The sequence below is a fragment of the Clupea harengus genome, chromosome 7 (genome assembly GCF_900700415.2).
Source record: "Clupea harengus chromosome 7, Ch_v2.0.2, whole genome shotgun sequence".
Classification (NCBI taxonomy): domain Eukaryota; kingdom Metazoa; phylum Chordata; class Actinopteri; order Clupeiformes; family Clupeidae; genus Clupea; species Clupea harengus.
In genome coordinates, this window is record NC_045158.1 from 6,941,219 (window position 1) to 7,013,307 (window position 72,089).

General features: G+C 42.9%; 1 protein-coding gene across 1 annotated transcript; it reads right to left on the reverse strand.

Annotated features, from left to right (window-relative positions):
• Window positions 1-1,699: 1,699 nt before the first annotated feature.
• On the reverse strand, window positions 1,700-31,503 carry rtn4r (reticulon 4 receptor). The gene is made up of 2 exons (XM_012815899.3): window positions 31,152-31,503; window positions 1,700-3,794 (listed from the first exon to the last, which is right to left on the reverse strand). Exons 1-2 carry the CDS (start codon window positions 31,171-31,173, stop codon window positions 2,380-2,382), a joined length of 1,437 nt encoding a protein of 478 aa, XP_012671353.2. The 5' UTR covers window positions 31,174-31,503; the 3' UTR covers window positions 1,700-2,379.
• Between the last annotated feature and the right edge of the window lie 40,586 nt (window positions 31,504-72,089).

Here is a 72,089-nt window from a genome sequence, read left to right on the forward strand (position 1 = left end):
CAGATATGCCAACAGTATTGGTCATGTGCGGCACTGCTTAAGGTACAGATACTGGGACATGAAGCACAATTATATCCATTAAAGAGAACAATTTGAGTTGCAATTATCTCACTACTTGACAGGAAAAACAAAAATAAACAACCATACAAAAACATTAAACTGGACAGAGGAGAGTGTTATCTCTTTACATACAGCTAAGTATTCCCATATTAAGCCTATCCCCTCCAGACAAATGTTTTAGTATGCAGAGAGAGTGCTGTAAATAAAATCAATTTAAGCAGATCCCTGTCAGGAGCCTGAGGCATGCAATGCAGATATCTCCTCACTGTGCTAGCGCTACCAGGGAACTGCTGAAGGCAGAGCTCAGTGATTACTAGGGCCCAAACAGTCCTGGACTTAACTATGAATGCCATTATGCTTTTCACCTACATTTTGTTTGCATCTCCAGTCTTCATTATACTGCAGACATCTATCAAGTGTTGCTTTCATATGAAATAAAGGTCAGTCTGTACTGTGTTACATGTAGTTGGTGATGTCTGAAAGAAATAGGGTTGCATCCTGTCTCCTCACCTTTATGGGGAGAAAATCCATGAGGAAAAAGGACTTCCAGAATGTCAGAGAAAGGAAGGGGGGAGAGCACCCGTCACTTTAGAGACGGTGACCTTTCCTCTCCGGTAAACATGAAAGGCAGCTCTGCAGCACAATGTGTCCACACGCCGCTTAAATTCTGTCTCGAGCCTCGAGCCTGTCGGCCCATTTGGGCTAGCTGAAACCACAAGGTCCTGGCCAAGCCATTCATATCGGAGTGTGACAATCTCTCGCCAGCCAGAGCCCCGTGGAGTGGGGGAACAGAAGTAGCTAAATGTGGAGAACTGGGATTTGATACGAGGCCAGATTTGTCAAAGCACTGGGTCATCATCCGCAAACAATGAACATATCGCAGCGGGCCGGCCATCTGCTCGTGAACTGAGAGGAGATTGCATGGCGCATATAGTAGGATAGTCTGTGGTGTAAGGCAGCATGTTTTCCTCCTCTACATCAGATTACATGGGCATTTCTTTCCTTTTTTTCGAGGGGGAGGGGGAACTGCAAGTCCTGCGCTGTGTAATGGATGGAGAGGGGAAACTACCTCTCTAATTTTGTTGTATTTTTTTTTTTTACATATCGACGCAGCTTTCATCACTGGCCCCAGCTGCTGTTGAGAAACCCATTGTGAGACATCAAACTGAATTTTTGAAGCAGCTCAGCTTAAATGGATTTCAGAATAGGTTACACAGGGGTCTGCTCTCCAAGCCTGACTCCCAAACAATGAACAGCATGTTTTAATATATTATTTGACTGAAGACAGCTGCTGAATCCGTTAAACCAAGTATCAAAGCTAGGATTCTTAGCTTAACAGGTCCAACAAGTATTTTTAGGGATAAATAATATTTTTTCCAGTGACAGGAAAATATCCCCAACTTTCCCCACACCATTTCGTTTTATTATGAAAGATGACAGCAACAGAAATACTCATAACCTATTTGTAAGCTGTGTGCTTAGCAGTATAAGGTAACAGGTTCTAATGATCTTGTGGAAAAGGTAAATGTAACAAAGCTATGAAACCTAATGTCTTCAGTAATGTTTACTTTTAGTTTATTTCAGCTTTCATGATGACGTATTCTTTAAATATAAATAAATATACTCCATAAAGCACCTATACAAAATGAGATATTTTATTTATAATATATTTATACTTGTACAACACTAAAATAAAATGCATATCTATAATTCCATCGCAGTCTTGGTGATCGATCGGACAGCATTCCTCAACAAATGCCACCTTTAACCATTGTGTGATGAAACCAGAACTCATATTTGGGGAGAATAAACATTTCTTTCCGTACTGAAATACTTACAAACATAAAAAAAACGCAACTGTTTCAAACAAATGCATCACTTTAAAATAAAACATAGGGAACAAAAATCCTGTTACCCCCCCAGATCTCAAAACTTCAACATTCTCTGTGTGCATTCACAACTGCAATACTTTTTTTCTTTCTCACTTTCCTCAGGGCTGTCAACTGTTGTCATTGTCTTTCAGTACAAACTTTGCAAGGGAAGAGGAAGGGAACTCTCCAAAGTGTTGCTTAGACACCGTACAGTAAAGTACACACGACAAACATGTGGGCACCGATTCTTTTATATACATCTGATGGGTTCTGTAAAGGCATCCATTTCTTTGATTTATCCTCAACTTCTTCTTTTTTTGTTGTTGTTGTTGTTGTTGTTTGTCAGTTTCAACCCCGCATTTCATCTCACAGTCTCTGCCTGCGTCTAGAGGTTCCTGCAGGTTCACTGTCACGAGCATGATGAACATGGGATTTTCTTTAGCATTAATTAAGACATGGTCACAAGGAGCCAGAACGAGGACAAAAAGACAAGGCTCAGTGGTTCAGTTGCAGATCCATGACCTTTAAGACACTGATTGTCTGATTTGGGCTTTTTCACACATTTCTTTTTCTTTCTGGATGGGGCTGTAGAGGGCTCCAGGTTTTCTATCAGTTCTGGCTGTAAGTTTCCAAGAGACTGATCCAGGCCGTTGGATAATGTCCCCAAAGGCCCATCGTTCAGGCTCTGCTTGGTCCGGGTGTCGTTTTTTGTTCTCTCGTCTCGATACTTGGTCTTTGATATGTTTTCCTTCTCCTTCAGAGGGTTGTTGGTTATTTGGCGGCTGTTGTAGGATGAGGGGTCAGGGATTGTTTTGCTGGAGATGATGGAGGACTTGTCATAGCCACTGAGACAACACCTGGGAATGGACTCCCCTAGCATGTCATCTGAGGTGAAGAACTTTCCAGAATGGGTCTTGGTGCTGAAGATACTGGTTTGAACCTGGGATGGAGAATCGACACATCCCTCCAAATCACCAATTTTCAGCTTTTTGAGGTCCTTACCTGCCAGTGTGGCTGGCACGTAGCATTCAAGTTCTGAGCTAGAGCCTTTGAAGCGTTTGAACCAGTCCCACAAGGTTCGGGCACGACAGTCACAGATCCATTGGTTGCCATTAAGTCTGAGGTACTGGAGGGAAACCAGTGGGTCCATGGTCTCCCCGGTTAACACTGTTAAGTTGTTTAAGAAGAGGAACAATGAGGTCAGCTTGCTCAAGTGACTGAATGCTCGCTGCTGCACAAAGGTAATCAAGTTCTGGTGCAGGAGCAGTTGGTCCAGGTTGTTGAGCCCACGCAGCATGTGGTCCGTCACCACTTTGATCTTGTTGTTGTACAGGAAAATAATGGTGAGGTTGGCGAGGTCGAGGAAAGTGTCGTCGTGCAGGGCAAGCAGATTGTTTTCGTGAAGGTAGAGCTTCTGCAGAGAAAATAAGCCCCTAAACACCCCCACGGGGAGCTGCGACAGGCCACACCTGTGCAGGTGTAGGGTGTGCAGCTTGGCCAGGCCCTGGAAGGCTTTGGGGCTGATGAGGCGCAGATTACTGTTGTCGCTGATGTCGAGTATCTCCAGCCGCTCCAAGCCGAAGAAGGCCCCGGCCTCGATGTGGCTGATATTGTTCTTGTAGAGCCACAGCTCGGTGAGGTTGCGCACCGAGCTGAAGCTGGTGGATTGCACCACAGTCAGTTTGTTATTCTGCAGGAATATCCGCTGGCTCCCCACTGGAATCTCAGTGGGGATGGACAACAGGCCCTGCTGCTGGCAGGCCACAGTGGGACGAGGCTCGCTGTAGCACACACATTTGGCCGGGCATCCTTCCAGCAGCGGCACCAGATTCAGCCACACGGCCAGGACCATGAGCCTACCACCTGGAGAGAGATGAGGGGAAAAAAAACAAAGGGGTTCAGAACTGGGTCAAATATATGTCTGTCCGTTTTCTCATGCAATCTATCCATTTTAATAGCTATTTAAGTGTCCATGAAATTAAAATGGTTATAATCACTGTAGATATAACTAAATTACCCACTTTAATTATTGTGGAGCAATAATGAGCCAAGAGATGGTGGATTATGATACATAAGACTTCACTGAGACAGTTTTGAGTCACAGATAAAACAGAAACCTGCTAATTGACTTTTCAAAATGTGAAAAAGGATTAATCTCCAAGGTCTTGGTTTCATTTGTGGAGATTATAAGGCATCCTGAATTTAGTTTTTGATCTCCAGTTATGCTCTAATACAGCACTAGTGAAGAAACACAAATCTTAAAAAACAAATGTGTGGTTCTGTGTGAATAATATACTTTAATATATAATAAATAACACCGCCAAAAACAACAAAGAATACTCAATTTCTCTCCAACTATGGACTCTGACGATTAGCAGGATAGAAACTCCACTCAGCTTGGACACTTACATTAAAAGCGTTTTAAGTCATCGGATGTTCACTACTGCACTTTATAATGCATCCAAAATGGCGGTCTGCAATCTGCTCTACATCATAGTGCTAAAAGAGGGTATCTGTGCCTAGGGACCTATTTCCATCTCTGTACCAGTGAAAGCATGAGGAGCTGAGCAACCGTCAAGAGTCCCCAGAAAGTGATTAACTATACATGGGGAGGGTGCCTTACGCAAAATTAGCTGGCGCTAATAGGTTGGATGGAACTAATCTCATTCCAGCATGGTTTAGGTTTGACATTTAGCCGGTCGCATAAAGATAAGTGTGGTTGGTCTTTCATGCCTGGGTGGTGCAATGTGTTTTTTTCCCCTTTCTCGAGGAAAGAGGAGAGGGAGATGTGTGATGGGAACCTCCTGGGAGCTGAGCCTGTGCGGACACGTCGTCTGAAGTGCTTTTTGAGTGTTGCATGGAGATAAGATGAACCTGCCCGGCTTTGGTCAAGACGAGCGCAAAGAGAGAGAGAGCCCTCCTTTGAAGCTCTCGGGGTGAAAAGGGAAAACGCAGCAGGCCATGTTTCTTGACCATAATTGCAACTAATTTCCACGGTCAGTGTGACCTAATATGAGCCAATCAAGATATTTATCTCTCTGTCAAGGCCTTATTTACTCGCTCTGCTGAAAGAAATACTGACACAAACTATGTTACAGTAACATGACAAAAAAAACAGCAAATGTTCAAAGTGAGCAAAAGAAAAGAATATCTATTTGGGTTAGAAATGACATCTAAACATACCAGATCTCTTTATTCCCCCACGCTCCCTTGTTTACTGTACCTCTCAGTATGCTCCGCCAAAAGTTACTTTAAGTGTACCGGTAATATTTTTTTGCCTGACTTTCATCAGCCGTCATAGGCTCCTGCATTCCCTGTCTCTGTCGCTCATTCCCGAGGCTTGTTTAATGGAGCCTGGGTGGTGTATGACAGCACCCCTCTGTTGCACATTCTCCCCCACACCCACCGTCACGCAGCCGGGCTCCTCCACAGCAAAGCTGTCATATATCCCAGTAATTTCTGCATCACAGCTTTGTTCCCTTCATTTTCTTTTTTGTTCATGTCCCTTCTTTTTATACAGCATGCTTCACGAACCTGGGATCCAGACTCTACCTTTCCCCCTCCATTTTCTGGTTGTGCGTTTGCCAGCTCCCATAACCACAGGCACGGTGTTGGTGCAAGGGTTTTAGTTAAGCTCTCCCTGTCTTGCTGTCTTTCAAATCTTTGTACCCACTCCTATTGTCATCTATTGGGTGTCAGTGTAATCCCCTAAATTGCCCGCCAATTATTTCCGTGCACCGTCTCATTTTTAAACTCGTGCCCAGCGCCTTGCCCGTGCTCAGCCAGCATCGCAGACCATTTAGCCATTATTGACCCCGTGGTCGTCTTCACCATTTTTAAAAGAGATCACTCGTCCATCACAGGACTTCCTGTGTAGCAATTTCCTGGGATCAAACTTCCTGGGCCCTGCATGACTATACACTTGTCTTCTCACTCACTGTCTCTGAGGGCAATACAGACTATTTTTCCACAAATCACTCTCACATCCACAAATGTGTGTGTGTGTGTGTGTGTGTGTGTGTGTGTGTGTGTGTGTGTGTGTGTGTGTGTGTGTGTGTGTGTGTACGTGTGTCGGTTTTCCCTATTTGTTTCCATTTCAGTGCCATGAACTCACACAACTGTCTGGGCCCCCTGAGCTCTAAGTAGCTTCAGATAACTATGACACTCTCTGCAACAAGACTATTGAAAGAACAATCCCCACCCACACTGAGTGAATTGTTCTCTTTATGTCATTACAGAGAGGCTGAACAGTGTACTTGGTATTGCCATGAAATTCATTGATTGCAGCACTCTCCTCATTTCAAAAGCACTCAGCCATGTAAAAAGAGGCTGGGGAGATATGCAGAGCCAACGAGCCATTGATAAAAACAGTGGAAATCAGGCACACTTCTCTGATGTCTTCTTAATTATTTGTTGAAGACAAATAAATAAATGAATGATTCCAAAAAAAACCGAGTGAATAAATGGGGGTTGGATTGGGGGGGGGGGGGGGGTGACAATACAACACCAACACACTTGAGATAATTGTGGATGGAGAAATGGAGCGCTGGGCTCCTGTTAGCACAGTGCAGCAGTGTGTGACAAGTCTGACTAGGAGCGGATTTGCATATGTCCTGGCAGACAGGGGGAGCAGAGCAGCATCCGGAGCAGTGCCAACACCATGCTCTATTGTTGATGAAGACAAGAAGAGCGCTTGTTCACGGACCTTTCGGGTGAGACGGGAGAAGGGAGGGTGTGGGGGATTTGTGTCTACGCCGCCGTCCATTATTTTTCATGAAAGCAGATGGATTTACATGTGAAGGGAATACAGCTCAGAACAAGACAAGTGTGTTTGGCTGAGCAAGAAGGGAAATAAGGAACACGGAGTGCAAGAGGAAGATGTGATCTGAAGTTTACCATCAGCTTATCCAATAAAACTGAAGATGGAAAGTGATACGGTCAGCACCGCTATGACGCCTGCAAGTACAATACACCAGGCCGGCAAAGAAACAGACATGAGCCATGAGCTTAATGCAATAACTGTAACAAATGCTGCACTTTTCCTCATGTTATCAAAGGCCTTAGAGTGCCACACTTTTCCTCTTATCATGAAACAACAGCTAATGGATCTGTAGCCCCAGGGCTGCAGGCTCGTTCTTTCAGCCACCACAAGAGCAGGCCCGGAAAACCTCTTCATCCCCATTATGGGAATATTATATACTGTATCTGCTGTGGCGCGCAAATCAAATTCACTGCTGGTTGTGTGTATTTATTCCGTTGCAACCTCGGCGAGGGTAGAGGAACAGACCCCCCCCCCACCACCACCACCTTGCTTTTTGATTAAACAGGCCGCTGGAAGGGTGAGGTGCAAGGGGTTTGGAATGGCGGAACGCCGTGTGAGATGGCTGCTGATGCTGCAAGGCTGCTGGTCTAGAATGCAGACGAGGACACAATTAGCGAAGGACCGGGCGAGGCAGATCAGGACCTGCCTGCCTGCCTGCTGTCTGACATAGCACTCATCCAAGCAGATGGCTCATAAATAACACAGGGAATAGGGGGGTTGGGGAGGAATGAAAACACAAAAGGAGGGAGATAAAGAACGAACGTTAAATCCCGAACTCTTCGAGACTGGGGCTCTGAGATCGACCACCAATTATGACAGCACTTTGGAGAAGTTGTCTCATTAGAGGGATCAAAGTCAGAGGATGAGAACTGGAGATCTGGCCGTGGTCCAGACCCTGTGGAATCTCACTGCAGAACGGGCGGTTTGGTTTTACATTAAGAGAAAGGGCGGCGAAAGACCAATGGTGATTGGAGTGTGATTTCTTTTGTGGCAAGGTGCCGGGACAAGGGTCTCATTCAGCTTAGCCATAGCCTACCAACACTCCACACTTCTGGTGTAGCCATAGCAACAGCCACTGCAAAGCCATTCCAAAACTTTCAATGTTTTGATGTCCCTTTAAAACTTTTCACACTCTTGTCTGGCAAGGCTTTTCATGACCTCTGTTACAGTAAATTGTTCCAGAGTGCTCCACGATATAGTAAAAAGATATGAGTAATGGATAGGTGAAAGCAATAGAAACATCTTCCATGTGATCGTTCACTTGGCAAAGACAAATATGTGAAGTAAGAAGTGAAAAAATAATTCTTTAGAGATATGGACATCTGCTGAGTAAATATGAATGGCTAATCTAAATATATCCCCGGGTCCACTGAGGAGGAGAAGATGTAAGTGTCCTACTTTTGTGCACTGTGCCCATAGCTCCGCTGCAACACGGTGGGGCGGATATACTTCTTGCGTTTTTTTTTTTTTTTTTTTTTAAAAGGGGAGCACTGGGAGGAGAGGTGGTGGCTGCCTAATTAATTTTAGCTTGTGCAAAAGCTTTCCCCTTAATGTGTGCCAGATGTAGGGAAAAAGGCACAAACACGCACACACACACACACACATAACTGGCTGGTTGGAGGGGCCCAAAGCACAAACACTCATCCTCCACCTTTTTTTTTGACTTTGCAATTAACTGTGTTCCAAATGAAGCCATCACACTGTAATCTCAGCCTAAAATACAGACAAAGACAAAGCCGTCCCTTTGCCCCAGACTGAAATACAGCCCATGTTTTTAAAAGCTTTTATTACCAGTAAAATTCAATTTGAAGTTTGTGAGGTTGCCAGCCTTTTGAGAATAAAAAAAAATGCATTACCCCTAGAATGAAAGGAAATAAGCCTCTAATGATTCATTGTGGCATTATCGGCGAGCCACTACATCATTAACACCTCGATTTTTCAGTGATGCTATCATCTCCTGTGTGAAGTGCCTCGTAGAGAATTGAGAGAGATGATCGGGGGAGGGAAAGGGGTGTCTGGTGGAGGGGGTCCACATCTGATGTAAAACGCTCATTCATGCTGCAAAGACTGGGGAGAGAAATCTTTTCCTCTCCACCGCTTTGGAGGTGACATTCCTGTGACAGGTTTACTAACATCGAGATGCGCGACATGCGTGACATGCCCCCGACACCTCTGGCAGCGCGCATAACAAGACGCCCCTGTCTTCATCCTGATATATTTCATCCAAATAATTAACCTGCCGAAAAGGCTTGTTTGTTACTGACGGCAAAAAAAACTAACAAAAAAAACCCTATTGATCTCCCTGGAGATCACCCTGTTTTCACCATCAACCATACACCTTACACCGCTGAATATATATATATCAGCACATGTCGTTTTTCCATTATGAACACCTACCAAGTACACCAAATCATTTTAATGAGGCGGAAAATATGAATTTGTATTGATTTAGGGGTAAACCACCACTGACACACTCCTTATTGCCTTGATGTGTCAAGTAAGCTCTCCTCTCGTCGCCTCAGGTTTTGCAACCTTGCACTCTGGTGGCACAGCAAGCTGACTATGCAGACAGGCAGCAAATGTGTGTCATCCGCCATCACTTCAAGTTGAAGGAGATTGGGACGGACCCAAAAGGTATGCTCTGACAAAAAGAGCTTAATGCATTTGGTACAGCAGTTGGCTCCTTCCCTCGGAAGCTAATCTATATGTTGGAATTGAGGCGCACAACTTCCTCCACGCTACGAGTTTGCAAACATACAAACTTCTAGACATTAAAATTGGGTTGGTAGAATATTGAGTCTCAGCACACAGAATTATTTCATGTTCTGTTAATTACTTACACGATAAATATGTTCTTCCTGCTGAAAGAGACTTTTCACTTGTGCTATTGACATAAGCTTTCTTTCAAGGTTTTGGTTATGATTTGTGTAGAGAGCCTTAAAGGTAAAGTCCTCAATTAGAGTGAAATAACAAATCAAACTAAGACCCTCCCTCCTGTGCTCCTGAAGCAATGTGTTGTTCGGCTGGAATAGTGTAGAGCTTGGTTCAAGCCATCACAGAGCCTGGACTGTGCACAAACACCTGAGTTTTTTTTTTGTGCATAAACTGGACAGTCAACAAAATATGAGGACAATTTTGCTGAATTCAACACAAATTAGATTATAATCAAGGATGATTTGTGTAGAGAGCCTTAAAGGTAAAGTCCTCAATTAGAGTGAAATAACAAATCAAACTAAGACCCTCCCTCCTGTGCTCCTGAAGCAATGTGTTGTTCGGCTGGAATAGTGTAGAGCTTGGTTCAAGCCATCACAGAGCCTGGACTGTGCACAAACACCTGAGTTTTTTTTTTGTGCATAAACTGGACAGTCAACTAAATATGAGGACAATTTTGCTGAATTCAACACAAATTAGATTATAATCAAGGATAGCACCTTTAAAACAATGGTACTTCATCAATTATACAATTGATTAAGTAACAATATTGAAAAACAAATGAATTGCTAAGCACTGCTATTTCCCGCACACCACTGTTTACAAAGAAGCGGCATGCATTATCAGCGGAGGAAGAACAAGAACCTATTTATGATGGCTTGGCTGGGATCAAAACAAATTACTTGTTAGAAATGAAGAGGTATTGGAAATATACAGAAAAGTTGTGGTTACTTCCGTGCCAGCTTCACTGTGAGACACAATCATCTATAGAAAGATTGAATAGGAGGGGAGAGAAGTGGCTCTTGATGCCTAGGCAGAGCTTGGACACCCCACCTCTCTGCACTCTGAACTAATTCTGCGCAGCCTCTCCGAGATCTATCTAGTTTCCATGAGTAAACACCCTTGAGGCGACTTGACCTGGAAAGAGAAAAAAAAAAACCCTGCAATCTGCACTCCTTTCATCTTTGCATTCACAACACGTAAATCCATCTTCGGCTTTTGCTTGAGAAAAGAAAAACAGGCTCAAGCATTTTGAGAAAAAAAAAGTATATTGCATACACATCAGACTATTATGTAGCACTTTCAAGTTACTCTCAGAGCACCACTTTAAACGCATGCTCCAGTGTCATCTGTTCAGTTTTACTTTGGACAGTAATCTCCCTGCTCCTATTAGTGACCATAAAAGTGCTTCTCCGGCTGGATTGGTAACCTCGGACGTCACTGATGGAAGGAGTCAATCAGCTCCATCAAGTTTCTGTCTGGGCAGCCTTACAGCAGCAAAAATGAGTGTAAAAAAACGAATTGGAGGGATCAGATAAAATGATGACCTCTTTATGTAAAACAGCTCTGAGAGTCCAAAATTGAGTGAGTGAATGAGGGAGGGGTAGGGTAGGGTTAGAAGAGGGAAGAGAGAGAAGAGCTGTGGAGATATCCTCTTCTCGCCACTGGTATATGGCAGCGACAGAGACAAGCTTGAAGCCCAAGACTTGAAGGCAATCAGCTAGCTGCTGAATCCCTTCCAGAGAGGGATGTGGACGTGCGTGCCATCTGTTCGGCTTTTGATGTTTGCTGCTGTCAACGGCGTAAGCCAGCAATTACAAGGCAGAGCACATGGCTGGACTATGCTGTGGGAACAAGACCATCACTCTCCTGCAATGGGTTTTAAAAACCCAGACATCATGGCTTGGCCATCTTACTTTTTTCGGAGGTGGGGGGGCGACAAGGGATTTGGGCATCCAGGGAATGGGGCTGTGTGTTATGGTGCATTTTTGTTCTCTTGTAAAAAAGGCTGTACCATTGCCCAGGGGAATGTGAGTTTTTGAGGTGGGACTGTTTTTGACAACACCCTCCTCCTCCTCCTCCAAAAAAAAAGAAACCGTTGAGGAGGGAGAAAGAACGCAAAAGAGAAAAATAACAGAAGAGCTGAGCGTCTTTAATAAGTGCACTTCAGACAGTCTCTTGGGCTAAGCGCACATCTTCAGCGAAATAAAGAGAAAAGCCCGTGCATTATTTACCACCTGCGTCTGCTCTGCAGCATCCGCACCGACAAGCTCCTGACTGCAGAAAATGGATTTGCTGCAAAGGGGCGGCAATAAAAAAGAGAAACACGGCCCCAGCCAGCAGGGCCTCGTACCCCATTTACTGTACCTCCTAAACCTCTCTGCATCTCCGATAAGCAACTGCTTTACACCCGGCAACCACCCCCTATTCTTCTTAAAGGTCATCATCAACCAGCATTCAGTATGCCTGCGCTCAGACGCAGTGAAGCCCATTTTTTTTGTATCTTGCATGTGACAAGCAGGGGGGGAAAAGATGTAAAGGTGATGAGTGTCACGACAGATAGGGGGCAGTGACGGATGACGGGTAGGGAGTTCTGAAGAGCCTGCGCCGAAGGGTGGCCATCTGATAATCAGAACATGTGCTCGTGGAGTCGTGTCCATGACAACTGCGGGAGGCAAGCGTCGTCGTAGGGTTGGGTCTCCACTCAGCTGCCTCCCAGTGAAGAAGCGAGCAGCATCGCGAGAGCGAAAGAGAGAGAGCTCCAGCAACATGATGCTGATAGGAGAGGAAGATAAAAGCAGCCGCCCCCACCCCTCCCTCCCCCAGAGAGCTGGGACACAGAGCCCCTGTTCCTTGCCCTCCAGCACTTTCACGGGGTGCCAAAAAAGTGCACAAAACCCTAACGTGCATTTAGCCATTTGTCACAACTAAATGTGATTATAGTCCAAAACGGTCCACTTTTTCAGCACCAGTCTGTTTAAGACTCTTGTACCCCATCTCAGAGTGTAGTTTTCTCGCTCATCCCCCCAGGTCTAGCTTAATTTGTTCTCCCCGTTACCCTCCCATGAGTCTTTGCAATATGTGCGCTGTAATGACCCAAATGACATGGGACTTTTCTTGCTTTGTTGCCCAGCTAATGAGTCACCCTGCCCAGGAGAGCAACAATCTGGCTTTTTTTTCTATCTTTCTTTCTTTCATTCTTTTTTTGAACAAGTGGCATCCTTCAACCATTCTGTCTACCGGGAACGGTGTGCATAAGATCTTGTTTCCTGTGAATTAAATGTCAGTTCCACTGTTGGTGTTGATGACTCTGTGAATATGAACCACACCACATGCTCAGTGTGCCATTAGCTTTGCTCATTAACACCCATTAAAGAGTCTTTTTTCTCATGTTGGCCTCAGCAGAGCAGGATCATGCCAGTAGTTTCAGCTTTAGGACCGACAACATGCCACATCTCCTCTAGAAGTCACTGTGGTGGGGTTAAGCTGATGGTAGAGTACAATCACCCATGGTCTCAGTATTTATGTTTTTAATACAAGGCTTAGGGCATAGCATTACTCTGTAAATCCCATTAATATCTCTTTATAATTCTGACCCTGATTCCCAATATATCTTTTCATGGGGAACAAAACCGTCTATATTTCCACCCAATTTGGTTTTAAATGAACAACATTCACTACTCTGAAACAAATTATCTGTCTGACTGTAAATCAGCAAAATTGCAAGATACATGATATACAATCAGTCACATATGATCACATCACGTAACATGTGATCGGTATATAAATGAGATAAAAAATTAGCATCAGCAGATGGGATACACTGATGGGTGAGTCACTGGATTTCACCGGAAACTAACCAGCCTCCTCAACAAGCACTGGGGCTGTGTATTTTGCTTACAAAGTCGACCACCACTATCACTGCCTTCCCCGGCAGCACCTGACAAAAGACATTTTGGTTATTCTGCTGAGCCTCCACGTTTTCCCATCACACTGTAAGTGTCATCGTCAAGGACTGTCACGCTAATTGCCTACTGTGTCAAAAGAAATGCTCGCACGGTGCACTTTGTCGAACCTCCTCCAGCCTGTGCTTATTGACATGGTTACACGCTCAGACTGTGCCCTTTTCTAATTCATTTCACTGACCTCTAGCACCCAATTTAATGTCTGTTGAACACAGAATGCACAGGACTAAAGGGGCGTTAGTTCCCCTTCCAGATAATGCTAGTATGCAATTTCCGCTATTGGTTCTGCTTTGTTTAACAGTCGTGTCTCAGAGGATGTTGAATTTGGTTTTACTGCTCTATCGCTGTCCTCCGCCTTAGGAGTTGTTAGGGCATCTTGACACGCTGTACTTTGCCAGTGTGACCTCTCGCCGCCACTGAGGTCAACAGACATGTTCTGTCCTTTTAGACCATACCTCCTTCCACATTATGTTTAAAATAATGTATTGTTAAGGATGGAGCAGGGTACAAACGGCATGAGTCAACTGGCACAGAAAGGTACACTAGGGTTGTCTAATCTTTACATGACACACTAGGTAAGGGTGGCCAAATGCACTAACAGACAGGGAGTTGCATACAGTCCAATTACACATATCACACAGATTCAAAATGGTAACAGAAATACACGTTAACATTAACACAAGCTAGAAAACACAAGTACCTTCTAAAATGGAACACTAGGCCCCAAGTAAATCATTAACATTCTCACAGGCACACACGCACAACATTATGGGGTGAACTCTTACACACACATTTGTGGAAGCGCACAACCCCTTGCACGCTACAGCATTTTAAACACTGGCATGGAAATGGCTCAATATGTTGCAAAAGAGAAAGGAGAAAAATGGAACAAAATAAAGCGTGGTTGGAGTCGTCAAACAACAGCACCATTATAAGCTCATTTAAACACCCAAAGCAATATCCTGTAAAGAAGGGCTTCTTTCATTCCAACTGGTGCTCAGCTGCACCGCTGACACCCTTTTTTAGCATACCGTAGTGTGCCATCTGCCTTAAGTACCTCGGTGGAAACGACGGGCAGCCTCACAGCAAGCCACTCCTGCTGTAGCGAGGGAAGCTGGGAAAAGCACAGTGGCACAGGTACAAGGGAGTTAAGCATGGGATAAAAAGAAGCTGTCGCCCCGGAGGATTTCATCTGGGGCCTGAACTGACACGGCGAATGGAGGGCTGATGCAAATCGAAGCAGTCGCTGCAAAAGCGGCAGCCTTGTGATGGCAAGCGCCATGCATCATCTGCAATGCATTTTTAATCCAGACGGAAAGATTATGGCCCAGATGACTTCCCTCAATCAGAATGCTATGTTACTGCCGAACATTATTTATAGATTAGGATTAATGTGAGAAACTCTCAACCCTCAAGAGGGGACAAGAAAGAGCAAAAGAAAGAGAGAGGGAGTGAGTCGGAAGAAAAGGGCAAGTTTAGAGGTCTTCCTTATAGGGCTATCATGCATACCATATAAAAAAAGCACAAGCTTGCCCCCTAGTGTTCATGACTTTCCCCCAAGACTTGTAATCAAATATATATGACCTCCTTCCCTCGCAGTAAAAGGGCCTAAATATAGCATTCTTTGTACATGCTAGGCATAATTATATTTTTTTCTTCCGTATGCAACTCCCAAAAGTCTGACAGGCTCCCCCGTTTAGCCCGGACTGAAGTAGTCAGCTGAATGTGCACAGGGCTCGTGGCCTTTTCTCTCTGCGCCCCTCTCGGTAACTGGTGCGGTGGTGTCTTGTGTCATTTGCAGATTACACACAGTCATTTTGCCGTAACCACACTTGCCATTTTAGGGGGGGTTGTCTTCTCCGTGGAACAGGATTCATAACACATTTGTACCACTATTCTGAGAGGCAGTGGCTTTAAAACAAAAAACAAATTGAATTACCGGACACATCTGTAGTGTTGAATCATGCATTTGCATTTCCTGCTCTTTCAGGAGCTGAACAGGGGCATGCTGAGTAGAGGCGGATTGGGGTGGGCAGGAGGGACTCGGAGGGGTGCAGGGGAGGAGCAGCGTGGGGCGTGAAGAACGGCCAACGCTCATTAAAGAGACCAGAGAACCCAGCAGGTATCCTCCCTCCTCCCAGCCTGCGCGCAACTCCACCATTTGCATTCACTGGCACGTCTCTCAAAAGCTGAAGCGCCCACTGGAGGAAATGCAGGAGGCATGGCTGCATCTCACTCCCTCCATACACGGCCATTTCCTTATGCTAAGAAAAGGTAGATCAGATGATCCCAGTGTAAGAAAGGGATTACACAAATGTTGTTTATCTGATCTGCAGATCGGCTTGTTTTCCTACCTTATTGAGAAGCACTGCTGTGTGCAGTAAATACATTATATAATAGTCATAATATATAATATATTACATCTCTCTCTCTCTCTCTCTTTTATGGGCAACTATGTTCGTTATCTTCAAATTCATTTTGATGGTATATGGTCACATGAAGGACAGATAAACACACCTGTCATTCCCAAACCCCGTAAAAAATGTATGAAAAGATTTTACAGCACGACATCGCCAATTATATCACCAAAACACACCAGTAAGCAAGCTTTTATGAGTGCTTAATTGGCATTTGTTGGTCTTTTCAAGGTTTACACACACGTTTTATAGGGTTAGCTCACTAGTGTTACACCAAAACTCCTACTATTCAATTTCAAACAGATTCACAAAAGAGGGAAATAACATGCCTCTCAAAAAGTATCAAGTCATGGTCTGTGGGAAACGCCAGTGCCAGCCTCATAAGTCATCTTAAATCCATAGGAAACACAGGCACTTCCTGAAACTCTGTTGAGTGATGAGTGGTTTCAATTTGACCGAGGAGGGGTTGACATCGGAGCCATCCGCTATGTGAGGGCACGTCCTCCAGACAGCATTTATCATCATCTACACTGCAGCCCTAAAAAGATTTTTCTTCTCCCCATTGGCCATCACCTGCCACCGAACGTGATGTGGGGGAGATATATGATGTGCTCTGTATTTATTGAAGTGAGTCCATGTCAGTCTCTGGCTACGGGTCAGTAATCTAGCAAGATTAGAAAAACAAGCCCTCTCCTCCAGCCCTCTTCAAGCCTGTCTGTGCACAGTGGTTAAGGACGGAGCAAATCCCCTCTGCCTATGGGCTGCTATGTTGATGAGACTGACATTTGTCCGCTGGCTTTTGCCATCACGATGAAGGCTATTGATGGCAGCTAATGCAAATCAATGGCACAGCTCGCTATTCAAATGAGCAGTCAAATTTGCCCAGTGTTTTTTACCTCCAGGGCAGACGTAATTTAGCTGACATAACCTGACATTATTTAAACATCCCCTTTCACAGCATCAGCTTTCAAAAGCCAAATCCTGAAACCATTTCACTGTGGTGTGAAAAAGTTATGCTCACAGTTTGGTTTGCCACTGGGGCTGCAGGGCGTGAAAACACCACCATGGAAAAATTCTCCTCAAATCTCCTGTATTTGGTGTCATCCCTCAGAGATGGCTTTTGGAAATGAGTTTCCAGCCTCTGATTGCTTCACACGGGGACAACGATTTTCCTTTCTTATTGCAATCACCTGTGAGGATTGATCCTATTGATTATGATAACTGCATATCCCATTTCATTTGCCAATAGTGCCAGTAGTATTATTGACTGACATAATTTCAAATAATCAAATGCATAGGTTATACTTTAATAAAAAAAAAAAGCTGGAATCTGTTTGCTGGAGTTGTTTTTTCGTTGGGGCAGCTAGCAAGAAACCACAAACCAACCTGACACCCCCCCCCCCCCCCCCCCCCCCCAAAGCACTGATAGGATGGAAATTATGGATTTAACATGCAGCAAGCCTTTGAAAGCAGTCTGCCCTCCTGCGCTTGCCTTCCAGTCAATCTACACCTGACTGAGGATACATCTTGACAGAGCCAGAGAACTTTAAAGCACAAGAGAGAAACAGCTTCAAAGTGTGACTGCCCCGAAGCAGGAACTACCGAGAGGTTGACCAGAGGCACGGCAATACCCCCCCCCCCCTCGAAATGTTCCAAATATTACTGACACAGAATGTGCTGGATAGAGCTGATCTCTTTGAATCCACAGCTAGCGACTCAGGCAACTTTACATCCTTTAAAACGCTTGGTGCACCTGGCTGTGGACAATCTCCGTTGCTCATAATAGTAACTCAACCTTCACTTCCTTTCCAAAAATATGAATGCCCCAAACCTTGTCTGCTCATTATGATTTAATAAGGTATGGCAAACAGTGCTGACTAACCCCATGATACCTAAACCCATTATCTAAGCATTTCTGCCTTCCCTAGTGGAACAAATTGGTCAGCTTAACTGCAATTCCAACACAGGTTGCTGTAAAAATGGAAGAAAAGAAGCCCCCTCGTAATGTATTTCCTCATCCGAAAGTGCAATTGAATAGCCTTGTGATATGTTTTTCTTGTACTTTCTGTACTTTTATGGTCTACATTCACTTCAGCAGCATTGATCTAAGAGGAACAAATCATTCCCTGCCCCAGAAATGACTAGTTAATTAGGGTATGACATGAAGGTCATGTCTGTCCGCACACAGGCTCAGCTTAGTGTACAGGCAGCAGAGACAAACACAATGATTGGCTGCCCTTTTCAGATGAAGTAGGATAGCCCGTTCGGTGGGGTGAGTTCTGACCTTATATATCTTCTGCTCTGAGACTGAGCAAACAGAGCACGACCATAAATCCTGCTAAGCCAAGCTTATATTCCATATTCCATCAAGGGTGCTTTTCTGTTAAAGAGATTTGTTTGTTTTGTCAAGGTATGCTCGCATGAGCATGTATAACAAGGGATTTAGCTTGAGCTGACATATGGACCATGTAAGACAAAAGCCAACATTTAGCTGACCTGGTGGTCAAGAGAGACAGAGAGCAGGACAGGCCATCGTGGACAAGTTAGAAAAGATCTGCTTACGAACATGTTTGTTACAGACCGCTGTAGTTTGAACGACTTTTCCCCCCTACCGATTAGTGTCAGGTTAAAGCATCACAGCTTAGTAATGGGATAAGCCACCCTCTATTCCACCCCCCCCCCCCCCCCCCCAAGATAAAGATGGTATCAGGGGTCCTCAAGCTTTGTACTTGTTGGAGGGTATGTGGTCAAACTGACTCTCTGAAGATAAAAGCTTTGCAGCCTGGTGCCCGTCCAGTCCCCTCGTCTTCAGCTGAAGAGCGGATGGGGACTCACCCAAACCTGAGCAGATAAGATATACATTGCCCCCCGACCCCAGCTTTCATCGGGGGAAAGTGAAGGGGAGATAAGGGCGCATCACTCAGCACAACCTCAGTTGTGCCCACAACACAGATAACAGTCAAAGCCTGGAGGACAGCAGGTGATGGGCAGTTGCCCAGAGCTCCTCAAGAGTTAAGGAGGAGACATTGAGGGGAGGTCAACCCTCCTTTTGAACTATTGAAAGCCTTTCCTGCCTTTCTTTCTTTTTGCTGAGAGAACATGAAAAAGGGAAAGGCATCGTCTTGGGCTTGACTGCAAAGTCTTTATGATGTCGTTCAGGAAAAGGGGTTTTGTTTGTGATAAGACGTTTTTTTTTTTTTTTTTTCAAATGAAGAATTGGTAAGTAGGGCCACATTACCGAAAAGTTACAACGTCTTAATGCCTAGATGTATAAAAGGAATGGATTAAGGTTTTTGGATGGATTATGTGTTCAGATATTATGGTAAACTTTAGTTTGCAACTACAAAAATAAAGTACATATTCCTCATAACTTTAACTAATATCAATCATCAGTTATTAAATCTGTGAGAGTAAATGCAGTTCCTTAAAAAGACAAAGTATCCCAAGTCCTTTTTTTACATGGTTTGCAATACACTGTGAACACAGTGTTCCTTGAAAAATGAGAAGTATTGGTTGTGGAAACCAAAATGTCCAGACTGAGTCTTCCTTTGGTGAAACTGCATTAAAGCAAAAGCAATTGCTTCAGTGCTAGTCCAGAATGTGATCTAACAGTAAGGTATCCGCTGTTGAGCTAAAGGTTCACCCAAAGGCTGTTCCCTTCACTTTCAGAATCCTGACATGGTCAAATGTGCCAGGACATTTCATTGTACTCAGCTCAATTTGTCAAGACCCTCAAGAAAGTGGAGTCACTGAAACATTCACTTCAGTTAACAAGGCACAGACATGCTTCCTTCTCTTCAATGAGACAACCATGGGTTTGGAAGTTGATAGAAATCGATTGCAATGAAATGTTTTACTCTATTATGCATTTAACCAATAGAGCATAAGAAGGACTGTGTTTATTGTTTATTGTTAAAATAACATCATGGCTATGATGTGATTGTGAGCATGATCTTTTGCTGTCATATTACCATTTTACAAAGTAAATTAGTTATTAGCAATTAGTACAATTACAGACCCTGAAATATTTTTCAGATTTAATCTTGTACTGACGAGAGTAGTCTCACCAGTGGTAAATTACACCACAAAACAACAGCGTCAACAAAAAGACTAACACTGTTTGCCTTTTGGCAAATGCTGTTTGTTTGTCAGCGGAATAAACTAGACACTAGACAACTAGATAAACTGGCTTACCAGGTAACAAAGCTTTGCTGTCATGAGAGATAAGAGCATAGTTAGGGTTGTTTTCACCCAATCTGATTTTTTTCCCAACATTGCTAAGCAGCAAGTTAACCTTTCCAATCATCATGTACCCACAGGTACAAATCATGCACAGACTTGAGCATGGTGTCATAACATATTTTTATTTTGTGTTGATGATCTAATTCACTAATACTCAAGCATTCCAGCTGTGCTCTGCCAGGTGTATTGCGTTTTGCGACTGTGCGAAGCACTGCTTATTTGAAGCTAATATACAGCTATATAGCTGCAGTTCAATAGTACACAAGAAGCAGTGTTGGACTGAAGTGAAACACATTTCTACATGCATTTGTAGGACATATAAATCATAGCAAGAAATTCATGTGCAAATGTTAATTCAATCAATATTCCGGTCAATGATATTATGGGATTACTACACAAGTGGGAAATCTCAGCCATAGCATATAGTATAAACCTGGCAGATTGACATCTTCTCAAATTAGTTGAGATATACTGCATGTGACTGGGAATCCATAGGAGACTCTATCCTGTGGAAAAGCATCGGTAGAGGAGAGCCATCTCCTTGTGAAGACATAAGATAAAAGACCGGCCAGAGTGCAGGGGAGGCCATCAATATTCAATGCACTCTTGCTTTTGCCTTTCCTCTTCACAGCCTCTCTTTCAGGACCTTCTCTTGTGTAACACATACCATCTCTTCTCGCTGTCTTTCTAGGGTCTATTTTATCCCGTCTTTTGTTTGTGTTGACGGAACTGTGAAGTACTGAAACAGGGTGGGGGTGCTATGTGTGTGTGTGAGTGTGGGGGGTTGGTGAAGGTGACGGAGAACGATGAGTTGTATTTATAAGCTTGTGCAAATCTGCTGTTTTGAATGTGCATATTTTGTACCAGATATGGAGGATGACAATTTACTCGGGGTGAAAAAAAAAAGAGTGGCCAAGACAGTTCCTTTTCCCCCCCACAGAAATGACAGAGCTATATAAAATATGGATGGGTACCGCCATCAAGAAAGCATTTGTGAGCAGCTGCTGCTAACTTGTGTTTCGCTGTGAGGGGGCGCAAGCTTTGCCAAAATAGACCATCTCCATTTCCCAGGATGATGTGGGAGGCCGGGCACCAGTTTACTGAAGCTGTTTGTGTTTACATTTGATATGTGGTTTCTTAGTCTCTGCACAAAGCTCTCCAGCCGTCAGGCCTCTCTATCCTATATGTGGACCCTCCTCCTCCTCCCCTTCCTCCTCACACAAAGCCATGGCTCCCTCAGGCTGTGGCTGGAGTTTGAGTCACATTTGCCACGATTAAACCCAGAGCTAATGGTCACAGTTCTGTCTAGCTAGCCTTCACTGCACTCCTGAACGCACATCATTACCGTGCCTCAAAAGTCTAACTCAATCGGTGGTTCACAATCTAATGATGACACATAGTCTTAACACATACGGTACCCAATCTCCCCCGAGCTATCTGTTCTTAACCTGTTTTCTGCGCACACACATACCCCCCCCCCCCCCCCCCCCCTACTTCTTGACTCCCTCTTTCTCCCTCTTTCTGACTCTTTGCGAGTCTGGTATTTTTAGACTGTTTTATTCACTCTGAATTTTAATTTTGCCTGGCATCCTTGAAATTACAGGGAGATAAAAGAGATACAGAGCTATGTTAATATCTCTTTGAAGACGGAGTCAAATTGGCCATAGAATCCCTGGCTTTTTTTTTTTTGCCTCCCATGTTGAATACACTATGAGGGTAGAATGCAGCGTCAGCTCACCGTTTGAGCAGAAGTGAGAACAGTCCACATCTCCATCTTGTTTTCCTCGGCAGGCTGTTATTTGAATTCCCATTACCAGACATTAATCTAATCTCAAAACAGCTCAACCCACCCGATCCCACTAAAATGAGTATTTCATAAGAAAGGTAGAGATGCCCTGCCTGCCAACCCAATAACCACCACTGAAAAACACACCTTTCTTTTTGCTCTACACATCCTTCTTTCACCAGCCTCCCTTGCATTTCTATGGCTGAAGAGACTCAGAAAAAGAATTGCAAGATTAGGTTTTTGGATATCAAGGAAAATTCCCTCCCAAATGCCTCTTGTCTTTTTTTTTGCTCCAAAAATTATTTCAAAAGTTTTTCAGTTGATGGCACGGCCTAGTCTGGTAAACTGAATACTGGGTAGTTCTTTTCTACTTTTCCTCCAAGTTCAACCATTCCTTTGATGAATATAAAGTTTAACAGCTGAAATGTGAGGCTTCTCATTAATAGAAGAGGCCAAGGTATGCCCTTTTGAAAGTGATGGGTGGAACTAAGACCAAAATGTGTAATAACTTAAGAAATTCAGTCACAGTGTGAGAAGACTTTTTTTGCCAATAGATCTAACCTCTGCAAGCAGCTTGAAAACAACGCCTCTGGTATTTTAACTACATGGTATTTTTGTGCAATGAATATTCAACCGTCCAGGGCCTTTGATCAGTGATGCTGACAACCAATTCACCAATTCTCCCCCACCTCTCGGCCCCCTTCTCACACTCTCCAGTGTAGTGTATTAATTTGGTAGTATCAGATTGCCTCTCAGATCACCAAACCCAATTATTATGGTAATCCCCACCATCCTAGCCGATAAAGAATCAGACAGATACATCCGAACATAGCATGTGATCTGTATGTGAGCTTGTATGTTCTCTGCATCTCTGAAATCTCTGACAAAAAGGACTCTTTCTACTTTTTCTTTTTTGACTTCCTGCTATGTCTCCGATAGACAGAGTACAGTACAGAGGATTTGCTGAACCTCTGGTCTCCCAACGGAACTAGCATTGGAGCTGCACCGAAAAAAAACACTTGAGTGAGAGTCAGCCCCTAAACCCCAACAGCTTGACACTATCGGTGCACGGCGCAGCACCTCAATCTCCCATCCGTCTGAAGAGCCGTTAAATGTACCGCACCGTGGATTTAATAGTGAGTTAATTACTCTCCTCTTGACCTGCGAGTAAAATGAGCCACTGAGTCTCAGTTATCTGCAGAAAGCACATTAGCTCAAGGTTTCTGTAATTGCTTTAATTAGTCATAAACCATGCCAATCCACTGTTAATTGACCACTGTTCTGATACAGTGTAATCAGGAGGGCTTGTGAAATTTGCATAACACTCCCTGCAAAGGCAGATGAATAACATGCGAGAACAAAAGTTTTAAGATAACAGAGACTCCGTGCCAATGGCAATCAAAGCTTTGTCAATGCAATATCTACAAAGGGCACTATAATAAGCAGGGAGAAAAGGGGTTCTGATATTTTCTACTTCAAGTTCTTCTTTTTTGAATTGGTAGCTTTTAATTTAGACTTTTTCCTGATTCTCCTAGCTGCGAGGAGGGTGTTACTCTCGAGATTTGCGATTGCATGATGTTGCTGCTGCATTGTTCCAGATTTCATATCTGTCATCACTCCATTAGGCAAGTGCACCTTCTGACAGTTGAGTCTGTCTATCCTTTTCACTCCATCTGTCTGGCTTTCTCTGACGGACCTAGCTACAGCACTGCATCATTTTTAGCTCCCTCAAAGATGTGAGAGCCAACTGGGCACTGGAAGAGTCTAAAATGGAAAGCGGATGATGACTAAGACCATCTATACCCATGGCGTGGTGGGTGTTCCCTTTGCATATGTATCCCTCCTCCTCCATCTCCCTCAGAAATTGCTTAAGACGCCATGCAGTGTCTTTGTTATTTACAGCGCCCTTTGAAAAATGTCTTCTGCATCTTATGCACTCTAAACCTATTTGTGAGTCAGAGAGCAGATGAGTGGGCGACTTTGTGTGAGGGTTTGTGTGTGTGTGAGTGCGTGTGTGTGTGAGGGTTTGTGTGTGTGTGTGAGTGTGTGTGTGTGTGTGTGTTTGGGTGTGGAAGAGGAAGAAGTATGGAGGCCCGAGAGGAAGACTTCCTGTGACTTTCCATTCTGTTTATCTCAGCTTGTTTGTGTGACGCCTTCTTGAAAGCTCGGTGTGATATCACGCAGCAGCTGGGTACGAAACTCAATTTGTTCACACCTTCAGTGGAATCGAATGAGAGGCAGACCTGCAAACTCCTCGCCGAGCCAATACTCAAAGTGCCACTGGGAGCAACTTCAAATTCCCCACCCTCATAAGGAACAGAGGTCTTGATTATCAGGGTTGCCTTAAGGCTTTGAGGTATACTGGCATACCAAAAGATAGCAAAACAAGTGATATACTCTTATAATACCTTAGTTTTCCCCAGATGGGGAGAGACTTGTCTGAAGGTCAGTCACCCATGATGTCAATATAAAACAAATCGTACTCAAGTTTTCTTTTTGCAATGACCATACGTTGTGGCCATTGAGCCAAATTTCGGTTCCATTTTTTTTTATAATTTTAGCCTTGAATTTGGAATGCTTTGAAAATAACACAAACTATGAGTGTGGCTAGACACTGACTCAAAATAAACCTTTTCACATCTACGTGGTTCTGTCCACACAAAACTGTCTAGACATTATGAGAGCAGTACAGAGTAAACCAGGCATCGCTGTGAAGTATAGGGGGGTGCCATCATGTGGGTGCCATCACTTTGTTCTGACCCCAAACAATAGGGTCATATCTTCTGCTGAGACATCCACAGACTTGGATTGGAAGCTAGTCAGCTTCTGGTACAACTGGGTTAACCCAGTTTGAAAAATCCATATTTTTGCCCTAATGGCAGACCCACTGAGAGGGATCCATATTCTCTCCCCACTCATCTCTCCCACCCATCCACCCCTCAGGGCCTGGGAGATTACTGATATCATTATAATGGACGTTCTGGCAGGGTGGCGGCAGTCACATTTAATTTGCCATGTCCCGATATCTATACAAGATAATCAGGCCCTACGCTACAGGCCGTCCGCTTGCCGCTGATCGCTGCACGTACCTTAGGGACTCTGGGCTATCGTGCAAGGAGAACACTCTTGTCAGACTTTCATTGTGATAAGCAGCCAAAAGAATCAACTGCGTTTTCCTCAGAATTGATTGGGTGCTGAGACTCAATGGCTTTGAATGTGACAATTAGCTCCGGATGACTCTTCAATTTGCCAATAGAAGTTCTATAACATAATTAACATATTTTCGTTTCGTTTCATTATTGCATATATATATATGTGTGTATGTGGGGTAGGGGTTGTGTGTATGTGTGTGTGTGTGTGTGTGCATGTGTGAGTGGTGTGTGGGCATCCCAAGTATAATACATTTATATTTTACCAACTTAGTCGATGCTAAATCAAGGCATTATACCCATTTGGATTGTTTTAGTGTGCCAGACTTGACGCCTTAATTGTGTAAAATAACTCTGATGTACTTGATCCAATCACGCTGCTCTACATATCAGAGACAGAAAGTGTGGGTTTGTTCGAGAGAAAGGCCACAAAGCAATTGACTGAAAAATTACTGCACACAGGAAGTGCAGTCCTTCTCTAGACGTGCTAAATCCATTGCTCCATGGAGTGAATCAATCGACTCGCTGTTTGACTTTTTTTGCTTCACCCGTTATTTGAATTGATATTGTTGAGAGCCCAAGAAAACAGCAATTCATGGCAATAAATCTGTATGAAGTTAGCATGCAGTCATTTCTTTGCCTAGCAAATGGAATGCTATGTAGGCACAGGAAATAGGCCCCAGCTAGTCTGAGTGCAGTCAACATATCTCAGAAAACAGTAATTGCTATAATTGTGAAGCAGTGAATGTGCTTACATGTTTGCCGGCATCACAACAGGGTTGCGCAACCCTGCCGAGCAACACAATGATTGCAACAGCACAACAGGGAGACAATAAACTTAAAATGTTGGCCAAATATGTTTGACAACATGCACACTTATTACCTATGCTTTATGGGGTAGCCGTGGCTTAAAGCTTAGAGAAGCTAGCTTCTGACCAGGAGGTTGCCAGTTCAATCCCCTGGACTCTGCAGGAAAAGTGAGAGGTGGGGAGAGTGAATGAACAGCTTTCCCCCTCTCTCAACATCCATGACTGAAGGCACCTTAACCCCCAGCTACTTCCTGCGGTTAGTGTGTGTGTGTGCTCACTGCTCCTAGTGTGTGTGTGAGTACACTACTCCTAGTGTGTGTGTGCTCACTGCTCCTGAGGCCGGGTCGAAAGCAGAGGCTGAATCTCACTGCTCGCTGAAAGTCTGTGTGCGTGACAAATAAAGAGAACTTAACATAGCTTCTAAAACAAGGACCTCTCAGACAAAATGTCAGGCTTCATCTGAGCTCTAAAGTCCTATCTCCACGTGAACTAAGTATCCATCTGTAAGATTAACATCAGTGTCATGTTTTTATTATCTGTTACTGAACAGTCTTAGATATCCTTGTGAATTATACGACAGCCCTTTGATAAAGCTAAGCAGCACAGTAAACTGACTCAGCAACTATTTGTTTTCCTTGAATAATCTATTACAGTTTTTAAGCAAGTCTTACACCAGATGCCTTTTGATCTCCTACAATTGGAGCAAAAGGATTGGAAATCACAGCCAGAAACAAAACAACTTTTCCACCAGTGTAGCTGAATTTTGTAAACATTTACAATGCTTCAAGCCATCAACCATTTTCTATTTGCTCGGGTCTGGATGTTCTCCACGTAGAACAGCCATTATTCAGTGCCTTGACCTCTGGTAACCTTGAAACAGTCCACTTCAAACAGAACTAAATAAGAACAGGAAAACTTTATTTTCTCTCATCCCGATCCAAACAGATCAGTTTGTTGAATTTGCAAGATCTTCAATCGAAGATTCTTAAGCTTTAGCGGCTTAATTGTGGCTCGTTTCTCAATGTAATGGAAACCAAGGTCCAGAACACAAGTTTTAGCCAGATGACTATTGGTGAAATCGACAGTGCGGGCGATAAAAAGAGAGAAGAGCCCCTGACTTATGAGCATGACAAAGGCTCTAGTCATCCACCTAATTTAAGGGTGGCTTCTCCTCTGTCTAATTAACAATTTACTAGGCCATCAGTCAGCCTCTCCATTGTGCTATAATCAGCGCAGCAATTGCAGCCATTCCTTTGCCCCCTTCCCACGTGTGCTTCAGATTAAATGATAAAATTTTCATGGGAGACATGCATTGGAGCTGAATGGATGGTAATGGCAACTCATGCGAGCCTGTGGCCGACAGAGAACACAGGCTTTTTCGTCAAACATTAATTAGGCTTCATGAGGAGGACAAAATGGATGTAAGCATGGTGTTTGTGAATGAGAGTGGTAGGCTCTGGCTGTTGGGCTCGAGATTTATAGGTTCTGTGGTGTGTTTTTTTTTTCAAAGGGGGAGTAGATGTGGTGACACTTGAGCTGCCCCATTAGTTCTGGGTAGGCACTCCTCGGGGACCACTCAGGCAGCTGACTGTGTCTTGTCTATTAGGGTGTGGGAGTCTCCCAGCACCTCCTCTCCTCCCTGCTGGAGTGTGCAGGGGCCTCGTGCCGTGGCGGGACACTGCACCACATCACCGATCAGGACAGCTGTAAACACACGCGTGGTTATGATCCTCTTTGCGCAGGCACTGTGCTCCTTTAAAGGATTATGATACAGTTTATGGCGAAATGGATTTTGGGAAGTATATAAATAAATCTCCTGATGTTGCATAACACAATTTCAGCCAAAGCTTTTGGCGATACGGCCTCTTCCTCGAAGAAAAAAAAAAGTTGGGCCTTTTACCCTCTTTATTTATTTTCCCATTCAGTGGAGCTGTCTCTCTGTTGCAACGCTTGCAGTACGTTGACCTTGGCTACAATTTCCAGCAGTCAAATGCTCTCTCGTAGAAAGGATTATGTCACAAATCTGTGTGAATTCCATATACCATTTCTATCATCTTAGATTTTAATTTCTAAATAAATGTCTTTCCTGTAACGTTTTATTTCCTCATGGCTACAGTCTCTTCCCCCTTTGGTTAAGCCATGAATAGGCGGGCCATGATCCAGAAAAAGCATTTGGCATGTTTCTTTCATTTCAGCCACAAAAGGATGAAGGTTCATTTGGTATACTTGCAATATGGGATACTCATAGCCCACTGTTTTGTCATGGATGCCTGTCAGATTCATTTGTTTTGCTCCAGCATGAGAATGTGACATTCAGAGGAAATTATCCAACACAAAATGAAATGAGTCCTTGATGCTGACAAGGAAACCTCAAGTAGCCAATTGCTGTTCCATTACACAGCATTTTATTTTAATGAGTAAAACAACTCCATTTGGTCTCCCGTCTTATTTTATGTTTAAGGTGTGTGAAATTGCATTGGGAATTATAGACTTCACTAACCATGCTTAAAAGACAACTCAGAAATCAATGCCAAGTGCCCACCATGCTCTCAACTACAGCCTAGACTCACACTGCCAATATGGACATGCCAATGCATATTTCCTGATCATATTCTTCCCTATCATAACTAGGGATAATGAACAACATTTTAATAATGTACCATCACAAATGTAAATAACCATGAGCAACATAATACAAGAAAAAAATGTAAGGCCAGAATTCATATTATAATTTGGAAATGAATGACTGTTAAGTGCATGCAGATGCTTGCAAAATCGTGACATTCATTTTCAGTGCACAGCCTTCATATGGTGCTGATTATTTGCAGTCAGACTGTGAAAGTAACACCTCTACGAGGTGATGCAGTGTATTTGACAGTGGCACTCATTACTCAGTAAAGAGAGAACTAGGCCTCCATCTAACATCCAGGCAGCCATCACAAACCAGTTAGTCCAGGTGCACCACACCTGATGTACACATCGAGGGGCCTCCTGAGGTATTACATACAGCACCTCTGTGAAAAAATGATCACAGGAAGAGAGAGAAAAAAAAAATCACATTCCCCCTTTAACCCAGCTGACTACATCCAGTTCAAGACCATCTGCTTTACAAGGGTACTGTGTTACCGGGGTACTGATTGAGGAAGGTGTCAGCTTAGGCAGGTAAACACATGTTGCGTTGGGGAGGATGTCGTGCACGGCAACAGATTCCAGGAGGTTTATCAAGACCCTCAAGGGAAAGGATCTGCCACGGCGACAGTGGCCTCCTGCCAGTCAAGGCTCCAGCAGAGACCTGACCTCTTATGAAAGAGCAGCCTCAATTAGAGCGTCCACTGAGAGTACATGCAGCACTGCACCCTGCCGCACCACCCTAGCTCCTCTATCGATTCCTCCAGGAGACGCCGTGGAACTGGTGGAAGAATCCCCCCTACCTTTCTCATCCTCGTTTGCAGACTCTTTGTCTAACCATCTTTTCAGCGGTAGTGGAAATATACTGTGTGTGTGTGTGTGTGTGTGTGTGTGTGTGTGTGTGTGTGTGTGTGTGTGTGCGCTCACATATGTGTTTGTGTGTATTTTTAGAAGGCTGTGTTAGATTGGGACCCGTGACAATTTTTTGTGCGACTGCAGACTCCCACCTGGTGCAACTGAAAAACATCTTTTCCATCTGCTACCCTCAGCCGGACAGATTGCGCTATTCACAACAGAATGCGAACCAAGCACTGACCTGTGTCGCCCTGGTTAGAACAAAAAAAAAAAAAGCCCCCATGGATTGTAAGAGCACAGACGGTGTGTGTATGAGGATCTGCATGCTCTCACCTTTATGACAGGCTTAAATGAGCTCAGCGGCTTTCCAGAGAGTCGACTGTTGGGGCGTTTCACCTTTGCCAAAGTCCTTCATTTTCCCAGCAGAACGCTAGATATTATCCATGTGACATATAGTATTTTGACTCTCTCTTACAGATGGAGGGAGGGGGGGGGGGGGTCATTAATTGAAGGTGGAGTAGCATCTGTTTGGGCTTTTTTCCCCACTCCCTGCATCTCTATCCTCTCTTTCTGGCTCTTTTGTTAGCTCACCGATGGAAGCAGGCAAAGATAAACACTCATTCATTTCCCATTCCCTTTAAGGGCTGCGTGGAGGGAGCCCAAACTCACAACTCATTGTGAATTGATGGTGGTGTGTGATGCCTGATCGTTTTAATCGGAGTTGTATGCCAATTAAAACTCCTTTGGGAAGAGTGTCAGGAGACACAAAACATACATCTGATGTAATGAGCGGTGATTTGCGGCCTTATAACATATACATCCAGTCTGGTCTAATAAAAAAATCTATAGGCATACAGTATGTTCTTGTGATGCACCTGATAAAGGATATATGTTCTACATGCCAAAAAATTGTATTTTCACTAGACGTGTGTAATGAATAATCTTTAAAATGTAGACACACAGACACATAACTACTTTGTGTGTAGTGCATGGCTGGTGCATATTGAGAAGACTGTGATTATACTGAACAGTGTGTCTTATAAGATGACTCTATAACGTTTGTGTGTGAGGGGAGGTGGGAGAGCGAGAGGAGGATTGCTGTGCTCTTGAGGCTGTTGTGCAGGCTCACTTGTCACATGTCCAGTCATGAAACACACTAACCATACCATCAGAACTATACATACGAGTTAATCAACATCTCGACCTCACCAGCCCATCCCAGCCGTCTCTTCACTAGCCTACACGGCCCCTCAAACACAAAGTAGGCAAGTCGTTCCCTCTTAAATAGGAAAATATATAACAATTCTGACTCAGTTCCACCCAGTTGTATTCATACAGATGCCTGTTGTCCGTGTAAAACACAATTTAAAACCTGCAGTGACGTTTTCGTCTCGTTTATACAACTAAGAGGCGGAGAGCACGAATGATCCTGGTGCGAAGGGGCAAAAAAGATAATGAACAGAAGTCATCTGACTTTTCGATGTCCAGCTGGACGAAACACGACGAACAAACATTGCAGTAGCCCGTCTTAAACGAAGAAATAGCAACTATGTAAATGCGTAATACCAGACTAATGAATCGATCATACATAGCCCATAAACAAAAAAAAAACATAGCAAGCGATAAAAAGGTTTGGCTGTACCAATGTATAGTATGTATGACTTTGTTTAAACAGTGATTATATCCCGGTTAGGTATTTCTAATAGATTAAAGGGATTCGTAATAATCATAGACAAAGGCTGTACTACTAAGACTAACGTTATTTCTGGAGAGAGAAACTCGTCCTGATACATAAACAAACAATTAAATAAATAATGTGTTGCAAATGTACTCACCCTCAACAAAAACTGTGGTCATGATTGATCAATTAATCCAGTAAATTATTAATTCCAACAAAAGGTCCCCGTTGAAGGAGGCAGTGGTCCTTTCTCCCCAGGTTCTTGCAAATAATTAATTGCAAAATCCCAAGGACGGTTGAACACAAAGCAAAACCAACCCTTACATTAAAAAACTTTACCCAAAGGTGGTCTGCAGGGAATGGGATGGAGAACCAAGTCTCCTCTTAAAGCCGCTTTCAGACATTGAGGGAAGTCTGAGAGAAAGAATCAAAACTGCATAAATATCCAAAGAGGAGGCAAGAGTCAGACAACGGCTACGTCCACCACATAGACAGGCGAGCGCTGAAATCACATCAACCCAAAAAAGTCACAGAAAAAGAAACGTCCTATAGATGAAAAAGAGACATTTGGGAAGGAATCCACAAATGCTGAGACATACTTCCAGCTATCCCTGGTTTGGGCAAACGGCAGCTGTATTCCGGTGTACATGTACCCCGTGCTTGAAGAGTGAGTGGCTGGTTGCTGCGCACTGTACAGTAAGCTTTAGCACAGGCTAACAGAGAGAGGGTGGGAAGGTGCATAGAGAGAGCGAGGAGAGAGAGGAGGCAAAGATGAATGTTTTATGGGTCTGGAGCAGGGAGTGAGCGCCGATAAATGTTTGATGGAATTCTGGTGCTTTGACGAATGGGGAGTATATTCGGCTAATGTTTGCAAACGCACGCTTATGCATATAGACTAAATGTATTCAAAATGGGTAGGCGGGGGGAAAAAGATATGAGACGTCCGATAAGTGCAAATAAGCAAGTGACTTTTACTAGCCTGTAACAGGAGTACCAGCCCTTGTGAATAAGGATTTCAGCACTCGTCCGGGTTTTATTGCTTTCTTACATTAACTCACCTGTACATGATACAAAATTTGAGATAGTTCAAAAGACAACCAGGCTTATAATACAAGTGTTGAACAAACAAACTAGCAGGAAAATGTTTCCTTCTGAAAACTACTGTAAAGCCTGTATATGTCTTGTTTTGGCATAGAAACGGTTTGCAATTAGGCTGCTTTCGAAAAAAAGATGAAGATAAAAAAATAAATATAAATAGAGTACATAAACAATGAACAAATCACTCATTTGAATTTACTCGACCAAATTCTCATTTCCCCGTGCAATAGAATCTGCTCTATAACGTTATAACTAAGGAAAAAACGCCCCCCAGTGGCATCAAAGCGACACCTGAAATCTCCATCAACGTCCAACGCGTGAATAGGAAAGGAAAGTCTTTAGGACTGGGCCATTTCAATTTGAATGTAATAAACTCAGCATGCAACCCCCAATTTTCTAACAAGACACGTTTGAACATGGACCAATTGAATAGTGGAACAGACCTACAGCCTACTGCAACAATTATGATTCACTCTAAGATTAAAATTGGAAGTTTTCTGCCATTTAATTAAGTGAACGAAATGAAGAAGGCATATGACACTGGAGACAATAACACTTTTAAACAACAGATCCTCCAGTAAATTCCTTTGAGAAGTTGTTTCATAGTTAGACAAATTCTCACAAAAATAACACAACCACATCAGGACCATGGACAGCTCACCATAAGATCACTCAAGGAATGATGTTGACAGACTTACAAATTAAACAACATGTTATTTTCCCCCTTCCTGTTAATTGTGAGTCATCAAGAAAACACACATTAGCCTGTAAGATCAAAAGGTATCTTCACAATAACACATTCCAAGTTCCAAGGTGTGTGGACTTTTGATCCGCTAGTACAAGTCCTTCTGAATCGCTCAGGTATACTATCTCCATATGGCGGAGCATGCTGGTAGATATAAATCTCTGTGTAATGAATAAGATAGACGTCAAGCTGTCAAGTTTCAAAGCCAATGACTCTGGCAGGATAATCCTTTCGCCGGGAAGCAAAGACCCCACAACCTGAAGATAAATGACTGCCTCCGGTGGAAGACAATTTGGCCATTCCTGCTCCACTAGTGAGTGCATAAATGAACTGCCATAAACATTGCAGACATTTACTGGCGTGTCTTTTAATGAAGCAGGAGTGGCATTTGTCGGCAGGTTCTTTGACATTTGGAGACAAAGGGTCACATCTTGGAAAGCAATGACTGTGTAGCCTGTAACAACACTGTGTTTCACTGACTTCCTCTCTGTAGACCATAGAGGCTGTACTCAAACCATGCACAAGAGACCCAAACCATCAGTCCCTCTTCACCAAGCTTGACACCATACAGAAATATAACAAACAGAGTTGGTAAATGTCGTACCCTATGATGATGCTGGCCAAACTGGTAAGTAGTGCCAGTACAGACAGTTCAGCTGCTAGTGTAAATGGAGCTTTCATGACCCCTGTTCCTGTCAACAGTGGGTGTTACTTTTGTTAGCTGAGGGCCCGCTTTTGGCCATGCAGTGTATGTTAAATGGCAGACCCACAAGAGGAATATTCCCCTTCTTAATGGATACAATCCTTCAGTTAACTTTTTTGTTCCCCTCAACACATTTGAGAAGAGCCCCTCCTCTGCCCTTTCCTCGAAATGATGCAAAACGAAAGCCATTAAAGATCTTGTATGCACTCATCCTTGTTCTGTATCACTTTTATCAGAACAGAACTCGCCTGGCATAATGCACACCGTGCGGCTGCCCTTCCATTAAAGAGAGGAGTCAGATATCCATTCCTCTCCACCAACCAAGATCCAGTGACAGCTAATTTTCCTCTGCGGCCTGGGAAGACAATATCCTTGGTGGAATTGTTTTTAGAGTCTGTTCATAACTCATTAACTCATTAGAATATCAACGGTGGTAAAACCTTATTATTCCGTAATTAAAGTTTCCCTTACTTTTTACACTTTTTCTTTACTTTTTCTATTCACCATCTCTTCTTCCATTTGGAATGAGAGGAATGACCACATGGGTCTCAGGGCATTGCACTTAAGAGGCCTGTCGAGGGAGGCAAGGCTGGCCATGATTGCATCAGAGAATGAATGAATAAATAAGTAAATATATTAAATGTGTTACATTTTTCACATTTTCACAGAGGACCTGAGATGTGAGTGGGAGGAAGGGGAGGAATGAGAGGATGCATTCTGTCATTCTACTTAATCCAAGTCCTCACAATGGCAATTTCCTGTGGAAGTGCACGCCATTGTTATTTTTTCACAGCATCTTAAAACCACTCCTTATCCCCTGACCTTGAGCTGGGTGAGATAATACTTTGCCCAGCTTGGACCCTGTAAACAGTCTGACCTGATTCTAAGTGGTTGTGATGCGGGTCGACTTTAAAATGCTGTGCCGGTTCCCCACAGGGGTGTTTGGGAGCCTTTTTGGTTTCATTTATGTCTTAAGATAGGGCACTACATAATCATCACTGAAAGCGCAACATCTCTTATTCTGCTGGTTGAGTCGACTAAGGGATTATCCGTAAAGAATTTTTTGTTTATAGAATATAAAGAATAATAATGATTTTGAAATGCTTAGTTTGTTTCAGTTATAATGTGCAACTAGTTAAATTATAAGACAACCATTTTCACATTGTCCACTGACAATATTGACTCACTGGTTGAATGTGAAATATTAGGTTTCCTGGTAAAATTCTGATCAGATCAAGGTACCGAATGTTACAGAAAATGACCCCGCCTCCCAGACTTTCATCCTTATGTCATAAAGGGATGAAGGAGGGCAGGAGTAACATGTCATAAAGGGATGAAGGAGGGCACAGTAACAGTCCTCCCGCCCCTCAATTTTTCTTCTGCTTCCTGCAACTCAAGATTATTTGGGCTTCTCATCTAAAGCGCTCTGCCCCCTAAGGAGATAAAGCCGATTACACCCAGGATCAGAATGGAATTAGTTCATTTGGCTTTCCTTATCCTCATCCTTATTCATTATAATCTCTGCAACAGATATTTGGAAGAATTTAAATTTGATATCTCACCTAACCACAAGAGAAATGTTCTCAGGATGTGTGCTTTTAGGCACCGAGAGAGCAATGTGGTTTGTACTGTCCAGTGTACATTAAGTATGCATTATGGACATGATACTGGAGAAAGCCTCTGCCCTTACAGTACTTAAATGCTTGGGATTAGCACAGCTGGCAGATTATATGAACGGTTGCATGAAAAATGTAATAGCAGCCATCGTCGTGCATCTCATTATTTATTTTTTTTTTTTTTTTTTGTGTCTGACAATGCACAACGCTCAACATAAACATAATCTACTGTGTGAGATTTATGAAAAGTACATTTCACACAGTCCTACATCGTGTTTGGGTTAAGCAACACCAAGACAATCTGCCCTTTCAATGTAAACATAGTAACAGTCTCTCTGACAAAAGCTTTAAGGACAAGGGCAAGTTGTTTGTGTCCGGTTAGTTGATGACCAGTAGTCATGGAACAGTGACATGTATAGGAACACAAATAAATAAATAAAGAGGAGGGTTTTTTTATTTAGAAAGGCATGATCACTCTAATGCACATGATGTATATTTATGATGACCTTGAAATAGCTCAGTTTAGATAATCATCCCTCCCCATTCTGGCTGTGGTAACACAAAAGGAAATCAATAATGCTTGGAAACCTCCGGAAACAGCGGAAAATGGCCTGTGAAACTGAAAGTATAAATAAATACATTAGGTTCATATGCACATCATCATTGTGAAAACAACATAAAGACCATCACACTATGTTTATATGATGTGTCACACTATGTTTATATGATGTGTTTGTCACGGCATGGTGCCATCTAGATTCTTCTTTTCCTCTTTTATCCTTAGCAGACAAGATAGTAAACTGGCTGTGAACATAGCTGCTATTTTGCGGAGGAATGACATATTGTTTTCCTTGCCATTCTTAATAGAATTTCACACTGCTTTTGTCTATGCTGATTTCCCACTGGTCTATTCCCTGAGGGGAACCAGGAGACTTGTTTAACACTTCAACCATGATCTCGGTTTTGCGCTACTTGTTTTCTAACCTGTGGCAACAGGTGATCCAAATTATGATCTTTTGAGAAGCGTTCTGTATCGAATGGGCACAGCATGACTGTGAGGTGTTGATGCAGCCGTGGCACTATTTTGCATTCTTTTGAAAACTGCCAGAAGACCCCCGCCCTCCCCACTCCCCCAATGACAGGCATGTCACAGCAGGGCGTCGTTATCATATCAACCTCTTTGCCAAGTGTGGCTTTAGCACTTTAACACAAGGAAAGACTATTAAGTCCTAACTCATATACTGTCTTCTTCAGCCAATTGTATGTCCCTGTTTTCATAGCGAGAGTATTTTTCCTCGAACATGAAAAGACGGGAACATTTTTGAATTATGATGGGGATGTAATCGCTAATAGTTGCGTAAATCTTCATTTTTCCTGAGACTTCTATCCCAGTGTGAAGGCCCTAAAGCTCCTTAGAGTCTAATGCAAAGACTATATGAATATGTATTTGGGAATCTTAATCTGATTTGTGGCACAAAATTGCAGGGTGCTATCCACTGCATCTAAGTAGTGCATCCTAATACTCTTTCACCTCAGGATGGAGGACGGTGGGATATTACGACGCCTTACGGCTTTCAAGAATTACGCCTATTATCGAGAAAAGTCTGTCTGATCTGAGCTGAAAAGATGAGTACTTCTGCCAATGTGTGCAACCAATGGTGGGCTGCATCTGCCCTGTTTGCTTTTGCATAAGAAGCTGATGTGAGGTCAAATGGGAACGGCTTAAAGATTTTTCTGATTACGTATCTGAGGCATCCAAGAACTTGACATAGCTGACTGTAATTTATTCCGAGGCTGTGGGCTCAGCTTCTTAGCAGACTGTTTGTCAACACTCCCACATAATGTCAGAAGGGACCGCTTGTGTATACTGTCCTCACCTTCAACAAAAACAAACATGCTTAGTCTCATTTTGAAATGAGAGACCATTCATTAAATGCGCCTGAGGAGTGCGTATTCAGGCAAAACAAGAAGAAAATCATTGCGCTACATCTTAAGTGATTGCATCTGACTTCATGAACATTTATGACATATAATAACATATAATTAGCATTATTTGTCAAATAGAAAGTGTTGATTATAATATGGAAATAGTTTCCTGTAAGAAGTACATTAATACTACTGAAAGATTCTTTTTCTCCCCTTGCTGTCCACATACAGTAGTAATTGTCTTTCGTCATGCTGGTCAGCTCTCAAGCTGCTACTATGATCATGCAAATCCGAGTGCAATATCCCCTTCAGTTACCATGAGGCTCAGATATAGAGCTTAAAAACTTAAGGCACGGCAGGGATTAATTTCAGCTACATAATAGCACGCCAGTAATTATAGTAAACAGTTGTTCTGTATGCAATGCAGGCCTCAGCTCCTGCACCTGACAAATACCAAAGACCTTGCTAAGGCCGCCCTCTTTAAGGAGTCCATTAAGAAGCTTCCATTTGTCTGTAACTAGGCAATGAATGATGAACACACTGCATACCTGACAGTCGTGCCCTTCATGCTGCTCAGCGTCATAAATTTTGTTCCGGGACCAAGTGTCTCTGGAAGCGTGTGGCATGCTAAGAATGGCTATTCATCAGCGCTCAGGTGAAGCAGCACTTGGGAGGCATAGCAGTGATGTCGCACAATACCCAAAAGAGCGGAGGGGGAGGGAGGCCCACCGGTTTTTAAACCAGCACAGGCCCGCCCCAACTTTTTGGAGAGACTTAGAGTTTCAACATGGCGCTTGCTGTGACGGGTATCATTTTTCAAAACCCAATTTTTGTGGATGTTAGACCAACTCCACACACACGCACGCACACACTTTCAAACTTGTGCCAGCCTAAGAATTATATAAAAGGCCTAGCAAACGACACGAGGTGGTAGGTGGACTGGCGAGGCCTTCTTATCCACCAGCACCACCGTCAGATCCGTGCCCAGCTGAAGCCCCCTCCAGGCCCCTCCGAGGGTTCCCTGTCAACCGGCTCCCCGCTTAATTGCCCAGGGTAAGTCTGTCTGTGGGGCGTCAGGCATCGGAGAGAGGACGCCTCCAGAAAGGTCAGCGAGAGCCCAGTGGACTTATAAGGAGGGTCCAATTAACACAGGCTCAGCAGTGCATTGGCATTATTTATTTAGAAGGATGGAGATAGGAGGGGGAGAGGTAGAAGAGGGAGGAATCAATGGCGGAACTTAATCACCGCACTAGACAGCACTCCTTCATTGGCCCTAACCCTGCTGGAGCGAAACGTCTCCTAACTCCGTTCCAGCGTCCAACGCTGGTTTATTCACGTACAGCAGGTCTCATCAACGAGACATGAAGACGGAGTGAGTAAGCTGTTTTACGGAGAACACCCTGAAACTGTTTGTACTTACGGTGTTTTTTTTTTGGTTTGTTTTGGTATTTTTGCCTTCCTAATCAAGTAAGAAATTCACACCTGTGAATACAAACAGGCCTTTTCTAACCCCCGCGGATGATTAGATGTGTTTGGCTATGCATACAAATGAATGGTTCAGATAGGACTATTATTGCAATTCATGTTTTATTGCTATTTGGCCAGCCGCGGGCTGAGCATGGATTTCATTTCACTATGAAATGTGATCTTTGGAAATGTGCATTAGCCTGGCTTACAACCTTCCTCAGAAACAGTAATCACTTCTCACCTCTGTTATTAATCCTCAGTACCTTTCTCTGTCCATTGTTTTTCCTATCAGTAATAATGATCACATTTGATGGTATACTCATTCAATTTGGATAAGCAGGGGAAAAGGTTCAAGTTGTTAATAGCACACATTGGCAATTCTGAGCCACTGTCCTGTGGTTCCCATACCGAGAGCTCAATCATCATCATCATCATCATCATCATCAGCTACATATCAGGATTACAGTTTACTCTTAGAGCCAACACTGAGATCAAAACATTTGTTTAAATTAATAGGATATGTGTTTATATTTGTTGTATGGGAAATTATAAAACATTACCCATACCAGCCTCTGCTAGAGGATTGGAATTAAAATTCTAGTACCCATAAGGCACCGCGTCCTAGAATTCATCCCCATCCATCTCCATGCTGATCCGTAATGACTGAGAAGGTATTTGCCATCTGTGAACATCAGTTCTGAGCATATAGTATGCTTCAGCTAGGTAGCAGCTTGGCTATGTCTGTAGGTAAAACAGCTAGATTGCCATCCAGCTTAGAGGCATGATCACATTTAGAGAGCTGATTTAAATCATGTTGCCTAATAGCTGAGCCTGGTGATTAAACATTGGCATGTGTCAGGAGAGGCTTAGCAAGGCATCCCACTTAAACATTTCATTTCAATTTTAAATCACACTAACAGTGAATGGCAGTCTGGTGGCCCTGTACAGACAGTCTTGGGAGACAGGCTTTTTCTGAAATCTCTTATTGAGGTTCTATGTTGTTTCTTCCACTGTGTACAATAGTTGGCAGTGCCAGTTAAACAATTGTCAGAATAATTAACCCGTTCTTGGTATTTCGCAATAAACCTTTGAGCCGAAAATGTACAATGCAGCGAACAGTATATAATGTAATTATCAATGACAATGAGAGGATTTCCCAATTACAGTGAGAGGATTTTCTGCAATTTGCTTAAATAAAAGCCTAAGGGCAAAACGAAGTGGTGCACAGTGTGAACCAGTGGCTCTCATGAAAAATGCATATTGGCCACCCACACATAATCTCTCCTCCTACATACGAAGATATTTATTTCTAGCTGTCTTTTATCTGAAAAGCTGTACGTTGGCTTCCCACGATCCTTTCTAGGAAATGATTAACCATATGTTGATATAAGTTATTCAGTGCATATCATTATCATAAATTCCTGTCCATTACATTTATCTCTTGACTGGAAATCAAATAGCGGAGCTCTTTGGCTCTAAACTAGACAGATGTCGACACCGAGGTGTATTTGATGTGACAAGGTTAGACAGATCACATGCATGGTACATCTTTCTGCATGCATTAAATATAAACATAAGATGACACTTGACGAGGACTGATGGGAAATGTGATGGGACATCCTGCTCTAAAGCTGTTAATGCCACACACACACACACATGTAATCTGGAGGAAACATATACACGACGGTGTAAGATGCGGCTTAACGAAGGAATTGCTGATTGGTCGATGCATGTGTCCTGTGTCGCAGCAGCACGACTGGTAATTGATGTGGCGATGTATCTTGTAATATGTGTCGTTATGTGATGTGTGTGCAGTTACGGATCTCTGCTCATCTCCTGTTTTTATCTCACTGAGTTTCACTCGAGATTTTCTGTTTTTTTTTATTTTTTATTTCACATGCATTTCATTCAGAGTGAACATATAGCCATGTGGTGTGCTGCAATAATGTCAAGCTATGTCATAGCTGAAATAATACTATAGAAACCATGAGGAACTTTTCTCTTAAAGAAGCTAGTGGTCCTGCAGGGGGGCTACTGTTTTGAGTCAGGAAAATGGTTGGGGGAACATCTTGAATATACTAAAAGGCGGCATATATTGAATTTTCTCAGCATGGTCATTGGACAAGCCTGCATGTAATGCATCAATAACACAGTAGCCTGTTGTGCAGGAAATGAGGTAAGGGAGCACACAATGAGTAATTCCAAATAAACACCATGGACACTGGAGAGTTGGTACAGAGGCTACCTCAAGCCACCTTCTGATGTCTGTAGAAGCGAAAGGTAATTAAAAACAGAAATTAAAACTCATTAAGGGCAAATCACTAAACCAAGCACACTGAAGTAAATAAACAAAATAGATAAATAAAAACAGTGTAGATAAATAAAATCCAGTGTTCTACTTGGCTGGCTGCATGGTAAGGTGAGGAGCCTGTGCAGTAATCCTGGGGGGTCGTGTGTTGGTTGGGTGATGGTTGTGGGGGGGGGGGGGGGGGCAGAGCGTTCTCACATGAAAGGCAGGTTGACGCGTGACCTGTGGGACCGGGGAAGCGGATTTGGAGAAGAAGGAACGGCCGCCTTTGACTCTGTGCTGAGGTGCATCGACCGCAGACCTGGAGGCGAGTGGTCAATACATCCAGACCCAATTAAGCCGGGCTCTGTGCGCAGCCCGTGGAGTAATTGTGATGCCTTTCAGGAGTCATTTGATACAGTTAACCTAACATTCGTGTGTGTCGCAGCCCCACCCCTCCACCTGCACTGGGCTCATAGAAGGGGAGGGAAGGGGTGTGTGTGTGGGTGTGTGTGTGTGTGTGGGTGGGTGAGTGAGTGGTTGAGGCGGGGGGTGGAGAGCTATACAGTTTCACATTAATCTTACATCAGCACTGTACGGGTAAAACATTTACTAACAGACACGCAGCACTGCATTAGAGATATAACAGACTGCTCAGATGGTCTCGCCATGCAGGATGTAGCCGGACACTAGGCCACAAGTGTTGCGTAATATAACAATTAGCCAGCTGGGCCAGCCAACAAGATATTGTCTCTCAGAGGGGGGGTGTAAATCTTTTTTCTGTGTTGACACACCAGCGATGTGTTTAGCATGCTCTGCCTGTCTCGCTCTTGTCTTCCTTAATGCTCTCTCCATCTCTCTCTCTCTCTCTCTTCTCTAGTGCCTCATTTGTCTGTATTGCTCGCCTGTGCTTACCTTGAAGAAGCGAAAAGGTCATCCTTGTCCGTTAAGCGTGGTGTGAGCATGCTCGTGGGAAATTAATGGTTTGTGCCTTGAATAGCAGCTTCCCTGTCCATTGTACAATATTTTGGGGGTTGGTTTACCTAAAGGACACCTTTATGAGCAGGGCTGCATAAATATGGATTGCTGACAAGCACTTGGGCTGATGTATATGGAAATCAAACTTTTGTACGTCAGCTCTGCAGCTCCTCACAAATACGCCATAGAGGTGCGGGATGGAGTGTTATGGCCGCAGAGTCCTCTCCTCTGCCCCGCAAAGGCGCTCATTTATTCCCCTCCATGTCCGGCGTGCGTGGGTGCCTCCAGAGACTCATTGGCACATTCAATGCACTCTGATGTCTTTACCCTGCTCCACTTCTATCAGGGACGCGCGGCAGGAGAGAATCACTTAAGCGGGTTCCGTGCTGTTTAAAAAAAAAAAAAAAAAATGTATGGTGAGTGTGTGGGTTGAGCTGCTTCTCTCCATGGACAGACAGCTCGTATGCGGAGACATGTCGGAGGCCTGACCCCAGTTCAAAATGTGTTTACATGCACCATGGACACTTTCGGTCAATAGCATATCTAGCTGAATCCCCATGTGGTTTGTGATTCAAAATGACAACAAGGGGGGAATAGGATGAAGCCAGTTTGATGCGTTGCGTATTCAGCAAGCATTCGCGTGTTCGTATTCTCCTTGCATTCTGCACCGGGAGAGCTGAGGTACACTCTCCTTTTTGAATGATGATTCAGTACCGTCTGCTAAATTTGGCCTTGACTGTCCAGTTGTTGCATTAGACCCCATGCAGAAACCTTCATGCACTCTATAAATCAACTCTCCTTGGCATATTTGATCCATTTATAATTTGTCCTTTGTGCTTGGGTCTAAAACAAATGATGCTCAGTCAGAAATGCACAGATGTTCGGCGTGCCGCGTCGATGCACCAGCTCCACGGTGTTCTTCCTCACAAACTGGAATCTGCATGTGCTGGTTATTAAATAAAACAGCCCCTCGAGGGTTCCTCCTGAAGTTGATGAGTTTTCTCCCTAAAAATATTATTTTCTTCATTACAGCTTTTCCATGCCAATGCATAAGCTTTTGGCTCCTGACTAATTCACTAATTTGACACCAAACGGAGGAACTGGTCTCTGACCAGAGTGGGAATAAAAGCCCTGAAGACCGTAATTGATTTCCTTCCGGCAGTTATTACACACAATGTGGATTCATGTGTTCAATGAAAACTTACCAACAAAACCCATTTGCTCCTTGGTGATCTGTTTTTCAGCACTTTCCTGAGGTTGACTTCCAACCATTTTGATTTCCTAAATGTTTGTCAGGGAATGAGCTGTAAAGGTGCTCCACAAGGACTGCAGTCTATGGCAGCTTGTATATTTCTCCAAAAGTGGTTTCTATATTTCTCCAGCTGTCAATTACAAAATGCTGCACAGCTGTGAAATGTGTTGACTGGGCAGGCCATTGCAATGGGGCTGAATTATCTGTCACCATTTTGGAAGCATTCCTGGGCAAACTCTTGCCTTGTGGCCTAGCCCGTAGAGCAGGAAGATTCATGGGTACACAGAGGAAATGCCGCTGTCTTAACTGCTGCTGACTGACAGGAAGGTTCTGATGCTTGTGGCTTTCAGATGTTTACGTTTTTCAAAATGTCAAGACGTGGCATGAAACCGCACTTGGCGTTTCGCTCAAATACCACCTGTCTGCCATGTTGACATGTGAACTTTTGCCCTTGATTGCAAGCACTTGGGGTTGTCTTCATGCTGTTATTTTTTGGCAAGGGTTTTCTTTACCTTCCTCTTCTTAAAGATATTTGCAGTCAAGGTTCTTATAGTGTTCTGCTTTTTGCACTAAAAGACTTCTGACAGATCCATCCAAAGCAAGGCTTTCTTTATGGTTAATTAAAAAGTCAATACAAGAGCAGAAATGGTGACAGGTCGAAAACGTGTTTTTTTTGTTTTGTTTATTTGTATTGGTTTTTATACAGAACCCCAACATAGACAATAGGGAGGCTCATATGAACATAAAGAAAGATATGTTCTGGATAACTGTGCAACCAAAAATGTCTAACACAGCTCTCTGCCATATCACCATCTCTGTTACTAGTACTGGGCGACTTTAACATCCATGTTGACTCCACAGACTCAACAGCAACTGAACCTTTGGAAATACTGACCATTTTTAACATCAGTCAACACAGATTTCCCCACCCACAGTAGAGGCCACACCCTGGACCTTGTCTGTTCCACTGGCACCAGCATCAACCAACTGTCTAGCATTGACCTCACCATTTCTGACCACCTTGCCATCCTCCTCCAAATAGACATCCCCACCCCCCTTGAAAACCAGAAACGCAACATAACATTTCGAAACCTCAGGTCCATAAATCCATCTTCTCTCTCTACTCACCTGTCAGAAGCATCTCAGACTTCACTCTAATGCAGAATGCCTCCCCCAGCAAACTGGTCAACTTTTATAACACCACACTCTCCTCCTGCCTGGACCAGCTTGAACCCATTCATTGGGGCCCTCAAAACCCACCTCTTCAGCCATGCCTTACCCAACACCCCCCACACACACACACACCCACACACCATTTTTTTTAAGCGCCTTTGAGCGCTGTATAAATATGATTATGTATTATTATTATTATTATTAATAATAATAATACATATTTATTCTCATCATAGACTGCAGATGGTCACGTGTGAGACAAAATATGTCTCGATTTATTTCCAGAGCATGTCAATCTCATTCTCAGCATCATGCACTCCATGTATAGGGGGAAATGAATGGTGGGTCTCAATTTAATTCGGTCTGTGCAGGCTACAATTGCAGGCTCCACATCTATGCATTCAATTAAGCAACATTTTTACTGCATTGAGTCTGTTGTTATTGTACGAACTCGCTTACTGTATTCACGGCCAAATATGCCCTCATTGTTAATTCCCACATGGGTTGTTTGCAAGGTGGTAATCAGGCCCTGTTTCAGGAAAATGGTTGATTCTCTCAATAGGTAACTATTCTTGCCAGCAGTGCAAAAAAAAAAAAAAATTCCAAGCATGTAAATGATCTTTCCATTTTTGATGTTTTAAAAGTCTCCTATTACACACACACACAAAAAGAATAAAACACACACACCATATTAAATAATGTTGTCACTAAATGTTTGCCTGGTGGCTGTTTGTGGAACAGAATGCAACCAGCCAGGATACACTGTTAACAATTATTCTGATGATTTTTCATGTTGTGGGAATGGCACACAGCTCAAGTCTCACAGCAACACAAGTTTCACAAACTGTTTTCCTCATTACGACAGGGATTTGTGTTTGCCATTTTTACCATGTTTGTGAATATACTTTAAAATGAAATATTTTTTAGACAATCCCATTATCTCACTAAAGTTTTCCTAATAATTACCCGGGACTGGGTACGTGAATTGACAAATACTCATCAATAAGCCCAAACTAAACAAGAAGAATCATTAGCATTACTCTAGGATGGATTTTAAGCATGCACACTTTGGTCTTGTTTGTGGGACAGGAACCAACATACAGGATCAGTCCTGTGCCCAAAAGAAAAACTGTTTTTCTACTGCTTTAAGGACTAGATAGAAAGAGCATAGGCTTTGAATTCCAATGTTATGCTCCATTTCCCCTACAATTTAATGGATGATTTACTTCACTACCCTCAAGTCAAACATTCTTCCTGTAACAAAAAATGCAATTTAATTTTGAATTATTTCGATGCATTTATCTTTTCTGTCCTCTACCATTACAAAACAGTAGTAGAGTAGCTCTCCATTTGTTCATGTTAAAGAATGGAATTAATCCAGTGTGTGAGGTATACAGATCAGTAAACACCTATCAATAGCTCTGCAATACCTTACTTTTAACTGTTGCCAGATGTGAGTAGATAACAAGCAGCCAAATAGTTGTGATGTGGGAAAAATGAAAATAGACTCTAAAAAGCCTGGTATAGTTGGTCTTTTATAATTAACAAAAGAGAACTCTAAACATTCAAAATATAATTGACTTAAAGAGGAATGGCTTAGTTTGATTTAACGCCTCTGGTAGCTTGAGAGCAGGTATTTCAGGGCCAGTGTTCTTCAGGTGTTTATTCCAACTGTGTGGTGCAGCTTGTGATTCATCTAATTTCCTCGCATCTTTAATGAAGTCATATAGCTTTGAACATCAGTGAGGAAACTAGGACATTTGGCCCTTCAGGCTTTATGTGTCACTTTATTTAGGCTGCATAATTTAAATCTAGGCAATGAGTTCAAACAAACACAGAAACACCTCAATGTTCTTACCAGGCTGACTTAAAGACGTTTTCATACGTCTACTGTAAGTGGACTTTTCCAGATGTTTTGGACATCCAGTGTGCCATAGGTCATGGTCTGTGGCAGTGGCGGAAGAGGTATTCTGATATTTTACTGAGGTAAAAGTACCAGTACAGCAATGTAAAAATACTCCATTGCAAGTTAAAGTAATCCTACCTAGAGTTTTCTTTCTGAATGCTTAAACGCCAACAGTGATTCCTGAATCTCTAAAACCGTTAACACCTCTAGCACGAATTTTAACTGTTGTTTGCTTTGTTGTTTGAGGAGTGTTAGAACCTTTTGAGAAAAAAAAACAACCTTTTGTGTTATGTTCGGAAAACACATCCATACTTCACATACATGTATTTGGATACATGTGTGTATGTGTGTGTGTACTACATGTATGACAAAGCCCTGCACACAGAAAAAGCAAAAGTGTTTTTTTTTTATTTATACAAGCAGTGCATAGTTGGTGCTTCGTGTGCTTATTCAAAAGATGCTTTGTACTGACACGCACAAAAAAATGTAAGAGTTTGAAGAGTTTTGCTAAATTTGTTGTATGTATAATGTATAACGTTTTGCTGGTTTGGTGTAAAGTTTTGTGGTTAGTGTGTAGAGTTTTGCAAAAGTAGCTTTAAAAGTAGTGCCTAAGCAATCAGAACAAAACTGTTTGTAAAAGTATATAAGTATTAGCAGTAAAATATAGTTAAAGTACTGTTTTCCGTGCACGAAAGAATGTGCTCGTATCAATAGTTTGTGAACATAAGGCTAACCCGTTTTTCCGTATTACTGTGTTACGTGGTTGGAAGCACAGAATGTATTCTGTTTATGAAATAAGGTCTGTTACACTTGCCACCCCATAAAATTGTACTGAAGTACAGTACTTGACTAAATGTACTTAGTTCATTTTCAGCACTGGTCTCTGATAGTGTTCAAAGTATCTACAGTATATTTAATGATTTTCAGACAACTGAATGGAATACAGTCCCTCTTTGGACTTCAGATACCTTCTGTGACTGTACAACTAAGGCTATGGCAGTGAGTTAGTTTGTCTCTCCAGCAGAAGGTTCAGTTACCCTCTTGATTGTCCCCTAGAACACTTGTTGCTCTTCCTGGTGAAGACATTCCATGCTGTATGGAGGGACTGGTTGGTCTTGGCCGTATAGAGGGCAGCTCAAGGATTTGACAACTGTGAGTTTTGAGGAAACAGTTGATGTGTCTTTTGCACATTTAACACACAACCTGAAATGGCACTCCTACACAAAACAGCAGCTCAAAAACAAGCTCTCTTCGAACAGAACTGTCCAATGTAGCATCATCTGGCACATTAGCCCATGTGAATCACAATTGCTCTCCTGCTCTTAAAAAAGGATTAGTAGTTAGAAAATAAAGGCCATTAATCTCTCCCAGTCACCACAGTCCTGGCAAAAGAGTTGTGACCCTCACAGTGTGCCGTCCAAACGTAATGATCCCCACCCCCTTTTACGACATTAACAAAATAGTTTGGGACCGCATACTAATGCCCATTGAATTAAAATAAGTGTTCCACTTCTGGCCGGGGGATTAGAGCTTTGTAAATGGGAAGATGTTCCCAGCCTTTCCAGTCAAATGTGCAGCAGAGAGAGAGCAGGGGCCAGTGGCTTTGTCTTGGTGTTAATCTGCACCGTCACCGAATGGATTTCATGGTTTAATGCAACGCCGACCCAGTCGCCTTTCTCCCACCATCGTTAAGTGGGGACTTTTTTTTTCTATGTAAATCTCCATCTCCTTGGGAAAATGACAACCTTTAAATGTACCAGTCAGCTGTCATTAACTGCCGAGCTTTAACCCTTTGGTGGCCGAGGTTGGAGGCTCCAGTAATCTGCATGAGAGTTAAATGGACGCTCTAATGCCGGCCTATGGCTTGGTTTCTGAGGCCTGCTGCTCGGCGAGTGTAAAACTATGTAATTGATATTCATGTAATCCTTCTGGCCTGTTTCAGCTGGCTACAGATGCTGTGCGGAGAGCGAACATGGAGGCTGCATTGATTTTGGTCCAAAGCAACATGTCAGAAAGGACCACGTCCATGTTAATCTGCTTAATCTAAATGTAATTGCTTCCGTCGCTCTGTTTTTTTTTTGCCCTCCTTTCGACCCATAGTAGGGTTTCAATGGGTTTGGAGCACGTTCAATAAAACACCGTGTTTGGCAGGTTGCTCTTTTTAAAAACCATGCCCACAATCAATAGTACAGTTTTTCCTGGATGCTAACACACGGTTCCCTCAGCAAGGAAACCCATAGACTTACATCAGTTCTCATAAAATATGCACTTTTCCCATTTTCACACTATTTACACATTTTCACGCTGTTCACACACGTGTAAACTATTTGCTTAACCCAGCACACAAGTGGTGCAATTAATCATTTATCAATCAATACAATACACCGAAGTCATCGCCATATTAACTCAATGGGCACACCTCTTTCAAGGTGGAAATAAGGGACACTGGCATGGCCATATGCTTCAGAACAACGGATGAAGAAGTTGCTACACACCAGTGGTGTAGTTGAGAAAGATGAGCAGAAAAAGAAAGAGGATGAAAAAGAGGAAGACCACAACATCAGAGACAAGTAGTAATATCCTACCCTAGTTCATCATATGTTCATATAAGGGATGACTATGACAAACTTACAGTGAGCCATTTCACAACTACAACCATTGCCCACATCATTTGCATTACTGTATCTGAAATACATGCATACGTGTATTGCACTGTAGTCTCCTAATGCATGTAAGGACTATGTAAGAAAATGTGGTTTCCATAGGAATGGATAGCATCAGCAATTGCTAAATCATGTTTTTGTTTTGGTAGAACTGAAAGACAGACGCCTTCTGGGAGTTGGTATTCACTACTACTCTTGATAAGCAAGATACAGCTTTGCAATGGTCAATGCGGTCATTACCAGCGATGCCAGGGCGTGGAAATTCAAACCAGGGCAACAACAGCATTCCCGGTGTGTTATTATTTGGGATAATGTTAGTTTCCATCCACTCTGCTTTGGTTTGCACCTGGTTCAGTCACTATCCCAGGTACACAAAGCATTTTCACACATATTCCCTATTTCTCAGTATGATTTTAGGCACTCCAAGGTTTATTATTAAGGTTATTATGATGAGGCTAAGTATCTTAATTTTCTGAAGCAGTACAGAGTAACACCTAGAGATTCTGAAGCAGACCAGACAGTAGTTACAGTATTGTAACTACATTGTATTTTGACTTTGACTGTAAAATGGCTGCATTTGTTTATCTTTCCATAGAAAAACTGTACTGTAATACGCATGTATTCATTTGCTAGTAACACAGCATTAGAAAATGTGTGCACTTCTTAGTTTTTTTTTAAACTGCTTACACACAAAATCTTAACATATCACTCAATTTTTTTAATCTGTCACTCAAACAGCAAAATCTCACACCAGATCTGCAAACCCATAAGCTAATTCTCAGCTTTTTATCGCTTTCTAAGACACCATGATCAGCCACTGAACATTTGTGTCCACTTTTAAGGCACTGTACTTTAAAATGCAAGACACATATATCAATTCCAAAGGAGGACATTGGTTGTGATTCTGGGTTGCTGTGACAAGACCCACATAGGAAGCTGGGTCCGTCACACAGTCTCATTTTATAGAATCATGTAAAAAGGGTACATTTTGTTTTTCTATACTTACCTAGCCTACTATCAAATATTGTGTATGATCCACACTTTGAAATGCTGTTTTTGTTATAGTACTGTTACAGCCACATAAATGAACAGGCATTTATATGGTGACTGCTGAAATATATCTCCGTTTGCTGAAATGCTTTTTTTAAACATACACAGGAGTGTGCACTTGGTAATTGTAGAAGTCTAACCATATGAATAGTTGTGCTTACAATTCGACTCAAAAGTTGGATTTTGAAAAAGGAGTTTTGAGTTTTAAATGCAGTGTTTCATTTTTGCAGGAGATTGGTGTTGTTTTGCATTTTGTGTTAAGAGTTTTGAAACAATGAGACCTACTTTCGGAGAACGTGTGTAAGCAGTTGTAAAAAACTGTAATCACAGTGTGACAATGTTGCAGTATTTTAAAGTTCAAGTTTAAGTGTTTTAAAACAACCCCTCTAGTGTGTAAGGGATAGGCACACAGGGTGTGTGTGATAGAGTTTATTTTGAAACACTGTTCATGACTTAAGAATATATTAATCAAGTGCCTTGTATTAATAATTACCTTGTATGAATCATGTGCTTATGTAAGTAGGAACATGGCTTTTCTGTGTTTCTGGGTGTGTGCAACTTTGATTATTAGGTGCTGACGCCATGTAGTCTGCATAAGAGTATGAGTTATATGAGATAACTTGAGTGAATTTTCACCTAACAGTGTGTATTTGATTGCTTGTGTGTATCATCTAAAAGCAACGTTTGAATTTGACCTGAAAGTTAGATGGTTTTACAAATGTGAGTGTCATTTTGAGAATGTGTGTGTAGTTTTGAGAAAATGGTGAATTGGTTCATAAAATGTGTCCATTAGAAATCGGAATTGCAGAGTTGATCTGGGTTTAGTAACACATGACCGTAGTTTTAATGCAGTGATATGACACCTCCATAGAGGCTTTGACACCTGATGTAAGCATATACATTTATGAAGGTTGACACCAACTCAACTATTGTAACACTGATATCATTAAGTGTCGCTTGTGAATTAGTCTGAATGAGCATTTTGGTGAACAGAATTAAAAGACCTGTGTCCCTAAAAAGATTTTAAAACAATTCCACTACTATCAGTGATGAAACTGAATTTAAATTAGCAACCACAGCCAGTTTGTGGACACTGATAAACTTTCAGTGTCATTGCTAGATTAGCATAATCAGAACATGGATCTCATTATTTCTGAGGTATGAAAGATGAGCTGCTGCCTGCTCTAGTCACCACGGTCATGGTGTCTTTGCTGAAACACTACGTCTGCACCAACAACAATATGTGAAACAATATGAATTTTCCTTGAAGATGGGCTTTAAGAATCACATCTTCATAACAAAATTCTCCACAAAATACCACTGAAGAATCGACTGGCAAATCAGCTGTACTGGTATTATATAGTGCATCGCTACAGATTATCTATACTGGTATCCCTGCCTAAAACCTATGCCATGGAGTAGATCAATGTATGAGGTTCTTGTTCAGGCGCTCAGGAGCTCTGAATTCTCAGAATACTAATGAAAATACAGACTTCATATTTACCCCCGAGGGCAGGTCTTTGCTTCTTCTGAGATTAACTGAATTTAATGCACTTGAACTGCAAAGTTCAAATCGAAAGGCTTTTTTCCAGACAGGACCAGAGGGAAAGTTGCATGTAAGGTCTGTGTTTGGTTGGTGTTTGCAAAGCACAAGGTAAATGCAGAAGTATAGAACACTGCCTCAAAAAAAAAAGAAAAAAAGAACCATCTAGCACAGTTTAAAAGAGTGGGTGCACTAGCGATCAATAGCAGGTCAATCCATGATGGATGGTGCTGCATTTACTAATTTCACCTCAAGACAAATTACTCTGCTCCTCTTTACAGCAGGAGTATATGGGCAAAAATAGCACCCCAGACTTGAGTCAGTGCTCCCAATCAGGTGTTCTATGCACTGGTCCATCCATCTTTATCTCATTCGCTCTTCATTCACTGTCCCAGTTTATGTGGCAAGTGAAAGGTGACGGTGGCATCACTAGTTGACTTGAGCTCTTCTCTGCTGATATTGAGCTCCATTAACTTCTTATGTACTTTGATACTTTATGAAGAAAAAAAAACACTGTAATTGGTGAAGGTTTTTTTTTCTAAACGTAATAGGTTTTTAGTCTCTGACAGCTGGCAGATACTGTAACCAAAACCCTCTTTTTGCCATCAGAGTATGGATGAACGGGCACAGAAATCAGAGGAGTGATCCTGTTTGTTAGCCCTTGAAGAGTAATCAATGCAGTAGAGAGCACTGTGACAAAGAGACCAGCAGTGGGTTAGGTCAGATGAGAACGCAGGACATGTCCAACTTTTCAGGTCTTGACGCTCAAATGAACTCATTAGAAGTTAATTAATCACAGCCATCGATCCATTGTCATTTTTGCCTGTGCTGGGCTAAGTATGCACGCGGCTCAGGTTCTGCACAAATGGATCTTAGAGGGAAAGAGTCTCATCCTAAAGGATAGCTGGCAAGCCCAGATTAGCTTTGGTGGCGCCACACTGCACCCACAAGCAGCTCGATGCAGCCCCCTCCTAATCCAAAGGCTGGTAGGAGCTGCCTCTGCAGGATCTCATACCACACATGAACAGTGGGCTTTCTATTCACCACTACAATTTTTATAAGATTTTAAAAAAATCACCTCTCGGATGTTACAATTTAAAATGCTATCATGTCCTTGTCTGTGTTAGGCCAGTTGGTAAAAGTGTTAAAAAAAATGCACATTTTAATGCTGTATTTTAAAGACTGAATTATAATCATGTTTTTGAGGGCACCAATGCCATGGATCAATGGATGGATCAATATAAGCATCTGCGTTTGCATTTGGCAGGCTTCCAGAATTTAGACCATCAGTGTTTATTAATGTTTGCATTCTCCTCGTTCCCATCCCCAGCATTCTACCTCCTCAAGTCCACACACACACACACACACCCACACACACACACACACACACACACACACACACACACACACACACACGTGTTTCCATGGAGAGCTGAGTACGTCGTACAATAATTGCACTACTGCGAGATCAAGTGGCCTCTTTATTCCCCATTTATAATTGTCTTGTCTTTCAAATTGTGATACTGCATCTTCACCTTGTATTTGCCATATTTAACTAAATGTATTAATGGTCTTTCTATTTATTTAACACTACCCTGTATTTACTTTTGTTCTACACTATATGTTGTATTTCATATTTATCTTGTTTTTGTGTTTTTATTTGTGTTTGCTTCACTAACCTCTATAATAACCTCTACTATACACCTATGCTTACCAGTTGGACGAGCTTCACTAACCACTGCACTACACCTATGCTTACCAGTTTGATGAGCAGTCCCCCTGAGCTAAGCCTTTCCTCGCTCAATTATGCCAATTGTTGTGTGCTTCCTAATAATACACTGATACATTGTAAATTGTCACTAGACGTGAGTGGTCCTGACTGAAATGCGTTTCGCCTCGCTCAATTAACCCTTTCGTGTAAAGCGAGGGACATGAAGTTTGTTTAACAGTGACATTAATACTGCAGGCTATGAAGGTTGTCCTTGGAGGCCAGCATGGGGAGAGGTCATCACTCAAACTGCAAGAACGAAACAACCGACCGAGCACCTTTGCTTCTTTCTTTACGGATCGTTCGGTTTTTAGCCTTGCAAGAAAAAAAAGAAAGAAAAAGAAAAAATGGAAGGAGACATAAGCCTTTTTCTGCTGATGTCCTGCTAGAGCCTAGAATAGCACTGTACTGCCACCACACATGGGCAGGCTTCTTTCATGACCAGCTTTGTGCACCTTGTAGGAAGTGGATACAGAGGAACTGTGGATAGACACTACCTGTGTTATGCCCTGAGACCATACACTCTATTACTGGCTAGTATCCTTTCTTTTCCCAAGGCAAAGAATGTTGTGGAGGTCAACACATCCGGCCAGGAATTCATACTACATGCATCAGGATAAACATATTAGCATTCATGCGGAATATATACATGCTACATACAAGATAACATGATACATACAAGATGGTATATGCATGATGCCTAAAAGGTTCAGAAGAGCCAGCATTCAAAGTAGTGGTTGAAGAACAGCTTAGTGGGTATACAATGTGTCCATTATGCCAGTGATGGGGAAGCTACTTTGAAAGCATAGCTTTGTAAGCTACCAATCGCTTCACACTGGAAGAAAGTTGAACTACAGAAAAGCTACCCTAAGGAGAAATCTAGTTTGGTTAACTAAAGCTACTTAGAAAAAGTAGTTCAAACTACTTTGTTAAAACAATGATCAAAAGTCACATGCCAGCAAAAATGCCACTTGAGTTTATTGCAGAAAGTGCTATACTTGTTCACTTGTCATACATACACCAGAAAAACACTATTTATGGGAAAGTGCAAGGAATGTCATCTTGGTTTTGTTTACAGTGTCCATCAGTCAGACGCCTGCCTTCCAGAAACTAGAGTCCAGGTGAGGGCATTGCATAAAGCAGAACTACTCCGTTAGCCAGGTCACTTCTAAAATAGTCTGCATCAACTTCTTTGAACATTTCTTAATAAATAGCTATTATCAATTTTGCATTTGCACTACACAAAGGTCAAGTGTGTGGCCGGGTGGCTGCCTGACAATTGCATTTCCTGGGCATGCTTTCAGAGCGGTCAGGATGAAAGACAAAAAGATGCAGGGCAGTAGATATGCACCAATTCAATGCATACAACATATTGAGGGTTGTGATGTACTCATAGGGTTCCTTTTAAATAGAATGACCAGAGAAATGGGTAGTTCGTCTGGCAATCTGAATGTATGTTATGAACTGTAGGACACAAGGTTAGGTGGGAATGAGCAGCAGCACCCCCGTGCAGCGGAGAGTCTAAAGTGAGAGGGGAAGAGAGAAGACACAGAGCTGGATTAGCCACGGGGCTAAAGTGGGCTTCAGCCCCAGAGCCCACAGGCTGGCAGGGCCTTGGTTGACGTATGGAGGACGTATGCTTACATCGGTTCCGTGTACATTTGTAGCCCTTTTCCTGGTTCATGTGTGGGTGCAACAAGTAGGCTATGAGTATATAGATACTGGACTGGTATCGGGTAGACTACTCAGCTGACACCATGTCGTTGTACACGTAGGCGACTTGGTGTCGGGGGAAGTAGCCAATATCCTACATGATACAAGTATATTGAAAAAAGATTCTGCAATGTCAGCAGCAAACAAACTGCATGTCAGACTAGAGAATTCTCGACTACAAATCAACTGGCTGAAGAAGTAGCCATCCTCCAACCTACTGTTCAACTATCCAACTGCACTGCTTAAGACTACCAGCCCCTGTTTAATTGTCTGCAACTACTGTCACAATTTGTGTAACTGAGTTGTCATGGAATAGCTTAGGGTACTGGGTTTCTGGAGAACTAGTATTTAGGCCTGATTTGTGTTCTACAATCACGTTGCCTTCATTATGTGATAGTTGTGCCATGGTTTACACCTACACAGTTTTTCTTAAAGCCTAACTTTGCAATAATTTACCCCTTTTTGAGGAACGTTTTTGAAAGCAACTACTTTTAATATCATCTTCGAAATCATCTTGATGGTAGCCTATATGGTCATGTGAAGGAAAGATAAACACACCTGTCATTCTCATTCCCATCCTTTTCCCTATGTAAGTCTGTGGTCTGGGATGGAACACCCATCGCCAGGGCAATGTAATAAAAGCCTTCAGTGCACATTGTTAACTTTTTGGCAACACTATTGCCATTTAGCACGTTAGCAGCCTTAATCTGTGCAAACTTGGCTGGGCTGGTGGTGTTTGTAAGATTTTAGCACAGTTGGCTCGCTAGTTTTAGACAATTATAATTAGCATAACCTCATCTAGTTGCTCACAGTTGGTGTCACTGAGTTGTCATTGATGAAATGATGCTTTACCAAAGTGTGCATTTTGTGTGTTGTGTATGGGGTAAGGGAATGCAAATTGGTACATTTCCTAGACGGCCTGAAAATATTGTGTGATCATTTTGAGGCGACCTTTTGAATAGGTGTAGCCCCAGGGCCCGTAGTGTTCTTAATCCGGCCCTGGGAAGACATAATGAAAAAATGGTCACGGCCATCAGCGCTGGAGGCAATGGTCCTACTACAGGGAGAGAGAAGAGACACAAGTTAGTCCGCCAATTAAAAATGACAGACCTCAGACCAGTAGCCAGACATCAGAGAGATGCCAGAGAAAGGAAGAAGGAGAAGTTGTACAGCATGAGACACATGAGAGGTCCTTGGCAGCCTAAACCTATGTCAGCATAACTAATGGATGGTGCATGCTGGTCCAACACCACCACGAGTCTGGAGCTGACTATACCAACCACAACTGGCAGGTCAGTCGCAGATAGGCAACAGCAAAGCCAGCCCTTTCCACCAGCGGCTCTGCAATGAGTGCTGGACTTCCGCATGCCATTAGGGAGTAATAAAGAAGAACGTTTTAAGTCTAGCCTTAAAAGCAGAGAGGGTGTCCGCTTCTCAGATAAAGGAAGAAAGATTATTCCTAAGGAGGAAAGCTTGATAATAAAAGGCTCTGCCTCTTTTGACAGTTGGAATTACGAGGCCTGCATTTTGAGTTCAGAGAGTTGTTGATGGGCAATACAGGATATGTAAATCCCTAATGTAGTCCGGTGCTAGGCAGCTCAGGGCTATGAATGTTAGAACGAGTATTTTTAAATTGATTCTGCTTTTGACAGGGAGCCAGTGAAGAGAAGCGAGAAATGTGTTCATATTTTTGGGTTCTAGTAAGTGTGTGAGGGACCAAGGCGGCCACCCCACGTGTTGGGATGTGGGCTAACTGGAGTAGGTGGTGAAGGCAGGGAAAAAAGGTGCAGGCAATGTTCTTTTAGTTAGAATTTTTTATTTATTTAAGAGGGGATTACTCCCAAGGACCCAAACATGTAAACCAATTAAAATAAATCAAAACTAAAAAAGTACTTAAGTGCTCAAAACTAGCAAAACAGTTAACACGGAAAAGACTCAACCTCACAGCAGGCAACCACTCTTCTGATGCCCCCATCTGAAGAAATGAGGCACCATTTAAATAATACAGCCCTTTGAGCCAAATTGGGCAAATCAGACCTAGTTGGACACAACCACTGAAGCAGGGGAGCCCTCCCCACATAAGTACCAAAAACACCACAATAAGTGGCATTAACATATGCATAACACCAACACCAAGTTAAACCAATGCACCCAAAGCCACATATTACACACACTACGCACACCACACATATTATTAACATATACATTCATAACAAGCTGAACATCCAACACCCCTCAGGACAATTCCCTTCTCCCTCCCCATGTGACGTAGAGAAATACTAATCCTCAGTGGCACACTTTTGCACAGGCGCAGCAGGACGGGAGTGATGATTGAGGAAGTGTGAGTAACAGTATGTATGAAGTAAGTAAGAGGTAAGTACGTTTTATATGGGAACAGGGAATAAATGTGACATAAAATAGTGGGTACCACAGCACATGCCATGGATGCTGAGCATCATAAAAGGGGTAAACAGTGACAATTGTGTGTGCGTTAAGTTTTGTATGTGATACCGCAGGAAAAACACATTACAACCATGTAATGGCATCAGCACCTGAACTCGTGCCAACCCTCTCTTAGTTAAAATGTCCGTAGCAGTATGGAAACGGTGGCTAATTGAAAATATGGACATGAATAACCCTAGAGTCTGTGGATGGACGTCTGAGGGTGTGTGTACGTGAGTGTTCACAGTCTCTCCCGCTCCTGCGGGGCAACGTGAGTCAGACCCTATTCAGGCGGGGGTGAGTAGGGGGGATTTCACTTTCTCACATTTCTCTCCCCCTCTGGAGTCTGCCACAGTGTTCTGCTTTCCCGCTCTATACTGCACCATGAAGGGGTAGAGCTGCAGTGCTAAAAAAAACGGAGGCGTGACCAGTATGTGAACCGTATGAGGGAACCCCCAGGCTAGGTTGACCCCTGTGTGAGAAACCCCAGAGATGGGTGAAGCACTATTGTGTGGGGCACCCTGGGATGGGAGAAGTACGGTTGGAGGATGTGTGAGGGATGCCTGTGTGCGTGAAGCGCATGAGTGCAGTATGACGGATTGCCATCACTGTCGATGAGTATGTGCTCTGACTGCCATACCACTGAGTCTGGCTCTTTGGCATTGCGGTCAGGGTGCAGGTTTGGTACCCCGTAGACCTGAGTTCAAGGCCAGGTGGGGTGACTGCTCTCTCCCTTCGCTGCAGAGTGGCTGCCTCTTCTATCAGCTGGAGACACTTAAGTGAGTCGTTACTGCATCCAGATAGTCATACACCGCAGAAATGATATCCGAGGTCCATCACAAGTATTAATAACATTATACATTTAACTCTTCGCAATTTTGAAACTATAATTGCTCCAGTGTATCTTCTTTGAAAAGCAAGATCACAGCTATATATTATTCTGTGTCTGCATATTGAAATTACAGCACATAAAGGAAACATTATACTGCCTAATGTTTTTGTTTTGATCAATGACAAATAATTTAAATGACCCATAGCACAGATGAAACCATACCTGTGACAGTTCTGTCAGGAAGAGCAATCCTTGTCTACTATTTCAATTAATGTTAATGCATTCCTATTTACAATACAGTGTGAGTTAATTATATTAAAGGGTCCCCTCAAGCCCCATAGATAAAAATAAATCTGAGGGCACAGCATAAACGATGAAACAAAATAATTCTGAAACACATGAATACAGAGAGAATTAGCTTGTGGGTATTCTTCTTCTTCCTGTTTGACTCATAGAGATGAGAGGAATGGAGACTAATGTAACACAGTGTGTCTGACATAGATTCTGGTTAACATTCAAATGACCCTTGCTAAGGGGCCTGCACACATCAGTTGTGTTAATATGCAATTAAATCTCAGGCACTTTTTCCTACAAGATGGCATACACTAAGACATCTTGTCTCCCATACTGAAGAACAACATGAATGTATTTGCGAGTCGTGAAAATCACATTAACCCAATCAGACTCAAGTGTCTCACATAGATTCAGATGTCTCATCAAAATGCATTCCTCTATATCCCCACTGAGCACCTGACATTCAGCTAGTGCCTTTCATTTTTAATCATCAAACGATGTATATGTCTGCCTGCAGAAACCCCCATAGCATGCAGGGAACACGATTTAACCCCCAGTGCTGGCTTTTCATACCTCAAGACCATTGAAGTCACAAAGATTTCTAAAGGTGAGATGCCCTGAGGTGAGGCTTTTTTTTCATAGGTCTATAAAGCCAATTAATTCAATCCTTTTTGCCAACCCCATTTAACAGAACAACTTGCCATTACACATTTTGCTGCTGCGCACGGGTGTGGGGGTGTTTTAAATCCCTGTGCGCAGCAGGATCAATTACTTCGATTAATTTAGCCCTTTTTTCCCCCTGATTTCTCTGTGGGATTTTTTGGCCAGACTCCGCCGACGGTCAAGGTCAGGCCTCCCCACCGCGAGGTGTGTGCCAGGGTCCGGGCTTCCCGCACTGCTTACTTCCACGTCCCGTTCCAGCACATCTGATCTCCAAACAGCAGGATCCGAGGTCTGGTACCGGCACGGCTTTCCACTGCCTGACGAGTGATTCCAGCGAGCCAAAAAAAAATATTTCTCTCCTTTGCTTCCCCATTTCACTGCCAGAGCCCAATTAAATTAATAAGGTGTTTGTGGAGACTCACATCCTGTATGTGTGCGCCATGCTGAAGGTGAACACACACACAGAGAAATAACAAAGGGCTCCCTCCCTGTCTTATATAGAACCGTGTTATTGATCATCTGTCAGAGGGATCTTATGATATCCAGTGATAATTTGCCCTCAGTATGTTCCAGAAGTAATGATTGTGTGTGTGTGTGTGTGCTGCATGCCATCGCATGCTGCATTAAGTATTAACATGCTGTACCTGTGAGTCACATACTTAGTCAGTCCTTAAATGTGATAAACAGTTTCAAGTAAGTACCGAGGAGGAATTGAATCGTCATTCACCTGCACTCCTCCGACCAGTTCTTCTATTCTCGGGGAAAGTCATCTCTTTTTCCAGTACAGCATGTCACTTTGGATCCCTGCTCAGCCGTCTTGAAATCTAGATGCCGTGTCCAAAGACAGCGAGCTCTGAAGTATGAGTGACACTTGAAAAGTGAGTGCAGGTGAATGCTTTTAGCCACTGATGAGATCAGTAATGTAATACAGCCCCTACTTGGCTAATGGTGTAATAACTGCAGCTTTGTTTGACAGCCGCTTGACTCGCCTTGCCTGTGGACAGCCGGGAAGGCTGATTTCAACTCACCCCCACCGTTCTGCTCCTGATCCATCACATCCATTTTTGTTGTACCCCCCCCCTAACCCTACCCCCCCCCCCCCCCCGGCTTTCATTTCACTGAGAAACACGTGGTGCAAATCTACCTTTCACTGCTGCGTCAACAGCTTTGCACTGACCTACATACAGGGGACTACAGCTACAATAACTGAAGAGGATATTGCAGCATTAAGAACAAGCAGGGTAATTTGATAGAGGACACAGAGCGCAGTGGTTACATTTGCAAAGGCCTCATCACAAACAATATTTTTTTCCATAACAGCAACAGCCAGGACACCCACAGTGGTGATTGATCCAGTGATCAATAACGCAGATCAATCTTTAAAAGTCAAACTGACATTTTGTCTATTCGTGTTTAAGGAGGTGATTTGGAGAGGAGAGTGTGAATGGCGTTTTCACCTGTCGGGTCAAGCGGGCTGACATCAACCACCATGTGATTAGTGGAAATTGTATGAAAACCATCCATGTGTCAAATGTAATAACAGCTGATTGCCTTGTAGAAGGTCAAGAGTCATTAACCATCAATGGCAATACTGGATGGTGAATTACCTCATTATCTGTATCTGCAGCGATTTTCGCCTCAGTTTCCTGAGCTTCAAGGGCAGCTGCTGCTGTTCCTGCAGCTTGTGGCCTCGGTGCACACGTCTTCATGATTTGGCCAGCAAAACAGAAGGCACAAATCACAGTTTTTCCAAACCAAAAGATAATGCTCTCCCTCAGAGGACATGGCGAGCGAACATCCCCAAGCCTGGTTACATCGATCAATAAGAGTGAAATTAGGCAACTGGAACAGAAAGTGGGGGGGGAGGGCAGCCATGTTTTCAGCTGGGGAAATGCCAAAGCCTACAGCCTCATCTGTTAAAATATAACAGTGACATTTTCACGACATCTCAGGACTCTGACAAAGAACTAGTCTCTCTCTCTCTCCGTCGTCCCCTTATTCTATTTTCCTTCTGCATGGTCTCTTTTCTCTCTTTTCCTCGTCTCTCAGAGTCAAAGGTCGGTAGAGTAAGCAGTAGCTGTACTAAAGCAAAAGTATTGCTTCATGATGATAATGACTCATGTATTATTAAAAGTACCCATCAAAATAATGACTTGAGTAGAAGTTAAAATATATCTCATTAAATGTCTACTCAAGTAGTGAGTAACTTCATGTGATATTTATTATGTTTGTTAGGCATATGCACTATATTTCAAATGTGGGGTGATGCCCAAAATGTAAAATTTTAAAATGCTTATCTAATAAACTCAGCATAACATAGCCATCTGCATGCTCAAGTACTAAATGTTGTAAAAGGCCTGTGTGTTAGCATACTTGTGCACTGTTACTGTCTGTATCATGTAGAAAATAGAATAGGGTAGGAAAGTGCTATGAATGGAATAATACATAGAATTTGCACACTGCCATGCACCCTATTTTTCTGCTGTGATCCATTTAGAGACTAATGTTTTGTGATTGACTTCCATAGATTTCGACTCTCGAGTGTCTTGCTTCCGTATAGCTGCATCGTTGACGTACACACCAGAGGCCAAATTAGCGCCAACGTTTATATATGTCTCTGTAGCCAAAGCAGTCGACATTGTAGGCTAGAGGCTGTGCGTGTATGAAAATAATTTAATGTAAAAGTAGCCAGATGTGTGTACCCTAATGTAGCAGATAATGTATAAGCACATTTTTTTAATCTTAAATGCACTCGAATAAAGGTGAAAAGTATTCTGCCTTAAAACGGCTCATATAAGTCAAATTAATTGGAGAAAATACTTAGGAACATGTAACAGAGTTACTACCCTCCTCTGCTTTAAGTATACCTCTTTGTCTCCACCTGCTCTGTGTTATATCTCTTTTTCTCTCCCTCTCTCTATCTCTCTCCCTCTCTCCTGTCTCTCTCTCTATCTCTCCCTCTCTCTATCTCTTCTGTCTCTCTCTCTATCTCTCCCTCTTTCCTGTCTCTCTCTCTCGCCCTCTCTCTCTATCTCTCTATCTCTCCCTCTTTCCTGTCTCTCTCTCTATCTCTCCCTCTCTCCTGTCTCTCTCTCTCTATCTCTCCCTCTCTCCTGTCTCTCTCTCTCCCTCTCTCCTGTCTCTCTCTCTCTCTCTCTCTCTCCCTCTCTCCTGTCTCTCTCCCCTCAGCCCTGGGCCTGCGGCTAGTGCTGTGTCTGGAGCGTGGTGTTGGTCTGATAGATGAGAGGGCTGAGTTGTGTAGGGGCCTGCTCGCACAGGGGGCTGAATTACCGCCATTGATTGTGCTGCTTCGACACTCTGACAAAGGCCATGATCACTCATCTTGTTAAAAGAAGATTATCTTGGCTGTTTGTATCTTGTTACCCGGATAAAGATTTTTCTCCCCCCCCCTCCCCTGGCTCTCTTATTTAATGCATTAACCATTTCTGGCTTTTCTCCGTTTAAATGTGTTATTGTGGTTCTAGCCTCACTGTCTTGTCAAGCCAGTCGACCAGTGTAGCTTTTTTCCAGGTTCTTTAGCTTTAGCTGTGAATTGTGGGAGGTATGATTCACCTATTGGCACATTTGGGATTCTGTTTTGCAGCAAGGATGTTGTTTTAGTCTTCCTTCCCTCTGGAAGGCACATTTAAAACCCCTTCATCACAGAGCACTCAATTTTCTAAGGAACTGGTACGTGAAAAGAGACAAACAAATCGAGAACCGAAGAGGGAAACAGATCGTTTGTCTGCCGGTTTTCAGCAATATATTTAGATGTTTTCATTGATACATTATATGCATGGTTCATATTTGTTGTCAGTCAGAACAGCTTGATGTTCAAAGAACATACAATAATACCTGGATGGGTATGGCATCACCATAAGGTTTATTTGTTGCAGTAGGAAACAGATATCAATCAGTCTAACCGAGATATCACTAAGAAACACTTTGCACTCAGGCAGTGTAACATGACACTACCTACATTCTTTAGGACAGCTGACACAAGCAATATTAAAGTGCCTACACTCTATAGACTGTCTTTTTTTAAAGCCATATTTTCTGTATTTACATTACAGTTTTTCACAGTTGTTAACACTCAAAAAGCGAAAATTCAGCACAATTTGCACAACCTTCACCATGTACCAATCGCTCGATCCAATTTGGCACTACTTCACACTCCCTTATCTGCATTAGATTTTCCTTGTTTACACTCTGATGTCAATTACACATCACCTTGTTGTCAAAACACTACACACAAGGTTCAGTTGTTGCACACACTTCTCAAGTAAAATCTCAAAGCATCAACCTACTACACACAAATGGTCAAATCTCTAAACATTCAGGTCGGTTGAGCAATTTGCAATGAGGACTGCAGCATAAAAGTGCCTTGAGCCTCTGTTTGGTTTGGTAAACAATGGAGAACTTTGAAGAGATCAACAACCAGAGAAGGAGAGGGGTAAGAGTGAGAGGAGGACAAGAAGGACGGGAACAAGGGGGAGGAGGAGTAGGAGGACAAGGAGGAGGACGAAGAGGATGAGAAGGACAAGGAGAAGAAGGAGGAGGAGGAGGAGAAAGAAGAAGGAGAATGGTCATCTCTAATGAGATTTGGGCCGCTGTGGTAGACCATGTGCTCAACCATGGTTTGAGCATGAGGGAGGCTGTCCAGAGTGTCTAACCAAATCTCAGCCGCTTCACAGTTGCTGCCATCATTAGAAACTTCAGGATGGAGAACAGGTATGAAATCTATTTGCCTTGTTTACTGTAATACTACATATCAATAGAATACATTGTGCTCACAGTATTTGTATTTTGCAGGACTGAAAGTGAACCACACCATGGAGGAAGAACACACACTTTCACCGCCGAACAGGAGACTGAAATTGTAAATATGGTTTGTGAGAACAACTGTATCACACGGTTTACAGTACTGTACTGTTCTCTGTGTATACCGAAATAAAACTTTTGCTGCATATTTGTGTGCTGTTTTATGTTTGACTATGAAAAAAGTAGGCCTACACTGAGACATTTTACAAAAGGAGAAATGGCTCATTCTCCAGAGTCATTTTCATTCATATGGTGTGTTCCATTTCGATGATTGAGTTTTCAATTTTGCACTGCAGTGTGCTCTAAATGCTTGGTAGTGTGCAGCAAATGCTTAGTTGTGTGTACTCAATGAATGTATGTGTGTGTCTTTTGAAAATATGGCTGTGTGTACCAAATGAAAACACGAGTTCCATTTTGTGAACAGTTAAGAGATTTGATGGCAAAGTCATGTTGCAAAGGGAGTGTCAGGTTTAGCATTTTGTGTGTGAGGTTTTCAGTTTTCTGTGTGCAGTTTTGAGAAAGCCGTTATTGTTTTGAAAAACGTGTGTTAACAATTGTGAAAAACTGTAAATATGCTGTAGGTGACATTGGTATTTCCATTCTGTGTAACCCCCAGAACATCACCACCAAAATAATCATTGATGCGCATGGATGTTCTTCTTCCCATGCCTTCCTGTTTGGGTATTACATTAAGACCAGATTGAAATGTCATTTGCTTTCTCTAGAGCCCAGGATACTCCCAGAGAAAAGATCATCTCAGATGATTCAACAGGATACCTTTTTTTCCCTTTTCACCACCATAGATGCATAGAACTGTCATTGCTATCCTTCCAACTCTCAGATGACTTACCAAGGGACATGGGAGTAAGAAATATTAAAAGTCTTAAAATTTGGATTTTAAAAGTGCAATTCAGTTGAATATTAGAAACACATTTAGACATATATATATATATATATATATATATATATATTGTCTATATACAGATAAAAGGGCCAGATTTAATGACAGGGTTGGCCACTGTTCCTGTTTTTCTGTATTGAAAGAATCAAGACTGCACAGGGGAACACTGTCTTCCCACGACTCATTCTCATTAATGTCTGCCTTGTCAATGACAAGACAAAACCACAGCCCTAGATAACCCAATAATGTCAAACTGGTCAGATTGCAACATTGTTTGTTGCCATTCTGTACACATTCTGCACACTACACGCACGCTATCACGCTGTTTTTCTGACTATACACTGGGAGAAACATATAACTATAATAACATTTTATGAAAACTTATGCCAAAAGATATTTGTAGAATAGACATAGAATAGGGTTCCCTGCTGGTTTTTATTGTAATGTCCAAACCCAGTAGTGTTCACTGCCAGAGTTCACCAGAGACTAGAGAACTGTGCAGCTCCCCCACCCTAGCAGAGATCTGGCTGCCTGAGAGCTCCAAGCCAACATCACAACAGATACCGCTCCCTATGAAACATAAGCAAGTAGAGCTGTCTCGCTCAATGACGCTCTTGCCAGACCCCTACAGTACGTGCAGTCAGTGAGGTCTTGTTTTCCTGCCACGCCGGCCAAGGCAGTGCAGATAACAAGGCCTGCTCAGGCTTCTCACCGTGCACCTGCTTCCTGGCAACCGTGCACATAACTCGCACCTGTTTCTAAGCACCTGCTCTTAATATTGTCCCTCCCAGCTAATGTGCACTCTATGCAGCCAGCCTCCGAGTTTTATATGTAGTGACAACTCAGAATTTCACAAAAATCCTTGCTGAGGGTTTGATTACAATTCACGAGAACAGCCTCTTCTCAACTTTGTGCGCATGGCATTTTATATGCTGATGGTAAATCCGAGCGAAATCCGTTAAAAAAACTGGAGCGCTTGGCCATTTGCCTCTCTGAGTCTCTCATTTGCCTCACTTTGTTCTGCTTTTATTATTACTGACAACAAGTAAACAATAAACAAAATGGAGCGGCAAGCAAACAAATCCACTGCGCTTAAAAAGTGCATGACTGCTCCATCTAATTACACGCCATGGCGGTTAATCCAGAGTTTAATTTTTTTGTTCCTGAATTCACCTGGCACACTCTCATCTACTGTACCCCTGGTATCAACACATGAGCCAAAGTGGGGGATATGTAGTCCACTTCACCCAAACCTGCTTTCCAAATTAATCCACAGGACATCCAGTTAGCTTTGAGCATGTCACTGTCGCACCAAATGCTATTCTTCCTCCAATTCTGTGAGAGGGGTTTTAAACGGGAAGAGGATTAGAGACATAACAGTAGACACCTCATAAAGCGGGCCAGTAATGTTATCCTCATCAAAGAGGTTACTCAGTCCTCTCCACATGCCCACAACATGACCTCAATGGAAATACCCGCCATTAAAAGAACCATTTCACAATGATTTTGACTCACTCACTCCTTACACTGTGTGCTGTATAATATTATCTTGCATAGTTCATGACTGGATCTTACCATTTATGAGGAATTATTAAATTATTAGTCATCACACAAAAAAAAAACCTTATCATTCATTTTTAATATGTATTTAAATTCAGTGGAGGAGCACGAGAAACATGATTTAGTGGATTTTCCCATCTGCACTTGAGGGCATAGGATGAATGAGACATCATTTGCCTAAAGATGCTGATGTGATTTTTCAGAATCTGAAGCTGTGGGCACAGCACTGTGTGACATCCAAGCAGTACATGAAAGCCACCTTGGCAACCTCACAGACCCAAGACAGAATTTATGCAACACACTAGCAAAGATGTTCAAAAAATGACACAGATCAAAGAAGTCGGCAAAAGAATAAGCGTGAATAAGTCCTGTGGCAAGGGGATGTTTAATGTGTTATGACTGCGGTTCTCCCTTGATTCTGGGAATCTGTGATTACATCTGTTTTATTGCACATGCACTTACCACCTGAGGTGCAGTGACACTAACAGGGAATGTACAGTCAGCTTATGATTCATGACATTTCCAGGTGAAAACAAGGATCTTGGCCCAAGTATCATACAAATGATTAAGTGATTCAGATTCCTGCCCACTGATGAAAATAACAGCAGAGCAGCATTTAATACCATAATTTAGTTCAAATATTATTTTACTTTAAGAATACATAACACGTCCTTGTGCACAGCTGAATGCCAATTTTAATTTAACACTTAGGAAGAAGCTCTTAGGAAGATGCGCTTTCAAAACCTCTCCTGCAGAGTTGCATGAGATTTCATTTGAGATATTTTTCAATAAGCGACTCTTTCCTTCTTAATAATTCTGTTTTTTTTTTTGTCTACATAGCACTTCCACTCCCAGCAACTGGGACTGACCCCACCACTTCCTTATTAAAACTCTTTATCAAAACTTTACATTAGCTATTGTGAGTCATCTGATGCATCTCTCTGCACGCTCCACTGGCTAACATATAAGAGCATGCGGAGAATTGAGTATTTCGGCATTTCCCGAATGAGAGAGACGTGCTTTAGCCATCTCATTTGAAGAGATGTTAATACTACATGAGACAAGTTTGTTGATGATTCCGGTGCCATGTAGTGCACGGCTTGCATTTATCCAGGCGACCATATGCGCTGCAGATTAAAGCAACAAACCCAGATTAAAAGACACTGCCGCGCCATCCTACTCCGTTTTAATGAAGGAAGCCACTGGGCTTAGCTTTTTAAAAGGAGAGAATTATTTCCAGAGCACCGTAAGAGCCCCTTACTCTATCAGATATGCACGCCACATGGATTAATACTTCTGAAACTTTCTCTCTCTCCCTCTCTCTCTCTTTCTCTCTCTTTCTCACTCTCTTCTACATAAAAAAAATGAAAGGGGGTATTAAAGCGATTTAAATTAATTTTAGAATCTCCCAGAGAACTACTACTTAAAGTCTGCCAAATGGACACCTTGCCAAAAAGGACATTCAGCTGGATTTCCTAAATGTTCCCTTAAGTTAAGTGTTTGGAGAAAGAATATTTACTTTTCCCAGAAGGACTGTAGTCAAATGTGAAAAGCACGCATACACATGAAGCCAAAGATTTTATCAGTGGTTTAGTGTCTCTCTATGATCTAATTTGAGATTTGATTTGAAGACTGTTCTGTACACACTACTCTGTCCAGTACCAGATCAGTTCACTGTTATGATCTTTGTCAATAGCTGGCATTACATCTGGATTATTTTGAATAACAGTGAGCACACAAGAGTTGCTAACCTTTGTTAACGCAATGTCTTAAAAAGACATTCATTACTTCAAAGTACATTTGCCAAAGGTCTTGGGCACTGTTTTTTATCTCTTTAATTACAGTTGCCAATCCCTTCTTTGCTAATTCTGTTTATATACCGAACTCTTGTTTGTTTGTTGTTTGCTGTATTTACCTGTCATGAATTGAGACCTCTATGCCATGTATCACATTACACCGTGTGCCGCTCCACATTTCCTCTGGGAAGCTAAGGCTTGGGTTTCTGTAAAGCACTTTCAAATAAGGGATCTCCTTCTGGTAAAAGTGCCATGTCCATGAATGAAAATGAAATTAGAAGGAAGTGATGAATTGCTGATATTTCCATAATCATGGCAAGGATTACCTCTAATGCCTCTCAGTGATAAAGAAATGAGACTACTTGATTAGTCATTGCATGTCTGGGGAAGATCTTGGAATCGTCTAGTGAATAGCTTCCGGTTACATCATGCTTTGGTGAGCTCCATGTCGACACGTTTTTGCTGTTAATATTCACAAGTCTTTCAAACCTGTGTTTGTATCGCTGCGCGCGGTCCTGCCGCAGTCAGCATGACTGATCAGAAAGCAACAAGGAGAGATAGATGGAGGCCAATTAGAGGCCCTGTCTGGCACAGAGGATTGGCATGAAACTGTCCAGTCCAATTCAGATCTGAAAAATGCCTGTTTGTCCCCCCTCTGGAGGTTGCCTGGGTATACCCATGGCTTGGAGGGATCACTCAAGAAATAGATCCATCTTAGTCAGGCAACTGACCCCTTTGCAAAAAATTGACGTGTTGCTTTAGTATTGCAGTGCTTTGCAATAGCGGCACACCAGTGTTATATCAAAAAGCATGGCAAGAGCTGACTGACAAGTGCACAAGGTACGGGGTAAAATGAAATCATGGTAAACATCAGAAATGTTCAGGAAGATTTGGTTTCATAGATGTGGGCAATGCAAAAAAAATGTGCCTGGACAGCTCACTCAGTCATTGTCATTGGTGGCTGTCACCCGCTTTCTCTGCTTCTCTCTCTCTCTCTCTCTCTCGCTCTCTCTCTCTCTCTCCCTATGTCTCTCGCTCTCTCTTCCGTGATCCCTGCTCATTGCAGTAGGCAGGGGATTTGTCATAGAGAACAGGCGGCTGTGTGTTTTGCCCAGCGTTCCTCCTCTGAGGGGCTTTTGGTGTTTCTCGTGTCTGTTTGTTTTGAGGGATTAGGCCAGCGGTGTCCTGAGGAGACTGTTGAGATGGACTCTTAAAGGGCCAGAGAACACGCTGGGTAACGGCACTTTTGGACTGAGACCCAGTCAGACGGCACGCAAAAGGGAGAAAAGGCTGAGAAGGAGGGTAAGAGAGAAGGGGCCAGAGAAAAGATTAGCGAGTGGATGATGGCCCCCGAAAGACAAGGACAAAGAGCTGTCGGGAGACGTTTTACGCACTATCCACGCACAAGAAACCTTGGGATCTAAGACATCCACCATGATTTCATTTCATCCTATGCTATGGGCAATTATGATAGCCAGATAGTGGTAAAAGAGGACAGGAAGGAAAAGGGGGACATGGAGAGAAAATACGAAAAAACAAGATGGAGAGAAGGAGGGGTAGATACGCAGACCACAAGAGACTTAAGCACATGAGAGAGTAAAAGCTGAAAGAGGAGGAGAGAGAAAGTGACAGCAAAAAAAAGTGTGGGTGTGTGTGTGTGGGGGGGGGGGGGGGGCGACTGTGACAAGAAGAGATAGAAAGAGAAAGCAAGAAGCAGAGTGAGTGCTAAAGAGTGAGAGAGAGCAAGCAGTGAGCCCCAGAGCACCCGGCTCTCGTTTCCCCCGCCGCCTCAGAGCGGCTCCCCTCGCCCGAATGGATGTTGATTTAATTCAAAGAGTGTGATGACACCTCTGACACAGTCCTTGTGGGTATGGTCATAAATACTTAAAGACTGCCTTGTTTGTTTTTCTCTCTCTGTCTCTCTCTCTCTTTCTTTCTCCATGTGTGGGGAGCTGGAGCAGGAGCTGGAGCAGGAGCTGGAGCAGGAGCAGCAAGCTCCTGTAGCTGCCAAACTAACTCATTAGATGGGCTCGTTCGCGCCGCTCCCGCCTTGCCACTCTCATCTGTTTTGTTTGGGGATGTGAAGCAGTGTTTCCTCTTGCGGAAAAATAAAAACAAATCTCAGTGGCAGAAGTGAACCATCATGTGACTATGATGAAATATGGGGCCTAATGTCATAGCGATTAGTAAATAAAGGGGGGGAAAACAAAACCTTGGCGCGGTGGTCTCCACCGCCACGGGGCAATACAAAGCATATTGCCGGGGAAAATTGCTATTCCACACACGTTAGTTTCGAGCGAGAGGGGGAGAAAAAAATATGATGGCTTCGGGTAATCATTGTGGATGATGACTCAGTTGCCTTTAAAAGGTGAGAGTAGACAACCGGGCCGGCAGGGCATGGACGAATGGCTCTGGGCGCGCAGACACAAGCCCTAACTAGAACAAAAAATGATTGCAAGCCGTGGAGCCACACTGCAGAGCCGCACAAGTCAAGAGGGGCGTGAAGAGAATTTCCACAGGATTCCACCAGCCGCTCAGACTTCTGAGCATATACGGTAGATTTTCTCCCCAGGATACAATCCCCCAATATTTCCTTTTCAGTGCGCATGCATGTGTGAATGCTTCAGTGCAAATGTTTGTACTGATACGCATCTACACTGATGTGTCTGCCAAGGCTTCTCATTACCGTCATCTTCTAGTCATGACTAATGGATGGTTTTAAAATCCTCTATGCCCATTATACCTCTCTAGACTACATTGACATGTTCGCCTCCCCCATATTCGCCATTTTTAGTTCACCCTTAAAATGATCTCCTCTTCCCCTGCCTCTCACTGTGCCGTGGCACTATACAGTCATATAGGTAGTCATGTGTAATCAGTCCATGCCTAGTGCATATACACGATCACACACACAACACCTTACATACAGCTATAGCCATTGTTATGTTGTTATTGCTCAGATAAGACTCCTGATCTAAAGGCAGTCTTGACAGTATAGTGGTACTGGAAGATTAATTTACTGTATTTGGTGAAGATGTGTTTGATAGGCTTGGTCAACCATCTAGTTCTCTTGATCTTGAGGGAGAGCAAACTACATTGAGCTTTATTTGAACTACATATTATCTGTGGTCTCATCTCCTTCAATATCATCTCCTTCACTGGGAACATGGCCAGGCTGTAACTATGAGACTTAAATTCCCAAAAGCTATGATAAGGCTTCATTTATTGGGTAGGAAGAGGGCATTATTGATTTTTCCTTCAATAAGAAAGTTCCAAACTTCACAGAGTAGAAAACTGTGTGTCTGATATTACGCATTGCATGCCTCCCTCTCTCACTTGCTCTCTCTGTGCTGGTGTGTCCTGTGTGTACACTGAGTGACAATAAAGCCCTGGTGGCCAAAGCCAATTCTTTATTTATGGGGCCAGGCCAGCTGTGTAGACAGGGAGGTGATATTGTGTCACGCATCCATTTCCTCCTTCATGTGAACATTTCACAGGGTCGATCTCTGTACAACCACCCCCAATGACCCCCCACCCAACACCCCTTCCATCCCCACTCACACATACTCCTCTGCACACACAAGAACAGCCTCACAGAATGAAAAATAAAGCCCATCTCTTTTATTCCTGTTCCTTGGGCTTCTGGGCCCTGGATTCTCCCATCTCACATGTAGCCCACATCAATCAGGAGGAATCACCCAACCCCACCCCCCACCCCCGGTCTCGAGGGGGGCACCCCAGCCAGGACGCATCTTCAAACAGCTGCTGCCTCATAGGCCCGGAGTCTCCTCTCAGCGTTTTAATTAGCCTCCGAGGGTCAATGCCTCGTCAGGTGGTGCTGCGTTAACCCACTCATCAAAACCGGCCCGGTTCATAATGCGCTTTCTCGCGGGCTTGT

Coding starts and splice junctions, on each gene's coding strand:
- rtn4r (XM_012815899.3), bottom strand. CDS start 31,173: ATGACCACAGTTTTTGTTGAGG. Junction 3,795..31,151: donor GACCACAGTTTTTGTTGAGG/GTGAGTACATTT, acceptor ATCTCTCTCCAG/GTGGTAGGCTCATGGTCCTG.